A 72,089-nucleotide genomic window follows, 5' to 3' on the forward strand; every position below is an offset into this window, starting at 1 on the left:
AAAAAGTTACGATCATTGAAAAGGCAAAAAAAAAAGTCTGTGCAGCAGTTTACGTAATGCATTAAGGTTAAACTTTGCTACATCCGTATTCCTTTTCTATCAGATCACATGTAGTCTCGGTCTGTAATCTCCAACAAGTTCCCTTCTCCATCACTGGAATCCCCCCTCGCATAAAGGGAGTTCTGATGGTGGTAGAGTCACATTAGGGAAGTGCTGCACATGCAAATCTAAAGGTAAACCTAGACCTAAATTTCCCCGCTCTGAATTATCTACAATTAGGCATATTTCGTTGTTAGTTATTTGCACCTAGCTTCCCTTATGGGAGAATACAATCACATAGGGGAATTTAGGTGATTTCGGCGTAGAGTCTGGGTTTTTCCATGAGGTGTAAGTAGAACAGCCTATTGTAATCCCGCTCATATGTAAGCCATCCGAATACATTTGTGTTGTGAGAGATGAAGAAAAGGACTGTTAATTCTCAGAAACAGCGCTACTCTTGTCCGCAGGCCGTGTCTGGTATGGCAGCTCAGCATCCTCAGGTCGGACATTGCCCAAGGACAATTGTCGCACCACTATCTGCAGCTGATGCCCCCTTATGTAGGAAAATGAAATAACGTGAGCGGTAAATAACAGACACTTGTTGCTACAATGTAGAAACCATACCACAGTGACGGTCCAATAGTCTTTTTACATCCTGCCACTGTACGACGTGCATGGTGGGAGATAGCGCCACTATCTCCCTCCTGTTTATTAAAGCTGACACCCGCGGGCAATAGCTGCGATTGGCCGTGGCTATTAACCCTTTAAATGCCGCTGTCAATTCTGATAGCAGCATTTAAATCCCCGGCCAATGTTCAGGGGTCCCATACGCCTTCCCCCACGGTGAGATCGGGGGAGCCATGCATGTGTCATAGCAGCCGGGGACCTTCTGAAAGGCCCCATAGCTGTTTTGGCAGACTGCCCATCAAGCCGTTCCCGTGGGGTGGCATATTATTATATTCCACAACACTTCTGCTCAATTCGCAACCTGATTGGTTGTTTGGGTTGGCTGATTCACAGTGATTGTTTGTTTGGGTTGGCTGATTCACAGTGATTGGTTGTTTGGGTTGGGTCAAGCAGAAGTGTTGTGGAATATAAAAATATGCCGTGGGGTGGCTTGGTCGGCTGCCTGTTAGAATGCAGTATGATGTAATGCTATGGCATTATGCCATACTGCAGGAGTGATCAAAGCAGCGCTGGTTGTGGTCCCCCCAGGGGACTAAAAGAAATTGTAAAAATAAAAACAATAAAGTTTTATTAATTATTAAAAAAAGTAATAAAAGTTCAAAAAACCCTCCCTTTTGCCATATTTGCAATAAAAAAATCTAAATAATGAAGCAAAAATATGTGTTTGGTATTGCTGCATCCGTAAAGGTCCGATCTATCAAAGTAATGCATTATTTACCCCGCACGGGAAACAACGTCCAAAAAAAATAAAAAGCGACAGAAATGCGCTTTTTTGGTCACCCTATCTCCAAGAAAAAATGTAATAAAAAGCGATTCAAAAATTTTTTGTATTCAATAATGGTCCTATCAGAAACGACAGGACGTAGCGCAAATAAAAAAGTTATTGTGCGCAGAAAATGGAGACAGAAAATAATTTTAAAAAATTAAATATGTTTAACAAAAAAATACAAGTAGAACAGCAAAAAAAACCTACACAAGTTTGGTGTCGTAGTAATCGTACTGACCCAAAGAATAAAGCTATCAAGTCATTTTTGTTGCAGTTTGTGCGCCGTGGAAACAGGATGCACTGAAAGATGGCGGAATGTTGTTTTTTTTTTCATTTCTCCTCACTTAGAATTTTTTTAACGTTCCTCAGTACATTATAAGCTACAATAAATAGCACCATTGAAAAATACAACTCGTCCCGCAAAAAACAAGCCCTCATGCAGCGACGTCGATGGATAAATAAAGGAGTTACGATTTTTTAAAAAGGAGGAGGAAAAAACAAAAATGGAAAAAAGCAAAATAGCTTTGACAGTAAGGGGTTAACAGTCAGCACAGGGGCAACAGGTAAGAATGGCAAAGAACTGCTATGTAATAACCATCCTGACTTTAATATTATAGGGGTTTTCAAGGACCTTAATACCGACGCCCGGTCTAATCGATGGGACTGTACCTGGTACGTCAGGTAAGTGGACCAAACTACAATAACAGGCACAGCCACAAGATTCTAGGAATCGGACCTGCACCAAATATTTATGGTTTATGCCAAGATTAGACCCTCAACATTAGGGCGGCGCCACGCCATCATAGTTTGCGAGTGTTTGTGCTCTGAAAAATCACACAAAACGCGGAGAATAGAACCCCTTCATTTCAATGGGCTCATTATCATTTCTTTTTTCTACGTGCATGGTTCTTGCTGGCGCAAACAAATAGCGCCTGCTGTATGTTGTGCGCATTTGTGCTACAAAAGTTGCACAAACGCACACATATATACGCGTGGGTATGTGCCAAACGTGGTGCAAACCCACTCCCACCGCCTCTGCCTTTGGCTTAATAGCCATTTAAATCAGGCCGAGGTGATGCCTGCTCAGTCCGCGCAGTATAGTGCGCCGGCACGCATGGAAAGTAGACTCGTTCTCTGTGCACAAAAGTTGCATAGGAGCGAGTGTGTTTTGCAATACACCCATGTGATGCCATCCTTAGAGTTTGAAAACATCGCTCTAGGTGTTTGTTATTCTTTAGTGTATTTTCGTGTGGATCGGCACAAAATCTGACGCGGTTTTTGCTGCAGATCCACAACAGATTTCACCCTTTAAATTGAAGGGGTAAAATCTGCTGGATCTGCAGCAAATTCTATAGCAAAATCTGCACTCATTGTGTTGATTTAAACATAGTTTTTGCTGTGGATTTTCAATGTAGTAACCACCGGTGCCGGTCACTACATTGATGCCTCCACCGGTACCGGTCCCTACATTGATGCCTCCACCGGTGCCGGTCACTACATTGATGCCTCCACCGGTGCCGGTCACTACATTGATGCCTCCACCGGTGCCGGTCACTACATTGATGCCTCCACCGGTGCCGGTCACTACATTGATGCCTCCACCGGTGCCGGTCACTACACTGATGCCTCCACTGGTGCCAGTCACTGCATCATTGCCTCTACCCTGTGCCGGTCACTACACTGATTCCCCAACCGGTGCTGTTTATTGCACTGATGCCTCCACCAGTGCCAGCCACTACACTGATCCCTCCACTGGTGCCAGTCACTACACTGATGCCTCCACCCTGTGCTGGTCACTACAGTTATGCCTCTACCCTGTGCTGGTCACTACACTGATGCCTCCACTGGTGCCAGTCACTACACTGATGCCTCCACCCTGTGCTGGTCACTACAGTTATGCCTCTACCCTGTGCTGGTCACTACACTGATGCCTCCACTGGTGCCAGTCACTGCATCATTGCCTCCACCCTGTGCTGGTCACTGCACTGATGCCCCAACCGGTGATGTTTATTGCACTGATGCCTCCACCGGTGCCAGTCACTACACTGATGCCTTCACTGGTGCCAGTCACTACACTGATACCTCCACTGGTGCCAGTCACTACACTGATGCCTCCACCCTGTGCCAGTCATTACACTGATGCCTCCACCCTGTGCTGGTCACTGCATTGGTTGCCCAAACGCTATGTAATCCAATTTATACTAAACACTCTCATCCATAAAGCTCTCCACAGTGCTGCACCACTCTATCTCCCCCTTCATCTTTGTCTATCGTCATAACCCTCGAGAGCATCGAGGGAGACCGGTACACCTGCGAGGTGAGTATTTATTTTCATGTAGTGTAGCCAGGGTTTTTTTTTTTTGGGGGGGGGGGGGGGGGGGCTTATATTTCAAGCCATCCCCACCTCCTGAAAATCAGGGTAGAGGTTATTATTGGGGTAGGTCTTATTTTCTAGGAAACACTGTGCATAATTACATTCACTGCACCGGGCTTCTTTCATACAACTGCAGAGTGATGGCCATTTTCGAGGCCCTGGTATAGCGTTCACACAAACAACAATATCTTCCGATTAGCAGCATAGACTGCCCAGTGGCCAGAAGTATCTGATAATGCTTCCTTTCTATTCACTTAGGGAAGGCTAAGGCCGGCTGCACACGACCAGATTTGCATTGCAAAATCCGGAGTGGGCGTTCCGCAGCAAATACCTTCCATAGCATGCTGTGGAGAAGTGTTTTTTCCTGCACATGAGTGGAAATCAATTGTAATTTTCCGCTCGCGCAGGAAAAAGTCGTAGCGTGCCCTATTTTTGAGCGGTTTCCATGCGCAAGGCTTCCATTGAAGTCAATGCAAGCTGTCTGACCTGCAGCCCTTCCACAAGTCACATTGTGGTAAAGTCGTGCCTAACGATAACACGGGAAAAACAGAGGTTTAAAAAATGTCCAACAGCGAGTCGCTGGGTCCATCCATAGTACAGAAGAAGAAACAAAATGACAGGTGCGCACGGACGCCGGTCGGGTACAGGGACGGATTCCACTGCAGGCTCCCTCCCGCATGCGGAATCCGACCCGTTCATGTGTAGGCAATCTATTTTCGGGGTAATGCTTATATTACAAGCCCACCCCCAACCCCCTTGAAAATCAGGGTAGGGCTTATTATTGGGGTAGATCTTATTTTCTGGGAAACACGGTACAACATGTGAGTACAGCCTTTTCAAGATCCCTGCTGTAGACTCTATACATTATTTTATTCTCTGCAGTTTGTGGAGAGTTTCTATTAAAGTAAAAAGGAAATAAGAAAATACATTTTCTAGGCAAAACTATTTTATTTAAAGGGGTTGTCCTGTTGTAAATTATTGATGGCCTTATCAACATGATAGGTCACCAATAGTAGATTGATGGATGTTCATTGTCTTGTTTGCTGCTGTGATTTCTGCAGGAAGCAGAGAGCTTCATTCTCACTGCAGTGGCCAGACTTGGCATTGCAGGCAACGTTCCTACTGAAACAAATGGGACCTTGGCCTGCAATACTAAGCCTGGCCACTGGAAGGATCAGCTCATTACATAAGCATACCAATCCAGCGGAGTTCCCAGGTGCCAGAGCCCCGCTGATCTATCATTGATTGCGTATCCTGCTGATAGGCAATCAGTAGGTTAAAACTAGAGACCCCTTTAACTTGATCAGCAATGCATTAAAAATTAAAGATTAACTTTTCTTCGTACCCCAATTTAGTTGGTCATATGTTATTTAAATGAAATGGTGCGCCCCATGAGTTAACACAATATGATTGAACGAATTCATGGGCACCCCATGATGTTATTTAAAATGACATATGACCATCGAAAACTGTGGTACAAGAAAAAGTTATTTTATACCTTTTAGTTCAGTATGGATCAAGTTAAATAAAGTTGTCTAACTTAAAAAAGTTGATTTTATTATATTTTATTCCATCGATGTGCTGAAGTGCAAAGCGTTGTCACCCTGCTGCCACTTGCACAATGTGTTGCTGGCTGAACGCTGTTTGTAAACTGGAGTTCCTGATCTCTTATGTGGTGGCAGTTGCCTCAGATTGCCAAAGAACTGCAGATTCATACCACTAAAAACTTGTTGCCTTTGTTCTTTAGTTGAAAGTCATTCATACAGGTGCCTAACTATAGCGGATGCAGGGGATGCGGTTGCACCCGGGCCCTGGAGCCTTGGGGGGCCCATAAGGCCTCTCTTCTCCATATAAGGACCCCAGTATGAATAAAGCATTATAGTTGGGGGCCCTGTTACAGATTTTGCATTGGGGCCTCTTGAGCTTCAGGTTACGCCTCTGCGTTCATACATAACATCTGGTAAGAGAGCATAGATATCTCACTGACTATGATGAACTCTATGTCTCTCCATTGTCATTGCATGACTTGGAAGTAGTTTCCATTCCTTGGTGACATACCAGTGATTCAGCCATTCTTTCGGGCAGGTAGCTTCAAGGTAGTGTGAAGTGTTGAGGCATTTACTAGATGTGCTGCAACTTTTCTCTCAAACATATTTGCATAGTTTCCAGTAGCTTACCCAATTCCTCTAAAATCAGCACTTTGTAGTGTAGTGGAGGCTTATGAAGGAATGCTGTTTTTCTTGAGCTGTCGCATGAGTAGTGATGACAAGGCACCTCCATCGGGATTTCGCTGTTTTGGATAAAAATTGCTGAAATACTGCATTGTCAACAATATGTAGGCAGCATTTAATGAGAATCGGTTAGGCGGAAGTGGGAGAAAACTCAGCTGTAAGATTTGACCCAAACAGGGAGGAAACGGGGAAAAAAAATTGTTTAACAACAAGAAAAAAACGTGAATATGTTTGTTAGAATATATGAGGGATACCTAAAAAAGACAGGAGTCTGTTTCTGGTGGGCGAGGCGTTACTAGTACCGGCTTCTGTTACTACCATAGGTGAGTGTCTGCCGAACCCTTCTGAGGTGGTATACCAACCAATGGGTATTGGGGTACGGATGTTTTTGCCTCCAGTGGGGCTTTTTTTCCATCAAGTTGTTCAGTTTTCACCTATTTTGTGATGGCAGATTCATGTGAACAACGTGCAGAAATTTTGTCTTCTTTTCCATTACTCAAAGTGCTTATACAAAAAGTCACACGGAGCGGGATTGAGTGAAAACGGAGTGAGGCAAGGGCGTTAACACTCAGCATCGTGTGGGCAAACAGGTGAGTGTTTCTTCCATCACGTCAACGCATCTGCCGCATTGCGAATGTGAAGCAATTTTTAACCAAAGACATAGACTGTGTTTATTCTTCCCGCATCTCAGCTAAAGTTAAGAGTGCTTTGAGCAGTACAAAAGGAAACAGCATTTCACAGCCGCATGTTGTTCGTATGAATCAGCCATCACCAAATAGGACAAAAACTGAACAACTTGTTGTAGAAAAAACCACTGGAGCCGAACGCAACCTTCCCCCAACAACGTCAGCCGGCATACTACCTCAGAAGGGTTACACGGACATTCACCTCGCAACAGAAGCCTGTACTAGAAACGCCCCACTAACCAGAAAAAGATCCCTGGTTCTTTTGGGTACCTCCCTCCTATAAAAAGTGTATGCCCGAGGAAGACTCCAATCCTGAGTTGAAACGTTAAGCTCTGTTTTTTTTGTAATTTAATCCATTTATTTTCTATTGTATTGTACATCTTGAGAATACATCGCAGTTCTATCCTTGGAAATGGCGCCTGTAGTTGTCATTCTTATTTTCTTCATTTGGATTTTGACCCCAGTTATGAGTCTTGGGAAGAACTCCTCCGGTGAACCCTCTGGGCTTGCATTTCCCATTTATTAAAACTAGTTGCTTGGACTTAGACAAACATATTTGTGCTGTTGTGCTTGTTTATAGCGCAACTCTCTACGGTGAATGCAACAGCTATCTTCATTATCTATAATTGATCTCACTACACACACACCAGATAGCGCCCCCTGTGTCTTCCCTCCTCACTTTGTGTTTTCCTTCCAGGCATTCTTCTGCGTACCTTGAGATGACATGGCACTTCCATCAGGGCTTCAGTATTTTTGATCACAATTGCCCAAATATTGTATTGTCATCCATACAGAATATGTCGGCAAAATTAAAGGAGAAGCTGGAGAAAAATCAACATTTTGGCCAAACAAGCGAAAATAAAGTTGTTTAATAAAAAACAAAAATCATAAATATGTTTATAAGGACACATGAAAAGTGAAACAATGTGTTGAATTTGGGAGCCGTGAGTCTGGTGTAATATTGATTCTTATCTCGCTCAGCTGCAGTCGCTTCCACTTGATACAGTTCCTTCTTATAATTGTCTTGTCCAGAATTTCCCAATTGTTCTGCCTCATTAGTCTTATACCAATCTCTGATCTGGCGCCGTGAGCAGACTCAAGGACTGTGTGTGGTAACGTACAATCTAGGTCACTGGATATTTCATATGTATACCATCTGTAGCTTGTCCTATAGAATGGGGAAACATATAACATCAAATCTGTTCTGTTACGTTCCTAAATGAAAACAAAGTGTTTTCTTCGTGGACTCTGTTTATTCTTCCCGCATCCCGGCTAAATTTAATTTGCCCCACTGACCCTAGATATCTCCAAAATTACTCATTATTTAAAGAACGCAATGCTTTGTTTGAACACGGATTCCTCTGGAGTGTCCATAAATAAACCATAAATATAGAACAGATGTTGAGGAAAGACATCACCGCATAATTATCTCTACACACTGAGTGGACATTTTATTAAAGACGCCCATCTAGTAGCGCATTGAACTTCCTTTGGCCTTCAGAACTGCAGCAACGTGTCCTGCTGTAGATTCCACTAGGTGTTGCAGAAATATCGGCCCCTGCGGACAGGAAGCGTCTTGTAGTTGCAGCACGTTAGATGAAGGTCCTGACATGTTCTGACCAGCTGACAGGAAGGGGTCATCGATTCATGCTGCTTGCGACAAATTCTGACCATCCCGTCAGCGCCGGGCAAGAGCGATCTGGATTCATCTGACCAAATTATGTTTTTCAGAGTTACGGTTTTTGTGCTCTTTTGCCAACTGGGATCTCCCCTTCCTGTTTCTATTAAACACAATGGTGCTAGAAGTGGTTGTCCGCTATTATTGCTCTTCCGTGCTAAAGAACAATGAGTTGTGTATTTGAAAACATTAGTTGGAGCACCAGCGTTGTATTCAGCTGAAATTAGCTTGATTTCGCAGTGATTATTGGCCTGAATGATTCCTGACATCCTCCTCTGACCCCTTTCGTTGATGAGATGTATCCATCCACAGGTTTACCTTTTGCTGGATGTTTTTCTTGATCGCACCATTCTCGGTATACTCTCCACACTGTTACATGAGAAAACCCCACAAGGTTGGCAGTCACATCCTGGCCCCGGCTAGTCTATCACCGATGACTGGACCTCGTTGGAAGTCGCTCAGATCGCTGGATTTTCCCATCTAATGTGGGTTCACACCTCAGTCAGCAATGGAAGGGGGTGGAGCGGAGCTTAGCTCCGTCCCCATCTCGCCCCCTCCCATTGCAAACAGCCGGAGGGGAGGAGAGAAGGGGGAGGGAGTTTAGCAGTCAGGCTGCTAAACTCCCTCCCACCTCCCTTCTCCGGCCGCTGTCATTGGCTGCCGAAAATTCCATGCAGGAAAAAGTGTCATCCACGCTTGCTTGCAGAATAAAATATATAATCTTCCTTTATTTAGACATATTTAAGATTGCCAGGTATACACATGTCTGGACCAGACGCGTATCGGCTGCACAGAGCCTTCGTCAGTGGTAGTCCTACCCCGGATCATCAACTCTTCTGAAATAATTAGTGACTATAAGATGTAATATTGTAACGCCCAAGAAGGCATCCAGACTAGAGATGAGCAAGCATACTCGCTAAGGACAATTACTCGAGCGAGCATTGCCCTTAGCGAGTACTTGCCCACTCGGAAGAAAAGATTCGGCTGCCGGCGCGGGTGACAGGTCAGTTGTGGCAGTGAGCAGGTGGGAGCGGGGTGGAAAGAGGCAGAGAGAGATCTCCCCTCCGTCCCCTCCGTCCCCCCCGCGCGCGCTCTCCCCCGCCACTCCCTGCCTGCCGCCGGCAGCTGAATCTTTTCTTCCAAGCGGGCAGGTACCCGCTAAGGGCAATGCTCAATCGAGTAATTGCCCTTAGCGAGTATGCTCACTCATCTCTAATCCAGACCCCTCTTAAACTCTTTTATCGAATTCCCCATAGCTATAATGGTTTTTTTCATATGCAGAGTACAGACAATAAAAGTGAAGCTTTAAAATGTTACTCAACTTTACCAGAGGAAACAAAAAAGTTCTAGTTGGAAGTCTTTTCAACACTGTATGGCCAGAGAGGAGCAGATGTACTAGTATGCCTGTTAAATACTACTTTGGTTTGCAGTTCTGTAGAGCTCACTTTTTATTGCATTGTATTGCATATAAAACAATTATATCACCCAGTGTTGGATGGTAGACTGGAAATTGATATTGGAACAACACAAAGTGGACACTAAACCGCAGAACTGGACTTCAGCTTTAGCAGTCACCTTTCCTAGAATTGTCTTCCAGTATTTAGAAGGCTGCAGTACTTACTAGGGAACTGAATAGTGTAACAGCTGAATGTTGCAAAAAATATAGATATAAAGAGAGCATAAACATTTACAAATGCAGCTAGGGATTTACCATTAGATGACAAGAGCTGAGGGTGCTGCTAACTGGATGATATCATAGGTCCACCTCCTGGTGCCGTTATACCTGGTCCTAATACAATTAACTGAGCGGTCTTGACAGGAGGCACCGACCTACCGCCACCACAGATCAGCCGTCCTGACAGGAGACACCGACCTACCGCCACCACAGATCAGCCGTCCTGACAGGAGACACCGACCTACCGCCACCACAGATCAGCCGTCCTGACAGGAGACACCGACCTACCGCCACCACAGGGATCTGGTGGGCTGAAGGACCTGTGGTGATGTCACTGCTGTCAGAGGAGCCATTCTGGAGTTTTGTAGTACTCTATACTAGATAAGCCAACAGAAACTACCAGGATCTGTAATGACATCACCATCATGTGATCACCTGTATCCAGGAGCTGTGTGTGTCATGTGTGGGAATCAGGATGGATGTGGTAGAGCTGTGAGTGGCTGTTTGTCTAATGTGCTGTGCGTGTAATGTGTATAGTCAGCATGGATGTATGTCATGTAGCACAGCTGTGTTTGTGACGCGCATGTCATGTAGCAGAACTGAGTTTGTAACATGTGCATGTCATGTAGCACAGCTGTGTCTGTCACACGCATGTCATGTAGCAGGGCTGTGTCTGTCATGCGCATATAATGTAGCAGAGCTGTGTTTGTACCATGCGCACGTCATGTCTGTACCAAAGCTGTGTCTGTGCCGTGCATGCCATGTAGCAAAGTTGTGTCTGTCAGGCACATGGCACATAGCAGAGCTGTGTCTGTTATGCGCATGGCATGTAGCAGAGCTGTGTCTGTGATGGGCATGTCATGTAGCACAGCTGAGTGTGTCTGTCACACGCCCATGTACCACAGCTGTGTGTGTGACGTGCATGTAGCAAAGCTGTGTGGCGCATTGCGCCACCAGAAACAATGGTACTATAATTTCCTAATAATTACTAGTATAATGAAACTGGCAGTGGAGACTTGAACATTTAGTATGTAATCGAAATAACGACAGAAATTGTTACCCTAACAGTGGCTTCCTCTACATCTCTCCCTAATATCTCTCTGACACTGAACCTCAACACTAGACCCCACTGTCCCTAAACACCCTTAAGTTGTCTGTATAGATCCCTCTTTCTAAAACAGTTTTCCTGACCACAAAATGCACTGGAGCCTAGGCAGGAGGCTAAGAAGCAAAAACTGGAATGACGCAAGGCAAACAGGAACAAACAGGCAAGCAAAGATTAAACAAACCACAAACTAGGAAACCCAGGCACTGTTCCTTAACAATAGAACCACTATCTCTAAACAGTCTCAAGCCATCTCTATGAGCGACCCCGTATAAAATACTATCCCTAAGAACAGGAGGGCACGAGGGCCCAGGCAAGAGACTAAAGAACCAAATGCTGGAATGACCCAAAGTAAATTCTACTGGACTAAAAAGCCAAGGAACATTATGTCTTGCTTTTCCCATATCTGCGCCCACCCCCCAATTTCCCCATATATTGGGCTTAGTTTTAAGTTTTCTCTAATATTTTAACTAATATTTGAGAAACTGCTGTCTTAATAAAAACTTTTTGAACAAACCCCCCCCCCCCCAAGGAACAAGACACACCTACTGGACAGACTAGAAATACTTACTTAGAACCAGAACAAAGAATATTGGATAGAGCACAAGTTGTCACAGTTATCAATTGCATCCCACTGCAGCAACCAAATGTATTTATAGAGAGGGGAACCAATCAGATGCTCTTCTGTAATGTAAAGAGGCTGAGCAGTATGGTCCACTGATCCCCTCCAATGGGTCATAACAACTGCCCCGACACCAACTTAGAAAGCAAGAGAAATATTCGAAAGTTCTGTAGCTTGGTACTGTGACCTCAATGTAGGGGGTTTGCATTAGAAATTAAGTAGGTAATTGGACATGTTACACTCTCGATACCCTTAAGAATTATACACACACTTGAAGTTTAAAAGGATTTTTTAGTTGTAAACTATTGATATCTTATCCTCAGGATAGGTCATTAATAGTAGATCAGTGGTAGTGCAGCTCCAGGGACTCCTACCAATCAGCTCATGCACTGACATAATTTCTGCAGGAAGCAGACAGCTCTGTTCTCACTGTAGTGGCCATCCGTGGTATTACAGGCCATTCATTTCAATGGGAACCTGTCCTGCAATACCAAACTTGGCCACTGCAGTGGGAATTGAGCTGTCTACTTCTTGCAGAAATCAACTCAGTTCATAAGCGTATCAGCCTACAGAACAGCTCATTGGCAAGGGCCCCGATCTACAGATCTCTACTGATCTACTATTGATGACCTATCCGGAGGATAGGCCTTTAAAAGTTTGCAACTGGACAACCTCTCTACAATTGTTTTACATTTTGAGACTTCCCCAGTTTGTAAATGAGTCTGTCAATGCCATTTCCTAATTCTCGCCAGTTTAAAACTACACGCAAGCGATGGCCAACCATTACTCATTGTAAAGATGAAATAATTAGGACCAATGTACTGACATTGAGTTAAGCTGAAGATGAGACGATGACTGGAAACAGGGATGGAAATGGCTGCTCATGCTGTTTGAAGATCTTGTGTGGGAAAGGAAGTGATTTAGAGACCAAGAAAATGAAAAGAGAGGGGGAATTGTTTTTCTTCTCTATATCCCAGCAGGGATTGTCACCAGATGAATCTCAGCATCTCGCCCACATTTAGGTCAGCTGGGTGATTTAAGAACCACACTTCTGTTACCTGATGTGTATTGAATGTTAAGGTCAACAATACACAGCAAGAACACTCCAGGACAATGCTCTTTACATGGAGCTGGTGGGTTCTTAAAATTCAAACCAGACCTGCTCGGCTGGACGTGACTCGGAAACACCAGGATGTAGCAATAGCAAAGTAATTGTGGGAAAACTAGAAATACGTGCAGGCTCAGCTTTCCTTGAAGTAAGCTCAGCACAAACAGAAATATGTATAATGACCGCATCCTTCTAAAGAAAGCTGTGCAAAAAACAAATCGGCTTTTTCAGGTAGCATAATATAGGTAAATACTAGAGATGAGCGAACGTACTCGGTAAGGCCGATTTCGCAATCGAGCACCGTGATTTTCGAGTACTTCACTACTCGGGTGAAAAGTACTCGGGGGCGCTGTGGGTGAGCGGGGGGTTGCAGAGGGGAGTGGGGGGGGAGAGGGAGAGAGAGAGAGAGCTCCCACCTGTTCCGCGCTGCTACCCCCGCTCCACCACGCCACGCCCCGCCCCCCGGCGACCCCCGAATCTTTTCACCCGAGTAGTGAAGTACTCGAAAAGCGCGGTGCTCGATTGCGAAATCGGCCTTACCGAGTACGTTCACTCATCTCTAGTAAATACCCTTTACAATATATACTGAAAGCCAATGCTCACCCTTGATGGCTCCAAATTTCTATGCAAATAATATGTTTGTAGTGGTCAATGCTCCATGTTTCTTATAGGAAGACCAAATTACCCTTCATACTGTCACATACCGGTGTGGACCCAGTGTACTACTGACCAACTTGACTTTGAGCTACTGCACCTAGGGGTCCTCTGGTTTTCACCCTTTTGATCCCTTTTAAGGGATCTGGTCTTCGCTGCAGGGTCTCTAGGCTGTTACTCCAAGTCTAGTCTTGGTGAAGTGGCGGCTGGCATGAACACCAGGTCAGATGCACTATAGCATTGTACCAGAGGGACAAGCAGAGCTGTAGTCAATGTAACAAGCTCACGACAAGGGTGGAGTTCATACATACATGAAAGATCTTAGACCAGCTTCTGAAAGAAGCTGCAGGGGGCACAAAGTTACTCGCAGATACATTTTATCATTATGTTTGAATATATAAATAAAGGAATAGATTGCTTTAGAAACTTGCACAATATCTGGATTACTTTCTGCTGGACTCACAGTAGGGCCAGACTTTAGGAGGACTCTGGCTGGTTAATAGTTAATTAAAAAGCAGTGCGCACTTAATATCATATTTTCCTGTGAAGTGGAGAGACAGGGCAAGCGGCAATCAGGCATAATCATTATCAAAGAGCAAGCTGAGGTCAGGACAGGAGGTCAGAAAAGCTGGGTGAACAGCAATGGGCCAAAACCAGGAGTCAAGGAGCACTTAAGAATACCTTCACAGAACCAAATGGAACCTATTGCTTAGGCACCCACCAGTGGAGGAGGGTGCCTTATAAAATTCAGATAGCATCAGGACTGTATGAAGATGGGAAAGCTGGGTTGCATGCTGGCTTTCAAAGGCAGGATTGACAGCTGGAGTAACAGAGCACCATCTTCAATACAAGGGGAGCAGTCGATGTCAATATCTATATAAAGTTGATTTATATAAAAGGTAATCTTCTGATTACACACTCCTTTTAAGTCAATAACATTTTGTTTTTTGAATAATGATGTAATTTATATTAAAGCATTTCGACACTTTCAGATTTGGCTGATCTTGTGTGCATGGGAGAAATAACACAATAGCTGCCCATTATATGACTTATATACTGCATTTATCACCAGTTTTCTCTTCTGCAGGCTCCATCCCTAATTCTCATTTTTCTCTGATCTGGTGGGTGAAGACTATTCTATGATGTCTCTATATATTGTACATATAAAGGAGCAAGATCTTATCTTTATCTTTGAGCTGGTGGGTGTAAACTACAGGGGTAGACAAAAATATGGAAACACCATACAAAATACATGTCTTAAAATCGGTCTCTACATGTCTTATTGAATTATGATTTATAATCCCATGTAACTTAATTGTAGGTAATATGACAGCTCGAGCATCAAGGTTTCATTAGTCAGGGCTTTGAGCCACTCAGCTGCTCCTAAAACAACCTTGAGCAGGGCAAGAGGTGAAGTAAACACAAACACATTTCGCATGGTGTTTCCATATTTTTGTCCACCCCCTGTAGTTGTTATGATGTGTCCATACACTGTACACATAGCAGAGTAGGATCTCTTCTTCTGTCTCTGATCTGGTGGGTGTAGACTGCTGCTATGATGTCTTAATACACGGCACACATAGGATAGCAGGATCTCTTCTTCGTTATCTTTAAGCTGGTGCATGTAAAAAAATAGCTGTTTTGATGTCTCCCATACCCTGTACATAAGGGAACAGGATCTCTTCTCTATCTCTGGGTTGGTGGGTGTAGACTGCTGACATGATGTCTCCCATGGATTGCACATGGAGAAACAGTAGATCATGCTCCCTAAAGGTGCATTTAGACACACAGAGGATCGCTCAAAAGATGGCTTTTAAATGATCATTTTGCATAATCTACTAATTGGTACTAATACCTATTAGTACCAATTAGTAGCATGGTTGCCGCTGGGAGCTAAATTTATTCAGGGGATCACCCGATGTTCTCTGAATAAGGTATTTTTATTCTGCCAGCGGAGCTGACAGCTGAGACAATGTTATCAGCGCTTCCCGGGCAGAACACAGTGTGTGGTCCATCTTATCAGCTGTTCTGCTGAATGATGGATTTCAAGCCGAACTGAAATCCATCGTTTGGCAGAAAACTGAAAGATGGGCACATTTACATGCAACGATTATCGCTCAAAAGATGCCTTTTGAGCAAATTTTGAGCAATATTCGTTGTGTCTAAATGGGCCATAACTCTCTGTAGCATACACAGAAGGAACAGCATTGTGCATGACACTAGAGGAGCAGTGTAGATGTGATATCCGTGGCTGTAACACAGTAAATCAGTCATTATTAGTGATGAGTCAAATAAACAGTTTGTGTTGAATCGGGCGGATTTCACGGAAATCATCTTGAATTGGGACGGTTGATTCCAACTACGATTTAAGTCAATGGGACTGTTGATACATGTTGTGTTGAGGTTGTTTACTTTCTTGCCGCTTACCACAGATCTTACAGATGACCGCTCTTCTGTCATCACATGAGGTTTCAAAGAATACCCAGGCTGTACAAGACCAGTGTGCACACCTAACTGTGGGCCTGACGTTGCTGCAGCCGTAACTATTCGTAGATGAGGATAGCGGAGCTGCCTTTTTGTTTTTCTGTGACACTGTACTTGCTGTCTTGGCAGGGTGCTTCCCCGTTATGTCCGCCATTCATTGGATAGCTGTGATTGGTTCATTGAGCATCGGCTCCGATTGGCTGAGGTGGCACTCGTGAACCAATTAGAGCAATCTCTTGCTAGAGGCAGGTATTTAAGCCCCATTACCACCAAGAGATGCTCTGTTGGCACTGAGGACTACACAGAAGTCTGCCAGAGCAGCAGAGACCAGCGGGAGGGACCCGGACGGCGCCTGCAAGGTCAGTATTACTCTTTTTTTCATGTAGTGTAGCTAGGGCTTATTTTTAGGGTGAGGCTTATATTTCAAGCCCCCCACCCAAAAATCAGTGTGGGGCTTATTATTGCGGTAGGTCCTATTTCCGAGGACACACAGTAGTAGTTACTATTAGCTCCAGCAGCCTCTTCTGTGTCAGACTCTATCTGTCTTATGCCCCCTACCTCTCCATAGACGTCTGTAGGTGGCATGAGACAACACCCACCTTCATTTTCTGTAATCCTTCCCGTTATTTCTGCTTCTAGAGATGGACTTTACGTAACAACCTGCAGTGGAACCTCAAATTAGAAGGAAGAGAGACCCTTGCCCAGCACTTTAGAGTAATTTTGCGGCAAAAAAAATAGTTTTAGGTAAAGTCATTCACTTTGGATAGTTATCACATTAGCTGTCATATTAACACAAGGTGTCTCAAAGTGCGGTGACTATTTAAATATTTCCTATAATTCACTCGACAAGCAGTAATGTCATAATGTCACTTCTGATACATGACTCATATGTTCCTGCATGGAATATATGCATGACCAAAGCAGTGATAATACAGATTTAAGGAACTTGGCAAATACTCAGGGCTTAGTTGTAGATTTACACATAGTGTAAGTAATAGACCAGACATAGCCTGACTAAATAAACAGTGAAAGTCACCTCACAGTTTATAAAGTCACTGCGGTCCCGTATTGTTACTTTGTGAGTCATGTCTTATGGAGTTCTGAAGTGGATAGCTGAATCATTCACTCTGGTATCTTATTAGATTCTGTGGCTGTTCGAGGAATGAACACTTTTGAATGTTCTGGTTTACATAACAATAGGCAATGCTGGCTTCATTCCTCTATGCTGTCCAGCATTTTGCTCAGCCAGCTTGTAAACTATGCTACTTTGGCTGCGTTAGATCACAAATATTAGCAAAGTCAGGGGTTTAGCTTATTTTTTAACATGGAGGCTAAAAAGGAAAGCCCACATTTATTGTCACACTATAGGGGTTCATTAAAGAGGAGGACAAAGTGGGAAAAACATTGCTGATGGTAGCGCTGAGCAAACTGATGCAGTTGTACCCTGTTGCAGGTTGAACTTTGCTAAAAATTTAGTTTGGTGTGAACCCGAACCTCAGGTACTTTATCTCAGCTGAAACTACTAATTTCTTCTTCTTCCTATTCTTCCTCTTCTCCCTCTTCCTCTTCTTCTTCTTCTTTTTCCTCTCCCTCTTCCTTTTATTCTTCTTCTTCTTCATCTTATTCTTCTTCCTCTTCTTCTTCGTCGATGTCTTCTTCTTCTTCTGCTTCTTCAGCTTCTTCATTTTCTTCTTCTTCGTCGTCGTCTTCTTCTTCCTCTTCTTTTTCTTCTTATTCTCCTTCGTCCTCTTCTTCCTCTTCTTTTTCTTCTTCTTCTTCTTCCCCTCCTTCTGTTTCTCCTTCCCAAACATTTTGCCCAAAGTCAGCAAACATGCCCAACTTAACTTTTGAAAAGTTTCCTCATCATTAGTGGTTGGCGGTCTCTACATAGAGGCCACTATCACTGCTTCTGCTTGTGATACAGCCTCTCTCTTTCTGTAGGTAGGATAATGCATATTATAGTACTGCTTGTAACAACTAGTACTACCAATTCTCCCTCCTGGCCATCCAGTGCTGCAGCTCCCATGGTCCTCCAGGTTTTTTTTTCAGGAACGGCCACCACCTGACCACTGCATTCAATCAGTGATCAATGGGAGCCGTGGTGCCAGGAGAATAGTACCTGATCGCTGCTTTTATTGTTTTAACAGATTTGAATCCATTTTTTAAAAATCACCTCACACATGGACAATCCCTTCGAGGATATATGCTAATTATGAACTGACAGCACTCAGATATTCTGCTGCAGTGTCAAGATTAGGTGTACCTGTTTTCCATAGTAGAGAGGACCATAGTGTCAGTCAGAATGAGTTGGAAAGGGTAGTCGGCACAGGAAGGGGAAGTGTGTTGATGTGTCGTGGTGTGGAGTCCAGGAGCAGAAAGAGCAAAAGCTGTGAATGGTCAAAGACCATTGGGCACCAATCATTACTTAAAGTCTTTGACAACAAGAGCCTGGACTCTGTCGCAGGGAAATAGCTAGCCCCGTATTGGTATAATTGCTTTGAAACAAAGATGACCATGCAATGGAGCAGCGATCCAAATGTAGTGCTAGTCTTGTACTGGAGGGTCAACTATTGATTAAAGTCAGTGTAAACCAAGGACACCTGGTATAAGAAGCAACAAGCTAAATCAAAGCACAAAAACAGGTATATGAGGTGTTTTTTGTAAAAGATTGATTAGTTGATTATTGGAGGTGTACCGTTCACCAAGCAAGAGTTTATGACTATATCTTTACCATTAATATGAGGTATCTATCCCGTGGGTCTTGTATTGAGTCCTCTACGAAGCATGGTAGGACTCTCTAGATCAAAGAGTATGCTTCTTTTGAGCTGACGAGCCAGATCTTGGTAACCCGAAATGAGCAGAGCATCAGGGGGAATCTAAAAAGGTGGGCATAGGCGGCTTTTATTTTACTCCATTCTTGGACCTGGAGCGAAAGATGTCTCCTTCTTCCTTATAAAGGGTGATCCCAATGAATCTAGGATTTATGCTAATTCTGCTAGATTTCTTGCAATTACAGGGTCACATTCATTTATATTACTTTTGATGCAGGCAGCACGATGATGTAATCTTTAGTCAAGTGTCATATAGCCTTAGCCTTACGGGTAAAAAAAAAATATCCCCATATGGTAACTGTCTGCGGCCTGCTACAAATAATGGTATTCGGCTTGTGGAGAGTTATATATTAAGTCAATTGTATCCATTTTCAGAAAATCTACTTTGTGTGATAAATCCGATTCCTTTTAATGCTTTTAAAATCTCCTACGGCTTTGACTAATGAGGCTGAAATTGGATGCTTTTAAGCCACTACTCTGAAGGATCTTTGAGTCAAGCCTCCCTTTTCAGAATATTGCTTTCATATTATTTAGGAAAGAAAATAAGAAACAATTAAATGATCGCCAGATTCTTCCAAAAGAAAAATAATTAGAGAGTTTCTCATTAATAATAACTATTGCTTTTTGGCGCGGCCGTGTGTCAGGGCCACCAGACTTTGATGAATAAGCTAATTTATGTTTTAGTGTACAAACCATGTTTCTCTGTCAGCATTTAGACTAATAGTCTTGCTTTTTAACTTTCCGTCACTTTCATTAATGTTTTTGTTTCTTGCAGTTTAAATATTGTCAGTTGTAGTAAGAGATTGTGACGGGTGGTAGAAATATGGGGGCAATGTGAGGGCAATGGAAAGTAGTGGGGAGGATTCTAAACATTCTACAAACCATTGGAAGACGTTATTATTACAAGTCTTGTCGGAAGTTAGATCAAATGGTCTGGATTTTTTTCTTTTATCTCCTCTTTGTTGAAAAAAAGGATCAACAGAGATTCATCAGGACAGAACTTGCGTGAACTCAAAAAGAATTGGACGGTCGCGGACCCATAAGTACATGCTAAAAGGCTTATGATCTGAGAGTTCCAGTTGACATGCCAAAAATGGCATTCAGGCTGTCATTTCTGAATGGAGTTTAAAGCTGTAAACCCTTGTAAGTCCGTAAAGCTTACATAGACCTTAGTTCTTCACTTATCACCTACATCTCCCTTTTATATTAAGACGAATGACCCAGCAATTCACCTTTTAACTGTGGCCAGACCTCTTATCCCCTTGGGCTGGTCCTTCACAAAGTTGCCTTCAATTGATATGTGGATATCCAATGTTGCTGATATTTTTTGTCTAGAAGAGTTAGGAGGTTGGGAGAATGGCTGTTAGGGTCACCATTAATGGCACCATGCTCTTTGTGCCACCTACACAAGTTACTGCTTTCTCTTAGCCCACATTTTGGTTGTCACCTCTATCTGAAGGGTTCACCCCCTGTAAACCTACATCATGGATGGGAAGCAGTTCCTACAAATGGATGTACGTTTATGGATATTGCAGGCTTAGAAGCTGAGCCCACACCATCCACAGCAGGAGCCGGCTGTGACTGACGGCTGGCTTTCTGCTGCAACAGTGAGGATCGGTGAGAACACCAGTTCCTTTGTTAAATCCTGACATGATGCAATCAATGTTGATTGTGGCATGTAAAGGGTTCACAAAGGGAGGGCGCATTCTGCACTCTCATTCTGCTTCTCAACTTTGCATGAAACCCTCCCATCCTGACCTTGTCCCTCCCCTACAACTCTGTCTACATTCTCCAGTAGACAGTACAATGCAGTACAGTGCTTCACAACAATCTCAGTCAATTTTGACCTCAGTTTTGACCTCCGGTACTGCATTTTGGTGTTCCTGACCAAGTTACGTCAGCTGCCTCTATACCAAGACTATTTATCCAGCAACAGTCTGGGGTTCCCCGCAGTGAAAACCAGATCCTGATCCGTTAGAGACACAGTGGATCCACGCCCTCTGTTTGACAATGAGAAAGAGGTAAAAAAGAAGGGGTGGAGCAAACCCAATGATGTCAAGGGCCTGAGATCCAGATATTCATGGCTTAAAAACCTCAAAATGGTCTGAAAAAAATTGTAAATGTGTAAAGTAAAATAAACTATGGAGGCACTGCCAACCAGAAGGACACACCAATGGTGGTCAAGTGGAATGTGTGAAGGCTAAAAACCTGGTATCTAGACACTGCACTCCAATGAAGGTCACAAAACAGTGGGATAAAGTATCCAACTTCTCTTTGATTAAGTAAATTGAAAACCAGCAGATACGCATTTCAGGGTAAGTACCTTCATCAGTCAGGCTGGGGGCTAGGTGATAGGGACCCAAGAGTGCTGGTAGTACCAGGAGCGTGAAAAGCCAGGACTGGGGGCACTAGAGGAATTGGCAGTTCTCCTGGTTCTCCCAGTCCTGGACATTTTATCCCACTGTTTGTGACCTTTATTGGAGAGCAGCGCCTAGATATCAGGTTTTTAGCCTTCACATATTCCACTCGACCACCGTTGGTGGGTCCTTCTGGTAACTTCACACTTCCTTTTTTTAATAGCACATATGAAAAGTTTCAATCCCTTGGATTTAAAAAAGAATGTAAAAGCGGATGTTTCAATTGTTTAGAGTATATTTTGTTATTTCATTTTGAGCTTTTGCTGTAACACAAAAGACTAAAGTCCTCCAGGGTGTGACGGCTCTGACTTATCTGTGGTTGGGCCACCATACTGATATCCAAGGAAGAAGTTGTAGTTGTTGACGGCTCTGAATTCAGAGTCTTATAGTGTGTGCTCTGCTACCTGACCCGGATAATGGGCACTGTGAGTGACTCTATGGCAGTACGGTCCACCCAAGTATACTATTCATTACGTTAACTAAAAATGTTACTAAGCATTTAGAGAATGGCAGAGGAAACGTGTTTTCCTCAAAGGTCATGTTGGATGCCTCAACCTCGTAGTGTACATTGAGAGTTTTTTCACAGACCAATCCCAGTACTCATACAGCCTACTTGAGGGATTATTAATACTTTTTCCCACCATGATAGACAAGGGCGCCATGACTCTACCACAGTTATAGGCACAAACAGAAATGAGCATGATGACTGCATTACCCTGTTTAGTCAGGCTGACCGTTGCTGAAGCAGAGGGGCATGTGAACTCCTTATCTCCATTAGGGGCCACCTCTACAGAAGCAGTGCCACTTTTGCTCATAGCCTGTAGACGAGGAAAGGATGCTTTAGCATCATCTAATGCCATATTTGGGATGCCTAAGGCTTGTAAAAAAATTCCAGGAATTTGCCTGAAATTGCTGCTGTTTTGTCTGTTCCTTATCATATCCATGTGGTGACTCACAGAGCACAGAGCGAAATTGTGCCATAGGTCATTATTTGTGTCCTTGCAACCAAAGATTCGGTCATAATCTGGATTACTGATTAACTTTGTGACTTAACCGATACTCTGGCCTCAATCTAAACCAGTTTCATTATCCAAGAATAAACATGTTTCCACATACCATGGCAACACTTAGATTCCTGAAATATATTTTTGCATGTTGTTATGAAGATAATATTTTGGGGCACCATGACTACGTCTATATATGTCCTCAAAAGAAAACTCTCCTCAAGTTTCCTCCTCCCAAATCATTCCCACCAGAGTTTTAGTCTGTAAAACACCTTTCCAAATGTATACACTATCCTACCAAAAGTATTTGGACCCCCCTATCGGTAGAATGGATCGTGTTTGGTTAGTATATCACCTGTTCTTTAAAAATGCTATGTGAGATGCAGATCCTTGGAGGTGTCAGCCATAGTTTGTGATGGGAACTGCACCCTATTGGATATATGGGTTATGCCGCTGCACTCAAGCCATCCATCAAGAAGTGCAATGCATTGGCCTGTCTACAATGGGGCGAGGAGTGTTGGTATTGGACAGTTGAGCAATAGAAGAACGTTCTACACATCAGATGGATGTACCTGGGTGTGGAGAATGATGGAGAATGTCACCTGCCTGTCTGTGTTGTACCAACAGTTAAGTACGACGGAGATTCCGTTATGGTCTGGGGATGTTTTACGTGGCATGGTCTTGCTCCATTGGTTGTAGAGGCAAGAACCATGAACAGGGAGGTTTACCCTGACATTTTAGAAAATGATGTGCTGCTGACAATGTGGTAATACTTTGGGAATGGTCGGCCATACTTCTAACAAGACAACTTTCCTTGTCACAAATCCAACACTGTTTTCCGATGGTTTGATGTTCCACGATTGGACTGGCTGCACAGAGTCCCACCCTGAACCCTACTGAACTTCTTTGGAACAAACTGAAACATCGCTACAGGAAATATGAACAGCCTCATCTTCTTTGAGAGAACTTGACAGATGTTTTTAGGATGAATGCAGGGAAATACCAGCTGAAGTGTATCAGACATTAGTAGACAGTATACCATGGAGACTATCGGATGTCATTAGGGCCAAAGGAGCCCCACTAAGTATTGACATATGGAAATACTTTTGGTTCTTGATCAAGTGTCCAATTACTTTTGATAGGATAGTGTATAAGAAATTATAAAGAAACAGCCATGCTTCTAAATTACTGACAAACATGACAAAAATGAAAACACTAATGATGGCAGTAGTAGTAGTATACAACACGGGCCATAGTCAGTGATCTCCCTTTATGCCAGTAGATTGGGAAACACATAAAACTTGTGCGTTGTAATAACCTATTGTTTTCAATGGGTTAATTTACATGGGCAATTTTTCTCTTGTACCAATAGTGCGAGATGGAAAGACTGAAGCAGGTCCTATTTTAATGCGATTCTCGCTCGAGAATAGTACTTGCAATGTGCGGTGTCTCGTACATCGCATAGCGCATGGACGGGGTGTCTGCGTGCTGTGCAAGTTACACCCGAGAATTTCTGGTGCAACTCACTATTGGCTTTGTAAATGCAGCCGGAGGGCTCTTTCACAAGAGCGTATATCGCCCATCATTTTTAAGGCTGGCTGATATACACTACAATCTGATGCATTGGATTCCAATATATCAGATCGCATGCAGTATTCCCGCGGTGTAAAAGTGCCCAGCTGGGCCAATATAGCTCTGGGCGCTTTCATGCCGGGCCAAAAAGATATTCCTGGAACTATCTTTCTGGCCGGAATATGTCGACCGCTGCATGGGCTCCTACAACGTCCGGAGAAGGGAGGTGGGACGGAGTTTAGCAGCGTGACTGCTAAACTCCCTCCCTCTTCTCTCCTCCTCTCTCCTCCCCTCCGACTGTTTGCAATGGGAGGGGCGGGATAGGGGTGGTAAGGTCCACCCCACCCTCTCCCATGGCTGTGGACGAGGGGTGGGTGCTTAGCTCTGACCCCGTCCCGCCCATTCCTATTGCAAACAGCCGGAGGGAAGAGAGAGGAGGTGAGCTGGCTGGGGGGAGGGAAGGGCAGGCAATGGCTTTGTGACTTTGGCGTATATGCAACAGGGCCCGTGCCATCTGAACGCCAGTGGGTGCATGTGAAAGAGGTTTAGGAGAGGCAGGGAAATGGATACCCATAGTTAAATGGACTCCATTGACTAAAATATACTGTATAATAATAATAATAATGTTTTTGACCAAAATATGTGCTGGAAGAACCTTGCATGTCTAGAAGTGCTGATGTGCATGTTTTTGCTACTAGAATCCATTAAATCTCCGGGGTGCTGCCATGCAGCACTGGTGTCTGTCATATGCATCTGGCAGAACATTGTGGCTACTGCTTAGAAACAAAAGACACAACTCAGATGTGAACAGGCAGCCTATTGTTTTCAGTAACCATGTAATGCTTTGTTTCTCCTCTGGAGGTGCTGCAGAAATATTAAACACCTGCTGAAAAGTTGTATTGCAGTTTACAGCTAATTGCTTGTGATCCCAGTAGCAGGTCAACTCATATTTAACTTATTCTCGGGGGAGCCTTGTTATATAAAGAGATTACCCAAAGTGGACAAACCCTTTAATTTCTGAAATTATGTGGAAAATCTGGATAATGTTAACATCATGCAACTAATTAAATATTACATTCCAGACTTGAGAATGTTTTCCGATGTCATATATGTCAAATAGATTCTGAAATACAAAACTCAAGCACTTTCTGCGGTGTAATCCAATAATATAAGCCTCGCATCTACTGTGTAATGTGTAACAATGTGCTACTTGAGATGACGAGACACATGCATGGGGAGTGCACATCCTGGGAAATTCTTGATTTTTCATACTAGGGTAAATGTGTTCTGAGATCCCTCACAGCAGACATTTTCGTGCCTTCTCTGACCTCTCACATAACAACTCTGCTTATTTTCGCAAGAACTTAACATTCCTGCTATTGTTGCTTCCAGCACAGGTTCAAAACATGACATTTAAGCCATTTATAGTTCCCAGAGCTACTCTACTGCAGGAACTACAGCTTAATGGAATGTTTATCTACTCTACTGGTTGGTCAAAGTAATGAAGGGGTTGTACCACAATTGCAAGATGTCCTTTATCCACAAGGGATATAACTTAGTGATTGGTGGGATCTCACCGCTGTGACCCCCAATCTTGAAAATGGTTGTCCCATGTTCCCCATCCCTTAAACAGGGGGGTACTGCACCCTCTGAAGTAAGGAGGAGACTGAATGGACCGTTGGTCACACAGGCGCACTAGCGCTCCATTCACTTTCAATTGACTGCTGGGATACCTAAGCGAGTGCGGCTTGGCTATTTCCATCAGCACCATTGAAAAGAACGGAGCATTGACCATACATGCTTGGTCAGCACTCCGTTCACAAGCGACAGGGCAAAGGGACGCAGGATTCCCGTTCTCAAAATCAATGGGGATCTCAGTGGTGAAACCCCCACCAATCAGCAAATTCTCCCCTTACCTGTGGATAGAGGACAACTTGTAATTGTGGTATAACCCCTTTAATGACTTACAGTATGTGTGTGTGAGCCCTTATTACTGAGGACTAGGACGTCTTACTGGAGACAAGGACACTGTTTCCTACAATGACTGGGAATTCCCAGTCATTGTTACAAGGCTTGTATAAAGAGTCTAACTTTGGCTTAAAGGAATGCTGCCTTCAAATAGGTGGCACTGTGGAGATATTATTCCATCTCCCTTATTTGCATATTACCCAGAAGACCATGAATGGCCTTTTGAGTCTTCTCACTCACCATCTAGGTGCTCTCCCTAACGAGAAAAGATAGCGTTTCTGACCCTCTATTACTAAAGATATCGTGATAACAAAATAAGCGTGGGAAAGACTGACTCTTCATAATTGTAGCGCTGCTATAGGTTTACTTTGCAAAAAAATGGTGACAGGTTCCCTTTAAGAAAGCGGCATCGATTACACATAGTGATTATTTCTAGACTTGCGCATTTTGATAGAATCGTATAAAGTCCTATGTATGTGAAGAGTATAGACCCTTCCTTACCCTTCCCTCTCTTCTCCGCTGTTTCCTACGACATGGATGCATTGGCGCCTCGTGTCGACCAGGCAGCATCTGAAATTTAAGACTCGCTGTTACGTTTACAAATTACATTTGGTTCCTCTGAGATTTCGCTTTAAGGACGCTGATTTCCCTCAGTGCTTGCTGGTGGTTAGCGGAGAATATTTGAGAAATGTATCCATCTGGTTTTCATCCACCAGCTGCACTGAAATCCACTTTCATCACGGCCTGAATGTGTTAGGGAAGGGAAAAGGACCAATTCAGCACATTTTCCCAGGCAATCGAAGGGCTGTGAATTACAACAGTGTTACAGTCCCAGGTAATTTAGTCATTTATTCTTCCGTACAACTCAAACAGCTCAACGCCGAGCCGCTATTAGATTTATCTGCAGAACGCCAATAAATAAGCAGAAATAAACCACTTGTCGGAAATGTTGGGCTAAATACATGAATTGTATCGGCAATCCATTGTGCGTTTATATATTTAGCATTTATTGGGGCATTTAGGGTGCATTTACAACGGCAAATGGGATATTGGACTGATATCGCGCTTGTAAAATTGTGATTCTGTAGGCGAGCACGACGGGTTTTTTCTTAACAAAACGCGTCACATGTCTGTACTTATGATTTTCATGCATGTGAAAAATGGCCAGTGCAAATCGCGCGGTATGCGAGTGCCATCTCTTTTTTTTTTTTAAGATCCCATAGGAAATAGTGGGTGATTCCTTACAAGAAATTGGCCCAAAATAGGGCAATTTTTCAAGCTCACAGCATCACTGTGAGCGAAAATTTGCTAATGTGAATGAACACATTGAAACCCACGGAACCTGTGCAGAAAACTCCCCCATGTGAATACACCCTTACAGGTTTTTTGTCATCCTTTTCTCATGTTTGTAACGTGCCTATTACTATACGTTAAGGGACTGTTAAAGGGGTTGTCTGGTTACTTTTTGAAAATGTAATGGCAGATGTAGCTGTGAAAATAATATATACAGCAATACTTATCTGTGCAAAACTGCAGCTCATGGTTGTCCTGGTTTCTGTTAACAGTGGAAGTCAGGTGGCTGCTGCCTGCCAGTCGTAGGCTGCAAAGCCACTGTTTGGAGCTCCTCCCATCATGGCTTCCAGTCAGGGACGTATCTAAAGGCTCAGGGACCCTGATGCAAAAGGTGAGCTGCCCCCCCCCCCCCCCCCCCTATCTTTATCTGTACCCATACGTAAACCATGCAGAAGCATAACTTGAAGCTTCTGGGCCCCAATGTAAAGCCTGTAACAGGGACCCCAAATGTAATGCTTTATGCATAGTACTGGGCTCCCTACATGGAGAAGAGAGGCCTTATGGGCCTCCTAAGGCTCCTGGGCCCGGGTGCAACCGCATCCCCTCCACCCTCTATAGTTACACCCCTGCTTCCAGTATTTGACTGTTGATGCCAGGAGAAGAGACAGTGATGTTGTGGCCTCTGATTGGTAGACAGTAGAGATGAGCGAGCACGCTCGGTAAAGTCAGTTACTTGAGCGAGCATCACTCTTCTTAAGTAACTGCCTTCTCATGAAAGGGGAGAGGGGGGAGAGTGAGAGAGATCTCTCTCTCTTCCCCCAGCCGCTCACCCCCGCTGCCCCCCTAAGCACGCTCAGACGAGAAGGCAGTTACTCGAGAAGAGCGATGCTCACTCGAGTAACTGACTTTACCGAGCGTGCTTGCTCATCTCTAGTAGACAGTGGTCTCCTGGCTTCTGCTGTCAGTAGAGAGCGGAACAACTATAGTGCTTCAGCGCTGGACCACCATGGCCAAGAAAGAGTAAGTACTGCTATGTTTGTGATTTTCACACATCTGCACTTGACATTACATTTTCAAAAAGTAACTGGACAAGCCCTTTAAATATTCACAGTATATGCCTCCTTCCTGACTCACTGTCCAGTGCTAAACAAGGTATTTGCCTAATAAAGTAATGGACAGTAATAAATCCTGCATCAGGGCCTGAAACCGCTAAATAAGTTTTGGACAATAAAAAGAAGTCCACATTTTGAGGTGTCAGCAAGTCTGAGATGTGTCACCTCATATTTCTTAGCTTCAATGTAGCAGAGTTGCTGTGTGTTTTACGTCTTCTTTTTTTTAGAACGGTTTGATTATTTTTTGTATTTCTTTTTCTTTTGTCTTCTTTTCATATTTTTGTAAGCCCTGCATCTTTTTACAGCAAAGCTTAAAACTTTAATGAGCTTAGTCCTTGTTGTTTCGAACCTATAGCCTTAATTGGACTAACCATTTTGCTGGAGAGCACTGTGTGACTGTATATGGGATGTCCTGCCCATTTACAAGAAGTGGTATCTGTGAGTATCTAGGGGTATATGGACCTTGTTGCAGAGTGATTTATGCTCAGTTTGCAACTTCAGTGGAAGGTGAGCACAAGATTAAGTGAATGAAAATAGATTTGCCTCCTTGAAGTCACAGCTACATTATCTTCTGGGAAAATGCATTCATGACTGATACTTTGACCTTATAGGTATATTTCTAAAAATTGTTTTCCAAACTATTTAGCTGCCCAAAAGAACACTCTATTAGCATTTGATGGGTAAATGTGGCCCTGTTGATATATGTGGCATAGTGATGGGGTGTAGCATAAACATGCTATGCTAACAAAGCCTTACTGGTCATGTGTGCTGTGGTAGTTAGGACATGGAGGGAATGCAATGAGCAACTATAGGGCACAGTGCATTGTCTATATATGGGTTATATACTCATTGGGTTTAGTACTAGTAATAAGTTAGGGCCAGAACAGGCGCAGAATGGTGCAGGCCCACCACGATAGGGTTTGTAAGGAGCTGGGGGGTTAGAGCACTAAAGGCTTAGGAATGAGGCGGTGTGAGAGGGTTGTTTTGGTAGGGTTTAATCTGATTGGGGAGGAGAGAGGAGATGGGATTAGGGGGGAGAAAGGAGTGCGTGTACCTTCTAGATGCCCGGCTTTAATAACTTATCTAAATGGTGGTTGGGTGTTACTTCTGCTGGGGTGGTCCCGGAGAACTGGCTCTATATGATACAGGTGGTACCTTAGACATTTTTGTCATCCTCCTTAGTTGCAACAGTGCAATTGAGGGACTTATTTATGGTACTGCGTTAAATGGTCGTCCTCAACCTCCTCTTACTTGGACAGTTCATCTCGACAGTTTGACGTTTTATGGTTATTTCATATGAAAATGTTTGGAAAAATGTTATAATTGTTTAACAAAGAGGCTGCTGTAGCCACTAATTTTTCATTGTCACTCAATGTCTTGTGTCTTTATTTAGAGGACTAGTAGGAAGCTCATCTACAATACCCTAGTCAAGTACAAGAAATGCAGTTTCCCCTTTGCTTTCATGGCCCCTGTGCAGCTAAAAAAAGCCTAAGACGACAATATGCCTCCTCTTCCTGCTAGCTCAATAATATGAAGAAGTGATTTCAGATCTATCAGATTCATATTCCTGGCGGTTTTACAAGGCAAAATAGAATTACAGAGGTAGCACATTGCAAATTACCCAGGCTAACAAGTTAAATATGAAGGTAATTCTGATTAACTTAACATTTGTACATAGTCTAATTTTCATTAGCGGTGAAGGTTAATTACACAATACATCATTTGTAGATTGGAGATTTAGATCTCTAACAATGCAATATTTATTAGAGGCATAGATCAACACGTTCAACATGGAAAGCAGCAAATTTCTATTATTTTGAAGGAAACGTATGAAAATGATGTTCATCAGGATTAATCAGAGACGGAAACTCAAGTGAAAGCACAATACTATGTAGACCTATTATCAAGAGCTTACTGCAGCTGTGGATTCAGGATGCTATTGCAGGTGGAGGTGTAGCAATGCAGGATTCAGGATATGATGCAGCAGATGGAGTAACCAAAACATGTAATATTTATTAAAAGAACACAGAAATGGACAGGAAGAATAATATGATAATTCTGATTGAGCAAATTGACCTTTGAGTTACTAGGCCCTATCTACTACTAGCTAAAACGTAGGAAAAATAATACCTTGTGTGAGCAATCCATAATATTAGTAAAACTTTGATAACAATATCAGTAACACTTTGTTGACAACAGCACCATATCTCAGAAATACGGATCACAAAATACGATATAGAGTTTTTCTACTGCCGTCTACTACTTTCTCTTACAAAATATCTCACTCCACACTGAAAAGGAGTTGACATGTTCACAATTTCCTTTATGGTCCCACCTAATCCCCCAAAGTAATGGAAACCCCACTAACAAGCCTGCTGGGTAACGTAACTGTTGTTATGGACAGCGAGTTGGGACCCACTGTGCCAACCAACCGGTTTGACTTTGGGCTAAACCTAAGGGTGTTATCTTGCCGATTTCCCGGTATTCACCCTTTTACCCCTATACAGGGATCTGGCCTTTTGCTGCAGGGAGCTGAGCTACCCCTTGGAATAGTCCTGGTTTGGTTGGCAGCTGACCCCCAAGAGTCAGAAGCACCAGTGCAAGGCACCGTGAAACAGGTCAGACTGCAAACAGGATAAAGAGCAGACAGCAAAGTCTGAGATGTGAAAGCGATTCTGGGAGACAGAGTCTAAAAATGTAAGTACAGGATAAAAAGCAGACAGTGAAATCAGAGAAGGAATAGCTATGCTGGATAACAGAGACAACAGATAACAGAAACAGGCGACCTATGTATGCTGGGTGTCTGAGACAAGCACACAACAATACACAGGCAAAGAGGGAGGGATCCCAAGCTCAGCTTAATAGACAGGTAATAGCCATCTACCCTGCAGCTGGGCTGAAAGCACTAAGAAGGGTTGACTCCTGCAGTGCTGATAGAATGTAGAAGCAAAGACTCCATTCATACAGGAGGAGCAGAGCAACATCCACGTATACCCAGAATAGCCAGAGGGCAGCAGACACGGACAGCCAACCTAACAACCATTGCTTGTTCGTATCTGTGTGCACACCTCAATTGTCAGCTAAGGCTCACCTCACTCACAAGTGATGAATGGGGATCATAGCTATTACTAATCCAGTGTTCCCACCACGTTGTCTAGGGTTTGGTTGGGAGGCCTACTCACTGCTTCTCTCCCAGTCCTTTGGCTGGTTTCGGTTTGGCTTTCTGCACTCCAGGGTAAAGCAATTCAGCTTCTGAATCCTCTCAGCCAGAAGCCTCTTGTTCTCCTGTCTGGCGCCTTCTCCCTTCTCAGTATGTCAGGCTGCAGCTCCTCTACTGTTATTCTCAGTCCCTGTTCTCTTGTTGCGCAGCAAAAATAATACCTTTTATGGCCAGACATCATCCAATCAGCAAGTGTCCATGGATCATGCTTAGTTCTGCTACGAACTTTCCGTACCTGAACCCCCGCCGATCAAGACTTCTGACTTGTCACTATGACATCAAAAGTAAAAAAAAAATGTAATTACACTTTAATTCCAATAGACTTTAGTGCAGAGGACTTAATACCAGCACGGCCACCTCTCTATTGACTTCTATGTGAAAAGCGGCTGGCCAAAGTAGGTGAAGAGGGTCCTCAATGGCAGTCTAATGGCTTTAGGGGTTTTCTACACTTTGCCGTATTTGTAAACCTCAGCTACATATGCAAGAAGAGCTTGAAAGCAGCTTCATTTCCCGAATTGTCCTCTGATGCTATAGAAACGTGACCTACAGATGTTATTGATGCAACATAAAAGCTTGTAGTATTTTTTATCTCAGCTGGAAAAAAAATGCATTACTTTTATTTCTCACATTTTTTAAGACAGCTTGTCTTGTCAACAAGTATATTCATCTGACAAGGTCAGGAAACATTCCCAGTTTGTGTGGAGGAAGTTTTAGCTGTCATGTACTGTATGTTGTTGAGGACATTGCTGTGACTACATATACCATGCTTGTCATTAAATGCCATTGGAAATTTACTGCCCATAGTCTATATTGGGCACAAAATGAATTCACGGGCTCCAGACAAACATAAACACAAAGACGTTTAAAGGACATATGCTGAATGGTCACTTTATTAGAGACACCCATCTAGTAGAACGTTGGACCTCCTTTGTCAGCAATTCATCGTGTCATACATCCACAGATATCAGAGTTTGACAGCAGGGGTCTGAGGAGGATGTCAGCAGTCAGTCTGATGAAGAGGTGTTGCACAGTCAATAATACAATGCTGGTGCTCCAAACAACGTGTCCACACACAACTTGTCATTCCTTAGCATGGATGGGATATAACAGCAGATGACTACTTCCAGTTCCATCGTGCCTAAGAGAAACAGAAAGGTGAAACTCCACTAGACATTACTCACATCATTACTCCACTTCCACCAGCCTGTCAGGAAGGGTTCATCAATTCATGCTGCTTGTGTGAAATTCACACGCTCTAATAGAAAAGTTCAACAGAAATCTGGATTCATCTGACCAGGTGATGTTTTTCCACTGCTTCGTGATACAATTTTCTGCTCTTTGTCCACTTTAGTCCCGCCTTTCTCTTTCTCTTAGACACAATGGTGCTGGAACTGGTCGTCTGCTGTTACAGCCCATCCGTTCTAAGGAACAAGTAGTTGTGTTTTTGGATACATGGGTTGGGGCACTGGCATTGCGTTACTGACTGTACAGTGACTGTTGGTCAGAATGATTCTGATCTGTTTCAACAATGAGCTGTTTCCATCTAGGGGGGTCCCTTTCACTGGACCATTCTCGGTATACTCTCCACATTATTACATGAGAAAACCCGACAAGGTTGGCAGTGACATCCCGGCTCTGGTTAGTCTAACTCCGATGACCAAGTCTTGGAAGTCACTTAGATCAGTGTTCCCCAACTCCATTCCTCAGGGACCGCCAACAGGTCATGTTTTCAGGATTTCCTCAGTATTGCACAGGGGATGTAATTATTGTCGGTGCCTCAGACATTGCCACAGGTGTTCTTACCATAGGAAATTCTGAAAACATGACCTGTTGGTGGTCCCTGAGGACTGGAGTTGGGGACCTCTGACTTAGATCACTGATTTTTCCCATCTAATTATGGATTTACATTGAAAGTGGTCCACGGAAAACTTTTCAAATAATCTTAGGTAATGGCTCTAATTTCTATACAGAGAAGCTCTAATCAAGAAGGAGATGGTATATTTAATAACGTGACCGTTCCGAGTTTGCTGGACATTTGGGAAAGTCAATACTCTACATTCTACAATGCATTGCAAATACCTAACGTTCTTTGATATGTAGGGGAAGCCACTTAGTAAAGCCACATCGGACTTTAACTTTGAAGATTAGTGCATCTGAAATTCTTACATTTGTGACTGTGCCAACGTGTCATATGGCATCATCCATGTTGGTGCCAACAATTGGGCAGTTTGTAATGATGATTGTGTTATCAATGTCATGGTTCACAAAATAGTGTCAGGAATTCCTACTGCATACTTCTCTGAGACTAGAATTCCCCGAGGTATTTATTTAGTAAGGACTGCTGGATTCTAGGTGTCGGGTCACCATTTAACCAATGAAACACAGGTAGTTGTGTAGTGCTTTAGCTAGAATAACAAAAAAAAAAGTTGCAAAATAGTTTTAGCTTTTTTGCTGGTGGGAAAATGATGAGTAAAACATAAATCAACCAAACTACCACATACCACATTTCTCACATTGTTTATGGCTGGCATGCTGGGAATTAAGTGTGTTGGGCATATGTCAAGCAGCTGAAATTTCATTCTATTTCTACAACTAAATAATCAACTGATTAACCAACCCATACCCGAGGAATGTGTCATGACATTTTGTAAGACTTTGACAAATCAACGAAGACTCATACTCTTCACCTTGATATTCAAGGAATGTACAAAAATGAACTCAAGCCTCACAACGTTGCCGCTTTTCATTTTGTTTTTAGAATAAGGAATCTCTTAAACAAATAATCTGATTATTTCTCACCTTGTCTTATTTGGATCATTGACGCAGTAAAATGTGACTGAAATAATACACTGACATGCCAAAAGTCAAGGGACAGGAATGAATATCATGTATGAGCCCTCTAACCCTCAAAGTGAAGTAACTTGGCAATCCACGTCGATTCCACAAGTGAATGGAAGATGTCTGAAGGGATATTGGGCCATCTGGATAGCCACCCACAGCTCTATGGTATTTGTAGGTGCAGGATCTTGGGTGCGAATGGACCTCTCTACCACATCCCATAAGTGCTCAATTGAGCTTATGTCAGATGAATGTGCAGGTCATACCATTCATAGGAATTCTCCAAATTGCTCCTTAAACCAATTCTGGACAACTTGGGCCAGATGGTACGGTGTGTTATCCTGTAGGAATATCCCATCATTGTGGGGGTACATGAAGTCCATTAAGGACTATAAATGGTCACCAAGCAGTGAAATGTAGTGGGCCCCAGTAAGTGACTCATTTAGGTGGACCAATGGCTTCAACACATGCCATGAGAACATCCCCCCCACTAGCATGGAGCCACCATCAGCTTGCAAAGTGTTGACAACTGGGGTTCATGAGTTTATGGGATTTGCATTACACACAAACCCTACTATTTGCTCAAAACAAGTGGTACCATAACTCACTGGACCATGCCAAATGTTGCCAGTCCTCTAGGGTCCAGTTAGCAACCTCATGAGTCCAGGTGAGGTGCTATGCCCAGTGTCGTGGTGTTTACAGAGGCTCTCTGATGGGTCTTCCGCTCCCATATCCCATGAAAGCTAAAGAACACTGCACTGACCTGCGGGATATGTGTTTGGTGATCTCTGCTGAGTTGCTTGTCTGTTTATGGGTAGCTATGCCTTATATGATGTTTTCCCAAGTACACACAACATTGTGGATCGAGGAGTAAATGCCCACACAACTTCAGAAATGAAATGTCCCGCCCATCTGGCATCCACTATCATGCCTTTTTCGAATGATGATAATTCATGTTGTCCTGGCATGAGCACGCTGCCCAGGGTTCATCCTGACCTACAAGATGACCCCTCATAACTTATACAGTTGTGGGGGTTCCCAAGCCATCACATGAGATAGAGCCTCGTCATCATCAATTTACATACTGCTGAAACATGACTTTTGGCATGACAGTGTAAGTTAACCGAAAATCTAAATCTGATTAATTTTATAAATTTGACCCTACTGCAGAAAAATGTAAAGAAGTAGTATGATTAAAGCTGGGTACAGACTACAAGAGGATGTCTCACGATAGACTTTGGTGGCAGATCTTGCAATCTAAATGAGGTGGCCCTCTAGGCTATTAGAATGGGATTGTAGAAGTGCTGGGAAATTAGAGTACCACTTCCAATCAGATCTACTTGGGGTTTCTATGGAAGCTGTATAGTCAACCCATTATAGAAAATGGCTTTTATGTGGCCACCGTTTCTACTTACTTAACACCTCTGCCACTTTTTCTAGCAACTGGTTTATAGTGTTCTGGGGGTGGAATTGCCATACAGTGCCTACTAGGACAGTTAATGTGCTTGTCCTCTGCTTCAGTGATGAAAGACCCTTTCTGGTCCACTCCCTCATCATCCCACATGGCTTGTGGAGTGACTAGTTGAATCATACAATACACTGGATGTCACAGTCTCTATTCCTTCCTGTTAGAGCTACAATGTGAGTCTCATAAGAATTAATAGAAGTAGTGACTTCTGGTCTGCTGTAGGATTTGGTTAGTCTGACTGTAAGTCACGTTGGACCACAGGGTTATTGACCAGAATGGGTCTCTTGTTAATGAAGTAGTGGATAAGTACATCAACTGCACTACTATGAGCTGTATGGCTCTTGCACCCTGGGGAAATGATAAAAAAAGTTTCCAAGATGGCTCTTAACAATGATTTATAGAATGCAAATTATACTAAATCCATATTACATTAATACCAAAGTGACCCAAATGAATTAAGGTTTTATGAAATCATTGGGAAATCTTATCAGAATTTTTAAAATTGTGCAGTGTACGAGGAGCGGGCCCACAGCCGAGGAGATAGTGGGGTAGATAAGGCCTTGTCACGGGGCCCTATCATCTCCTTCCCGAGGGGTAGCTCTGGACTCGACCAAGTTACTGCTGGGTGAGGTCACAGGAAAAGGTAACTGGAGGTTACCTGTAATCTTCTTTGTCATGTGTGACGCCACCATTCCGTCCTCTGTGGTAAATCCAGACGACTGAAAAAAGTAGTCCACACACAGGAAAATATTCTGGACATAACCGGGAACTGGCAGTAGTGTCCATTTACAGTAACTCCAGCAAAGTCCACTTTATAACAACAGTTTGCACAGATATAACAAGAGAAGGTGGTGTGACAGGAAGGATTCTCATGGTATTCCGTACAATCCACAGTCCTAGTTATCTGTATGATCCCGCTCCAAGCAACTCTCTCTCTCCAACTCTCTACCGGTCAACACTCACGTCTCTAGTACCTTTCTCTCACCAAGCAGTGGTCCTTCTGTCTCACTCGTTACTTAGTGGTAGCACCGGCATATCCAGGTCAGACAGGTCCCAGGCCAAGCCGACGGGAATCGCTTAGCTTCCTCCATTCTCTCCACACACAGAACGATCCATGTATTGGTGGCTCACTCACTTGCAGACTCTTTTCCTCTACTCTACTTCACTCAACTCTGCTCTTGCATAGCTTCCTTGCAAACACATATATAAGACCGAATCACGTGACATACACAGCGATACATTTTCCAGACATAACCCAGACATTAACCCATTCAGTCCTGCCGAGGTTCTATACACATACCTCAAATGCATACTACCCATAAGACACTGACAAGACAAAGGCACGAGACAGACATATAACATTATGGAGGAGCCCCACTAACTCTGAGCCACTACAACTGTATCTTGATTGTTGTTCAATGCAATCATGAAGTATTTTGGGCAATATGACAATCCAGGAACAGTTATTAAATGTGGACACCATCATTATTCTAGTTGCAGTTCTTGGTATCTGAACAAGCATTCATAAAACTTATTTGATGCATTGTTGAATTTATAGGACAGCACTATTGCCGGCAATTCTATCTTTTGTTTTAAATAAAGTTACAGTCAAAAAAGTTGAAAATTGTTTTATTAATAAATATAAAATCAACAAAAAAGTCAGCGGATCCTCCTCCTGTCCATTCTGTTTATGGCCTATGAGGCTGCTCTAAGGCATTTCTCTAAATGCTGTTAACAGCAACTCAAGCAAAATGGCCGCCCTCCATGTACGGACAATAGAATAAAAAAATCTACAATCAGAAGATAAAAACAGCTTAGAAAAATATTTCACTATCTGGTTTTAATTAGTAAAAAATAATATAGATGATACATCCCCTTTAATGTATGTTCATCAGACTATGTAGCACAGTTGCTTGGATAACGGTTTTCCATGGCTACTGTCATTGTCTCAGAACATATTAGATTTTGTTGCTAAGGTGATGATGTTTTGTAGATACAGACAGCTGGACGTGGGACCACCTATCAGCACTTATCAATGTGTTTCCCCACAGTTAGGAAAGTTCAATCAGAGATGAGTGAAAAGCTTGGTCAACGCATAAATTGTACAAGTTTATGAACTAAAGAAGAATAACACCTAAGCGCTGGAAAGTGCGGTTCACTGAATGATGGGGTATTTAGGATCATTTTATTAATAACTCCACACTCCGGGGTAATCAATCTCATATATCTGGTATTAGCTACTGTCCGAGCTCTGTGTACATAAGGCTATGCACACGTCAATCAGATGACTATCCCAACCATTAGGGCCTTTTTACATGGGCCAACCCATCATAACAAGAGACAATTGCCAAATAGCATGTGAATCGGCGCCCATTACTGTTGTTCACACCAGCAGAGGTTGACCGGTATGGAGAGAAACGGTTGTTAGGATTGTTCTCTCTATTTACATAGGAAATTTACTAATGATCAGTGATCATTTTTATGCCAGCAAGAAAGATAGGATATTCTACAAAAAGTATTTCGACACCCCTATTGGTAGAAGGAATTGTGTCTTTTTAGCATGTCACATGTACTAAACCATTCTATATAAGACGAAGACCCTTGGAGGTGTCAGCCACAGTTTGTGATGCAAAATACACACTATTGGATATACAGGTTACTGCTTTACATAAGCCATTCATCACGAAGCACAATGCATCGGCCCATCTACAATGGTGCAAAGAGTGTAGTTATTGGACAGTTGAGCAATGGAAGAATGTTCTATGAAGTGCTGAATCACACTTCTCTATCCTCAAATCACATAGCCATATCTGATGTGTGGAGGATGCCTAGGGAATACCTTTTGCCTGAGAGTATTGTGCCAACAATTAAGTATGAAGAGCTATAGAAAGTAAAGACTGGTGGATAGGCGCAACTCTCCAGAAAAGATGGTGGGCCGGTAGGATGTATGATCCAACTTCTGTATTATCAAGTATATTAAAAAAAAACAGCATAGGATTCATGTTTCAGGGAAAACCCCTTCTTCAGTCAAACTGGGAGGGACATCACTTCAGGGTCTAAGGGATATGGTAGCCAAAAGTGCTGGTGGTACCAGTGATGGAGCTGGAGACAGCAGGAGAATTGGAGGATGAAGGGGTTTTTCCTAAAGTGCATATTCTATGCTGGCAAAAGGGCAATAGTTCTCATCAGTGATTGACAGCTCTATGCTTGACTCTACATACAAGGGTAGCTGTGAATCACTGCTAGGACCGCCCATTGGACTGTTCAGCTCAGAAAACTATATATCAGTCTGCTCAGCTCCTCCCGCTCTTTAATTGCTCTCACTGAAGTCGCTCAATCAACTTTACTAGCTCCATTGTCTAGTGACTAACATTTAGAAATGACCTCAACCCCTCCCACTTGCCTAGCTGTGATTGGCTGGTTGTATGCGTGAGCACAAAACGGCAGATTAACTCTTGTTTTGCCATTTGACAAATTAGAAGCACCATCTGTGTCTTAAAATAGAACAGGCAACATTTTTACATTAAAAGATAACTGTAAGCATTTCCACATGTTACATTATAATAAGACATATTGTTGGTATATAAAAACACATTTGTTTTGTGTGTATCACATGATTGGACCAAACTGGAAATATAACTGGGGTCCTCTGTGAGGAGGCGCTGGAATAAATGTGTAGAGACTAACACTGATTGGCTGGCTGGTACACACACCTCCCTGCCAGCCAATCAATCCACACACCAGCAGAGAAGTTCTTTTGTTAGTGTCCAGAGCCAACATGACACTAGGCATGTGTTGGCGTGAGGATCATGTGAATCCGGGATGACGCCTTGACATCACCCCAGTTACTATGCTCCAACGTGGCCGGCCATGACAGTTTGGTAATTGGAGGTAACAGATTCACTTTCAATGGGTTTTCAAAAGGAAAATAATTGATGACCTATTCTTAGGATAAGTCATCATAGCAGATCATTCTCTTCAATGGGAGACAGTTGCAATACCAGTCAGCCCCTGCACTATGGATTGCGTTCCGAGAATTTCAGTCATGCCTTGCTGTTTCTCATCAGCTGGTCTTTGGGTTGAGAACTCCCACTGATCTACTATTGATGACCTATCCTAAGAATAGGTCATTGATAGTTTTTTCGGGGAAATCTCCTTTAAAGCGACTGTCCGGGCCTGGACAAATAAAGATGGCCAGACTAGCTTCTTGGACTGCCCAATGCACACTCTGCACTAGTATGCATCATTCATTAGTCTAAGATATGAGTAGTTCTGACCAGTCAGAGGAAGTGTCCTAGACTACCAATCCACACTATGCTCCGTGTGTAACAGCTATTCAGAGAAGTGGTGTGGTCATCTTTGTTTTTCCAGGTAAGGAGGGTTGCTTTAAGTAGACCAGATTCTCTTTTCTAGGATCAATCAGCCCCATACGAACATCAAATTTCCCATAACCAAATGCCAATAACAAATCTTTGCCTCCATGAACGTCCCCAAATCCAATCTGATTTTCCATATTACGCAGATATGTGTATGCTTTATCTTAAAGCCATTTTCTGAACAAAAACTATTGATGACCTATCCTCAGGCCTGCTGCCAATGCATTTGGCCAAATGTGCGTCATAGTGGGCACGAGCAGAAGTACCCTAGCTGGCTTCATTCCCATTGAAATCAATGTGGTCGAAACCAGCTATTACACTTCTCGCACTTTGGCCCCTGACATCGGGGACGGAAATATAACAGCCGCTTCAGCTCCCATTTCTTTCAATGTAAGTGAAGCCAACTAGAGCATTTCCGTTGCCATCCCCTATGTCGCACATCTGGTCTACTACACTGGCAGTGGTCGGGCGATCAGGTGATTGCCGGGGATCCTGAGCAGATTAACGATGACCTATTCTCAGGATCGGTTATCAATTGCTTTTGTCTGGAAACCCCTTTCATAATGACATTTGGTCTCCTTTTCACTTGACTCGCCATTTTTTGCATGAGTTTGCTTCTAAAATTGTGTTTTCACTTTCCATTTCTTGCAAATAATCTTCTGTTCAGTTCTGCTCCGCGCTTCTCCCTAACCTCACTACCCGGCTACAAATCAGGAGTGACACATTTTATTACTTCCATTTTGCCACATTGCTTTCACATACTATGTTATTTATGTTAGATATAATGTTTAATGCTTTTATGGCGCAGTCTATCTTTATATCCTTGAAATAAGACATCCAGGATAATAGCTGGCGGCCACGTAAACCCAAGTGTGTTTTGCAATAAGCTTTTCAAATTAATTTCTTCTTCAACCGCATTCAAATCTGTAAAAATATTTTGCAATAAATAAAGTATAAAATACGTCGTCTGTTACAGAGAATAAAGTGCGCATTATATGCAAAATAAAGAGCGTCTGCTCCGGAGAACGGCTTATTTCTTTGATTTAATAGCAGGGAGAAATCCTTTTATGTCGAGGGGAATGAGACTGTTTAGCTTCAAGGTATGTGCCGAATTTACATTTTTAATGCATAACCATCCCTTCACTTCCCGTGACGTGTCGAGCAAATTGAAAATGGAGAAATAAAGCGTCTAATCTGAAAAAAAAACAATAAATAAGCCGCGTTCACTTCCATCTTATCTAAGCGTTACGTGTTTTAATTACTGCGCTACTTTTTTTTTTTTTTTGCTTCAGTAGCTCGGAGTAAATATAACTCCTCGTGTTAATTATAGATTTGCCATTATTTTTTTTTTTGTATGCTTTGGAGTTTTTTTTCCAGCTGGTTGATTGCAAATCCAATTGTGGGACTAAGTTTGCACCTAAAGGAGCACATTAACCCTTTGCAATCCACTGTCGGACCTCTGAAGACATTATGATTTAAGGCTGTACAGCTCTGATGTTGGAAGACGTCCGTCGGGGTTCTCTTACTGTAAATTGCCAGCCTCTCTGCTGTCGGAGCCTATCCAACGTGTCACCCCATACAGTACTGGCTTTAGCCAGCAGATAGCGCCGTTGTGTAACGGCAGAAAAAGAGTAAGCCCCCTAGGAAAACCAGGATACAAATTGGATTGGAAAGGGTTAATGGGGGTCTCACCTGAATGGATTTTAATTGCGGAATCCGCGAGAAGATCTGAGGTAAAACGTGAGCATTGAAAGGCATGTATTTTCCATTTTTCGTTCACACTCGCAGGTACAAATTGCGCATTCTGCGAGCGGAAGCAAAATTGCAACATGCTCTATTTTAGTGCAGATTTCACACGGACGGCCCCCATTGAAGTCAATGGATGCGAGTGTTCCGTAGCCCATGCACAATTAACATTGCTTATGAGCAGCAGAAACACTTTCAACAAATTCAGAGGAAAATAGATGGAAAAGCCAAAATGTGGGCTGGAGGAAAGAGATTTTACTACCGCACAGACGCAGATACACTGTGCATGCACATACCTCCAAGTGGAAAAACACTCACGCCTGTGATCTACTGCAATTATTTGCAATTACTTTCCATGGTTGTCTGCTGCGGAAATCAATATGCAGAATCTGACCCATTCATGTGAGCCTGGCCTAAGTTGTGATTGGGCGTGCCTATGGTCAGGTACGTCACTTTAAGGTCCTCAGTCCAAATGCAGATTCTGTAACAAGACCCTCCCCTACCATGGGCTATCTGTAAAGAATGGCTTTTTTATTGCAGGCCGACATCTAGTAGCGTTAGACCTCCTTTGGCCTTCAGAACCGCAGCAATTTGTTGTCACGTAGATTCCACTAGGTGTTTAAATCATTATGCAGGAAGAGTGGCCCATGTGGACAGGAAGCTTCTTGTATTTGCCGCAAATTAAATGGAGGTACACAGGATACCCTTTTGCTGGATGCTTTTCTTTATCACACCATTCTCGGTATACTCTCCCCACCAGAGGCGTAACTTGAAGCTTCTGGGCCCCAAAGCAAAATATGTGACAGGGCTCCCAATTTTAATTCTTTGTTAATAGTACTGCACTTCCTATATTTATAAGGGAGGCCTTATGGGCCCCCTAAGGCTCCTGGGCCCAGGTGCAACCGCATCCTCTGCATCCCCTATAGTTACGCCCCTGCTCCCACCATTACATCAGAAAACCCTACAAGGTTGGCAGTGACATCCCGGCCCCGGCTAGTCTAGCACCGATGACCAGGCCTTGTTGGAAGACACTTAGGTTGCTGGATTTTCCCATCTAATGTGGATTTCCATTAAAAACTTGTCACATGATTTTCTACCGCACTCTGGGGTCACAGGGAGAATTTTTTTACAGGGAAGCTCCAATCGTGAATGAAGTGCCGGGTCTCTAATAAAATGGCTATTTAGTGTATATATATATATATATATATATATATATTTTTTTTATTTTCACTGATATTGGTGGTATGTTTTTTCTTCAACCTGGGGTCTTCTACCAGAGTCCTGGGAGTTGGGCGGGGGGTTCTGTGCAGAATCATGGATGTTCCTGGTATTACACTCTTCTGGGTAGCGTGCTCAGATGTTGTTCTTGGGATCTGTTGGAGTCATTCCCCCAGTTTAGGTGTCACAGTCCCAAGTGCTCCTACCACCACTGGGATTACTTTGGCCTTCTCTTTCCACATCCTCTTTCTTCTGCTTATGTGTGCAGTAAGCCATAAGGTTTATTTGTATAGCATATCACAACACTGCTTATGTGTATAGTTAGCGGCACTACTGTGGTTATATGAACAGTTTGCAGTATTATTTATTTAAAGTGACCATTACATACTGTAGTCACAAACAGTGGTGATCGCAGGATAATATGTCACCCATAAACTACTGTACTAATAATAAAGCCTTATTCTAGGCTGTGGACTTTCTTTTGCTATTCTTTTGTGCAGTGAACGTATAGTTAACTGCAAATTGGCAAGACTGAGCTAAAAGGACACTCCTTTAGCAATTGACAAGTGAATGGAGCCCTATGGATATGTTTAGCATATATGAAGGAAGACTTTGCCAGCATATGCTAAATGTAAGGCTTAAAGCGACTAGATCAGCTATTTTTTATTAAGTAAAAGCAGATAGAGAAGCATTTTCCTTTTTTCTAACCTGGTCATATTTTCTGATTGTAGATTTTTTTATTCTGTTGCCTCTACATGAGTATGAGGGCAGCCAACTTGCCTAAGTTACATTTAGCAGCATTTAGAGAGATGCTTTACAGCAGCTTCATGGGCCATTCACGCAATGGATAGTAGGCGACCCATTGACTTGTATGGGAGACTGTTCTAGACCTGCTCTGTGATCTGTCCAGGGAGGGGGGGGGGGGCTTTTTGTAGATAGTCGCCGCTTATATCTCTTGTCAATGGCAGATCCTGTGCTATCTACATATAGGTTGTCCCCTCTCAGTGTAATACTGCCTGTGATGTTAGTGGGATGATGGCTGCAAAGTTTTCTGTACAGATCAGGAATTGACAGACTAGTATTAGGCTCTGTGCTCAGTGAGAAAAATGCAGGATTTCGGGTGTTTTATTTTAAACACAGATAGTGAATAGAGATGAGTGAGCACCAAAATGCTCGGGTGATCGTTACTCGAGCCAAGATTTTTGTAATGCTCGACAGCTCGTTTTGAGTAACAAACCCCATTGAAGTCAATGGGTGACGACAGCATTTTTCAAGGTAACCCATACTCTGCCGGCAGTTCCATTAAAAACAATGGTCTGCCAGCACCCCTGAATTGTTTTTCAGGGAAGGGCTTTACATATAAGCACTTCCCTAAAAAACAATACTTTTAGTGTAAAAAATAAATAAACTAACCTCTCTGCTGCTGCAGTGTCCCCCTGCGGGGATGAAGAACACATCTGCAACATGCAGCAGATGTTTCCTTCATCCCCGCGAGGAAAAATAATTCCCTGCTGCACCTGCCATATCTGTGACAGATGCAACAAAGGAATTCTTCATCCCTGCAGGGAATAAAGAATTCCCTACCATAGCTGTCACAGATGACAGCTGCGGTAAGGGATCCAGCTGCCGGCATCCAGAAATTGTTCTTCAAGGAAGGGCTTTAAATATAAGCCCTTCCTGAGAAACAAGAAGAAATGGTGAATAAAATAAAAAAAAAGAATACTCACCTTTCTTCAGCTGCCGGGGCTCAGCCGTGTCCAGCCAGCTATTCTCTCTGTACTGCTCTCAGTAGTATTCAGTAGCCGGGGATTTTAAATCCCCGCCTGCTGAACGGGCTGCTTCTGATTGGCTGAGCGCTATGACCAATAAGAGGCAGCTCTCAGCTATTGAATGACAGCTGAGAGCTACCTCTGATTGGTCCCTGCAGCTGGACGCGGCTGAGCCCCGGCAGCTGAAGAAAGTTGAATATTCTTTTTTTTTTAAATTTTATTCACCATTTCTTCTTGTTTTTCAGGAAGGGCTTATATTTAAAGCCTTTCCCTGAAAAACAATTACAGGATGTCATCTACGACAGCTGTGGTAGGGAATTCTTTATTCCCCGCAGGGATGAAGAATTCCTTTGCTGCATCTGTCACAGATGAGGTAGCGGCGGACGTGGCAGCGCCGGACGGGTATTTTGGTTTTTTTTACTCTAAAATCATTGTTTTTCAGGGAAGGGCTTATGTTTAAAGCCTTTCCCTGAAAAACAATTACCGGGTGTCGGCAACAGGATCCTCTACCGCAGCTGTCATGTGTGACAGCTGCGGTAGAGAATTGAAGAATTCCTCTGCTGCATCTGTCACAGATGTGGCAGATGTAGCAGCAGGAAATTCTTCTTACTAGCGGTGATGAAGGAAACATCTGCCGCATGCGGCAGATGTGTTCTTCATTCCCGCGGGGGACACAACAGCAGCGGAGAGGTAAATTTATTTATTTATTTTTTAGACTAAAATGATTTTGTTTCAGGGAAGAGCTTATGTTTAAAGCCTTTCCCTGAAAAACAATTCAGGTGTGTTGGCAGACCATTGTTTTCAATGGAGCAGCTGTCAGCAGCCGCTGCTCCATTGAAAACATGTGGGGAGGAGAGGGTGAAATTTTTTCGAGCACCGCGTGGTGCTTAGCTCGAGTAATGAGTACATTGAGCAGACTTGCTCTCTCATCTCTAATAGTGACCAAAAATAAAAATAAAAAATCACCAAAAATTCTTAAAAAATGTGTTTAACACAAAAATGTGATTTATATAATAGGTAATTTTCTTATGACATATTTCCTTTATCATGATCTGGGTAGAATCTAAATGTGACCTCCAAATTTTTAAGTAAACAGAATTTTTGTTCTTACCCTCACCTCCTGTCTCCTCCCCCATTCCCTTGTAGATTGCAAGCTGTAGGATCCTAGCCAGGAGCCAGGTGTCAAGAACTCCCACTATACCTGTCAAGTAACTCTTGTGCCATGCTATGCCCTAACTAGGTGTATGCACAGGTTTAAAGCACGTCAGTGATTGCTGTAAAAATGTTCTTGGCAGTCATTGTAGGGTTAAAATGATCAATAACTGTAGTAGTAGTGATATCCCATTCACACGAGTGCTGTGTGGTTTCTGGAGCATGTGAACGCACCTCAATACTTTTCTTCACTGAGTCCTTCTCTATGAATGACAGCTAATTAAATGAGATTGATTCATGACATGATTTATGTCGCCTGCATTGAAAAACCATGTTTAGCCGGCGAGCTGATCATAGCCGCACTTTTTGACTGATTACTGTATATAGCTTCTAAAATCAATTGACTCTTCTAGTGGCGGTGCAGATGTGTCATTGTAAGGGGAGTGAATAGTTATGCATTCAGTACTTTAATGGACCAAGAATGTAATGAATGTCAATGACTTTGATGATAAAAATTTAATTTTGATTCCAAAGTCTGCAGCCATTGATCATGATAGATTCTACTTGGTGTTGAAATCACTCTGTGGGAATATTGAACCTAGAGTGTGCCAAGAAAACGGTCCCTGCACCATTACTCCCCCTCCACCAGCTGATAGGAAGGGGTCATCGATTCATGCTGCTTGCACCAAATTCTGACCTCCCATCATTAGGTGCTTGGTGCTTGTACTAGTCATCTACTGTTATAGCCCATCTGTGCTAAGGAATAACAAGCTGTGTGTTCATACATACTAGTTGGAGCAACAGTGTTGTATTCAACTGCTCTTGACTGTGCAATGCATTAGTCAAAACGATTCTTGACATCCTCCTCTGACCCCTTTCAATTATGAGTTGTGTCTAGCCACAGGATCCCTTTCGCTAGATGTTTTTCCCTAGGTCACACCAGTCTCAGTCTGCACTCCACACCGTTACATCAAAAAACCCCACAAGGTTGGCAGTGACATCCTGGCCCCGGCTAGTCGAACACTGATAACCCAGCCTTGTTGGAAGTCGCTCAGATCACTGGATTTTTCCATCTAATGTAGATTCATGCTGAAACTGATCCACGGGAAACTTGTCATGTGATTTTATACTGCACTCCGGGGTCACGGGGGTAATTTCAATACAGGGGAGCTCTAACGTGAGAGGGGCGGTGGTTCTAATAAAGAGGCTATTCAGTGTTTGTTGTATTTTGAGTTGTGTTTTACTATTTGCTATTTATTGCAAGTTTGTTACATTGCCAAAATTCGACAACCTGACAACTTCTTTTTCCTTTTGAGATTTCGCTTTAACTACAACATTTCCTCCAGTAAGGCCGGCTTCACACAAGTGTAAGCGCAATTGCACAGGCCTTAGTGTACCATATTTGTGCTATGAATTAGGCTTTTTTTGCACGCATATCGGTATACTCTTCTGTACTATGTCGTGTCTTCTTGCGTGTATGACACAAAGCCGCACTGATAGAAATGGCTAAATCGTCTAAAGAGTTCCAGATGGGTTCTTCTTCCAGCGGATTTAAGCAGCGTATTGCGCATCTCCCTGTGTATTGCACGTGCATTTGTGCTTCCCTGCCCCCCAATAATTTCTACAGGCACCTTTGTACACAAATTTGCAGAAAGACAGTGCATGCACTATCCTTTTTTGCGCAGATTCTGAACTGAGCACGCAAAATCTGCGGAAAACAATGAACCCATTAAAATCATCGGGCTCTAATCACTGTGCATTGTGTGTGCAAATTTTGCATGTGCAAATATGTCCGTGTGAAGCTGACCAAATGGTGGATACATATGGGCGTATGCGTTTTTGCTCATGCCTCAGTGCAATGTATTTGTCTTATGTTTGAGGCTTTTTGCTCACACACCGCTGCATTTTACTGTCCTTTTTGCTCACGCAGGGCGTGTTAATTTGCGCACGACGAACAAACATTCCCAAATTTAGATGAATATTTAGCCTAATCCGTTCCAGATATGTTCTATTCCTCACAAAATTGCACAGCTTTTCACTCATCGCCTTGCGAACTGCGTGTGTCCTATCTTTTCTCGTACGTAGTATTACCACGCTAGAATTCTGACAGTCAAAACCACACCATGGAAATGCTTTCGTTTCGCCACAATTTGCAGCCGTGAAAACTAAGAGAAAAGCACACCCACCTGTTTAAGCCCTCATGAAGCTGCTCTAAGGCCAGCCTCGCATGGCCGTGACGGGCTCCGCCGCGGAATTCTGTGGCGGAGCCCGTCACAGCGCCCCTCCAGAGACCCCGATACTTACCTCCGGATCCGGCGTCCTACATCCCGCAAAACGCTTCAGCGCGCATGCGCAATAGAGTGTGTGACGCACCGCAGCTTCATGTGACGCGCCGGCCGCGTCATATGACACGCCCATAGCGTCACATGACGCGGCTGGCGGTAGGCGGAAGATAGCGTAACGGACGGCTTCCATTGAGTGCAATGGAAGCCGTCCACGCGTACACCCTGGCAAATAGAGCATGCGGCGGGTGAGGTCGGGAGATTTTACGGGCGGAATTCCGCACCGTAAGCATTGTCCTATTAGGTTCAATAGAACCTAATAGCTGCGGGCAACGCAGCGGAAATCCGTCCGTGGGAAGGAGGCCTTATTCCATCATTCTCCAACATTGATGAACTGTTGCTACTCTCATACAACAATGTAACTTCTCTGCTGTTTGGGGTTTTCTTCTTGTTACATTTTGCTTGTTTGTTGTATGTTGAAAATGTTAATAAAACAAGAAAAAAAAAGAAAAACATAAAACACAAAACTAATTATTGTGACTACAGACTACCTGAAGAATGTGCGGCGTTTCCCCTCCGAGGATTTGCTATCACAGACTTTATGAATCTGCTGAAGCCGAGAACCTCTTGGAGGCACATTGATACTCGGTGTTCCAGTCGGTGAAACTGTGATGTTATCATTACCTGTGAAAATGCTGAGAATGTTCTTGGACAAGTTACCTGAAGCATGCAAAAAGATTGAAAAAACCCCTTGTTTTTGTTCGGAGGAGCTTCTCACATGATAACATGACCTGTTTTGGTACATGTTGTCACACAGCTAAGACTTGTTTTCAGCCCCTTAGAATAGCATGTAAATTACACCTTAGGATAATACACCGCAGTAAGCTGCACTTATCATCTTGGAGGCTCTCGGCATTTCACTTACAAGTGGAGCAACATCTTGTTATTTTTGGAAAGGAATCGATAAATACAATCAACGCAATCTGCTTCACGCGGGCGTATGCGCAATTGTGCCCGCCTTAGGGCTCATTCACACGACCGTGATTTTGGCACATATTACGGCTGCGATATAGCCGTGTGACTTGCGGTGAATGGAGTCAATAAGAGTAAATGGACTTTCATTGATCCGTTCACATTAGCGGGTAAACACTGCATGTAGATACGTGCGAGAAAAAGATCGCAGCACGCTCTATTTATCCGCATACCATGCAGCGTGAGCCGTATACTTTCGTATGGGCATGTATGCAACCCAACCCCACATTGCATTGGGGCGGCAATACATACGCAACCCTGCTATGAAATAGAGTCACATTGTGCATGGCCGCGTGCGTGAGATATGTAGTCTTGCACTCGCTGCCATATGCGGCCCCTGTCGGCTCACAAAGACCGGTAAAACGCTGCGCAACACACGACGCAGTGAGCCGTATGACTCTCTAATGTATGGGGGGCAGCTGAACGTTATCCTCCCACAGAAAATTTTGGTGGAAAGAAGGATCAAGAATAGAGATGAGTGAGTATACTCGCTAAGGCACATTATTCGAGCAAGTAGTGCCTTAGCCGAGTATCTGCCCGCTCGCCTCTAAAGATTTGGGGAGCGGCGGGGGAGAGCGGGGAGGAACGGAGGGGAGATCTCACTCTCCCTCTCTTCCCCCTGCTCCCCCCGCTCCTCGCCCCCGCTCCCCCGCCGACCCCGAATCTTAAGAGACGAGCTGGGAGATACTTGGCTAAGGCGCTATTCACTCGAGTAATGTGCCTTAACGAGTATACTCGCTCATCTCTATTCAAGAAGGTTCAAAGCCCAACCCTTTTATTCCCCAAGAGATAAGCTGGTACTAGAGTAGAAGTAAATTGGAGAGAGCTGCAATACCGGATCAGGCCATGGTGCTCTACCAGTCCTGGTTGTCCATAGCAGCATGTCATCAGCTGATCAACAGGGGTCCCATTTATCAGACTATAAATTGTTACGTGTAAAAGTACCCTAAAGGCTCATTCACACGGGTGTTATTTGGGCGATAAGTAGGCGCGCCAAAAAATTGTGCTTATTAGAACCAATGGTTTCCTATGGATTCCTTAAGACAAACGATTTACCGCCAAAAAAAGGACCACAAAAGATAGAACATAGGCACGTTATTAAGATGTCCAAATTTCCTTCGCATCAAAAGATGGGTCTTGTCGTAACTTTGGACCGCAAAATACTAGAGGCTCCATAAGCTTCTATGGGAGCTGTCCGAAAAATGGAGGGGGAGGGAGTTTAGCAGTGGCAAGACGCCACAGCCAGCCATGGAATGGATCGAATAATCGTGATTAGAGATGAGCGACCGTACTCGGTTCGGGTGTTTTTGCACTCGAGCACCACTTTTTCCGAGTAACTGACTACTCGGACGAAAAAATTCGGGGGGGGGCGGGGATAGCAGTGGGAAGCAGGGGGGAACTCTCTCTCTCCCCCCCCACTCCCCTCTACAACCCCCCGCTGACCCCCCCCCCCCCGGATCTTTTCATCCGAGTAGTCAGTTACTCGGAAAAAGCGGTGCTCGAGTGCAAAAACACCCGAACGGAGTACGCTCGCTCATCTCTAATCGCGAATAATACCCCCGGCTATTCTTTGCTCATGTGATATTATGCTCTGATAATCGCAATTTGTTAGTCTAACTGAGCGTCAAAATAATGCCGATGTAAAGAAGGGCTACGGGCGGCTTCACACGATTGTATGTTTAATTGCTCATGCTTCAGCACAACATGTTTGTGCGGTGAATGAGGTGCTTTTTCGCACGTATCGGCGGATTTTTCTGTACTTCTTTGCACACACAGGGCATGTGAACATGGGCGCGGGACACCTCTCTGCCCTGATTTAAAGGGCCTAATGCCTAATAAGGTCTAGATGTGTTATTTTCCCCATGCTCCTATATACTTCTATGGGGCCCTTTGGTGCGCAGATGAGTACAAAATAGAGCAGGTTCTAGTTTTTGCACAAATGCAAGAAATGTGCACGCAAAATTGGGGAATGTGTACAAATACATTGACATCAAGTGGTTCTATTCTCTGCGTACAGCCTGTGTAAATGTTACATGTGGAAAAAAGTCAGGTAGTCAGAGAAGCGGTTCGGTCAGGCTCGGAGGCACGCTTTAACATAAGACAGCCAGTCATGCGCTAAGCCGTAACAAGAACACATAATAACAGGGAAAGCCTTCGGAGCTACAGAAGTCTGGCGGCATTCTGCCCAAATCAACTTACCCCCAGCTATAAACCCGACTCGGAGGCATAGAAATAAAGCCAAGCATGGGCAACAACTGACCTGTAAGCACTCTGTCCTTGAATATGGATCCCCCCCCCCCCCCCTTACTCATACACCTTTCATACCAACTTAGCCAGGGGTCATGAATACCTCCATCATGGAGGTCCCCCCTCACCATTTCAGAGCAGTTCGGCTTCTTACTGCGTGTATTTTTCATGCATCCTTCAGCCCTATTGCTAAATTTCCATCAATGACATCCAAAATAAACTCAAAAGCAGTATTGTCATGACCTTGACTGCACCGTGACTTACAGGGTTGTGATGCAAATTCCGGCACACGCACATTTCACTTGGCCTTGGCCGCCCAGTATTAATGATCCCTTTTGCTGTCTAGCTGCTAGGCTGGCTGAGTTGATTGATTGCTCAGCCAGTCAATGACTTTATTAGTTGGGTTTTCCTGTTGGACTAGCTGGGATTATTGTTATCAGGTTCTACGATTTAGTCCAGCTCCCCTGAACACTGGTTGCTGGTTATACTACTAGTGTACTGACCACGCTGTGTCAGAGATCTCTGACTGAAGTTCCTAATAAATTTGTGCTTTGTACTAGGGCCCTAGTAAGCTTTGTATCTTAAGTTATTCAGCCTATAAGATTCTGTGTTCAGTATATATGTTGTCAGCAGTTTCGGACTGGTCTCCGGTCTCTCTCCTGTAGTGGGGTTGCCCTTATCGGGGTGTGTGTTCCAATTGATCCAGTTCAGGCAGCTCTAGCTGTTTAGTTTGTGAAACCCTCCGTTTTTAGTATATTTGGTTCTGCTATACCAGTTTGTCCAATAAGATCCATATTACCAGTCACTAGTGTCACTCCATTTGTGAATCCGTAACTTGTTGCCTCTGGTTGTGCAAACTAGTCGATCCAGACTAGGCAAATATATTTTAATAAATGACTCCCTATATAATGATATAAGTGGCTTGCTTTGCTCGGTGGCTTTGTAATACAAACTTCCTCGTATCCCTTTGAACATTTTGTTAGGATAGGAGGATGTTTGTCCAGGTGAAACAAAGTTTAGTTGTAACACAACCCCGTAAAACCTCTTAACAAGAGCAAGTTCACAAGCAAGCCTTCTGTGTTTATGGGTTTACTGAGCTTTTCGGCTTGATCTTGTCCATGTGGTTCCATCTGTCTTAAAATAAATGATCGGTCTGCAGCTTGATTACATTCCTAGCTCGCACTCTAATTAGTCTCAGGCTGAACCATTCACTTTTTAGAAAACATTGTTTTAATTAAAAGAAAATTTATCACAAAAACTACTAATGATCCGGGGTAATTACTCAGAGATGTCTGACTAATGACTATGTCATAGGTGGCAAGTCCAAATGTAACGAGGGCAACCATACTTACGGCATATGTTTTGTGCTGGTTTTCCCCTAGTAGACCAGGCTATCGTCTCAATTTAGTGTTGACCTTTTGTTTATTATTGTGCTTGGGGCTTTGTCAGGAGCTTAAGGTCATGTTTTTTAATAGAGGCCCGTGGAGAGCAGTATAATCAGAACCTCTTCTTCGAGGTCATGACCTCAAGCTATTGTTTTATTTCTTTAGGCCTGTATAGTGAAATGGATTGGGGCGACAGTGACAGATTGTTACCGAAAGCTGCAAAATATAGGCTGACAGCATAGATAATATTGTGACATTGCTCCAATCATTTGGGTATATAGGTTCGTCCCAACTTGCGCAACCCCTTTAAGAATATGTAGCCCTAGTGGCTAGCTAATCAGCCAGTGCTCCACTCTAGGGAACTCTGGCAAGCAGCTGATTTTGATGAGGAAAGCCCCGGCCAGCAAGACATTTGCGAAAGGTATTAAAAGCCATTCATATGAATGGCTGTACTATTATTACAAGGATGGAAACCATCTGACAAGTTTTTCGTGGATCAGTTTCAGTGTGACTCCAGATTAGATGGGAAAATCTAGCCACCTAAGTGACTTCCAATGAGGCTTGGTCATCAGTGCTAGACTAGCCGGGGCCGGGATGTCACTGCCAACCTGGTGGGGTCTTCTCATGTAACTGTGGGGAGAGTATAGTGAAAATGGTGTAATTCAGGAAAAACATCCAGCAAAAGAGAATCCTGGGGATGGAAACAACTTATCACTGATAAGGGGTCAGAGGGGGATGTCAAGAATCGTTCTGACAAATAGGCCCTGCACAGTCAAGAGCAGCCAAATACAACACTGATGCTCCAATTAACATGTCTGAATGCGCAACTTGTCGTTCTTTAGTATGGATGGGCTATAACAGCAGACAACCTGGTCCAGCAACATTGTGTCTAAGAGAAACAGAAAGGTGAGACTCCAGTAAGCAAAAGAGTGCAAAAAATGTATCATTGAGTAGTAGAAAAACATCACCTGGTCAGATGAATCAAGCGGCATGAATCAATGACCCCTTCCTGTCAGGCTGGTGAAGTAGTTGTGTGGAGGAGGTTTTCTTGCCACATCCTGGATCCTCAAGTACCTGGGGATGGGTGCCATAATGAATTGTTGCCGTTCTGGAGGCCAAAGGTCTAGAGGGCTATTAGATGGGGGTCTCTAATAATAAAGTGGCCATTCAGTGTAGGCATATATATCTTGCGTGGTGCAGAGTGCTAAGGCAATAGAAATGCAGTCCTAAGCTCTTGCTCGTGACCTGAAGGTAGCCAGTTCCTTACCCACATGATTCAGTTAGCCAGCTCAAGGTTGACTAATCCTTCCAAGGATGGTAAAATGACCACCTAGCTTGGTGGGGGGTAATAAATTACCTGAAATTGCCGTGGAATAAGTTGGCGCTATACAAGATTTTTAGTTTTACCTTCCTGGAGAACCCTGAACTGCAGTACCGATCATGGTGGGGATGAAGGGAGGGCGGGAGGTGGTGGTCGGGCGGGGGGCATTGTTGCGTTTTTCCTGTTCATAATCCTATTGAAAGCACAGCAATCAGCCTTATCCCAAATTGAACTGGGTAACAGGGAAAAATAGATTGTGTTAGCACCCTTTTGCATGCATAAAAATGGCGATCAGGCCCTGTAAACAGGCAGTCGTTCCTCTACGGAAGACTGCCTATTCACTGTAAATGGAGGCGGGCTGAAACAATTCCCAGCTGGCTCCACCGCCATTCACTGAGCGACGATCGTTCCTGTATAAAAGCATGTGAACAATCATTGCTGGGGCGGCCTCTCAGGACAGATCATCCTGTCTAACACGGGCTGCCATGTGTTAGAGCCGGTGTGGAGCGGAGTATTAAAGCAGCAGAAATGTAGTCCTAGGTTCTCGCTCATGATCTGAAGGTTGCAAGTTCAATCCTCACATGGTTCAGGAAGTTGGCTCAAGCTTGACTCAGTCTTCTGTATTTCTGAGGTTGGTAAAATGAGTACCCAGCTTGGTGGGGGGGTAATAAATTATTTATTTTAAATAAAGTTACAAGATTTAAAAGGTCCCCCTAGATGAGCCGATTTATTGTTTTGAACAAGCGAATGAGCGAGTGACGTTGGCTCGTTCAACGAGAAATCGTTTACTCTTTCACATTCACTATATAAATGACTGAGAACAACTGAAAGAGCGCTGTTTAAACGGAACAATAAGTAAATGAGCCAACGATGATTTTTACACCCACGTAACATGAACGACGAATGAAAAGCAAACAATTATCATTTGTCGATCAGTCTTTGGCGCGTATTTTGGACTTAAACAGAATAGCGTGATTTGCTGTGATTACGCGTGCTGGAGAATAAGAACCCATTGATTTCAATAGGTTCATTGACCTTCCCTCTCTTGTGTGTGTCTGTTCACCAAAGAGCCCCATAGGGGTCTATGGGAGGTGCGCTAACACACACATCTGCTCGCAATCACTGGCCTCTCGTTAGGCAAATTTTAAAACAGAGCGGGGTGATTACCCCGCCCCCGTGTGAGCGAGCGGTAAATACGCTCTATATTTGCTCAGGCACAAGTGCTAAATAAACTCATTCATTGCACAAAAAATTGCGCAGGAGCGAGCGTGTTACGTCACATCATTTGAACGATAATCGTTCTGTCTAATAACACTTTCAGGCCTAAACAGATAGACGCGTTTTTGTCCCGTTGTGCGGCCGTGAAAACTACGGCTGCAAAACGGGACGAAATGAAACCGAATGGTTTCGTATTTACTATCGAGATTCTCACGCGGTAATACTACATGCGAGAAAAATAGGACAGGACTAGAGATGAGCGAGTATACTCGCTAAAGGCAATTGCTCGAGCGAGCATTGCCCTTAGCGAGTATCTCCCCCGCTCGAGACGGAAGGTTCGGGTGCCGGCGCGGGGGGAGCGGTGAGTAGCGGCAGTCAGCAGGAGGGAGCGGGGGGGGGGGGGGGAGAGAGGGAGAGAAAGATCTCCCCTCCGTTCCGCCCCGCTCTCCCCCACAGCTCCGTGCCCGCCGCCGGCACCTGAACCTTCTGCTCGAGCAGGGAGATACTCGCTAAAGGCAATGCTCGCTCAAGCAATTGCCTTTAGCGAGTATACTCGCTTATCTCTAGACAGGACCTATCTTTCTGCTTTTTTTTTCAAAGTCACACGTACTAGTGCGGAATTTGAATAGTCAAAAAGAATCAAACCAGTCCATGCGCTAATACCCTCCGTGTTTTTTTGCCCTAAGTTTCCAGTCCTTTTGGAAGTCAAACTTTTGTAAACTACTTTAAATTTGTTTGTTCAGACACATTTTTGGTGCCGTTTTTATCGCTCCCCACGTACTCTGCTACTGTCCTTCCCATCACCCTCACCCTGTAGACATGATGTGTGTGTAGACTCGCTAAGGAGTGGAAACTTCTGAATTACACAATCGTCACGCTAGTTCCTCCATTCATGAAGCGCAGTGTTTACCTGAGTGTGTAGACACCCATGTCATCTTTATGGCATCTTATCCCATAGTGACTCTGGTGTGTAAACAGGGCTTACCTTTCACATATAGACAAAATGACATCAATTATTATCTTTTCTTATGATTTCTTGTGTAATAGGATCTAGTGATACGCAAAGATATGAAACGTTCAGTTGAGCCAGTTTGCTGAACTTTTGCCAAAACTTCGGTTCAGTCTGAGTTAGTTTGTACCAAACTTCTGCAGTGGCCCAGCGTTAGAGTATCTTTCTGTATGTGTTTGTTCCTCTGTGTGTGTTACAGTCATGTCTTTACATGTGTACTACTGATGTCTGTGCTGTGTGTCAAGTCAGCCTATGTCAGTTATGTGTACTGTCTCTTTAACTGTCTGGGCGTGGATGACATGAGGAGTGAGTCATACTTAGGGAAGGAGCTAGAGTAGTTGTAGTCGGGAGGAGATAGAGAAAGTGTGCCGTGGAGAAGAGAAGTGTGAGCGTCTCGAGAGGGAGAATGTGGAAGTGTTCAGGAGAAAGGGACCGTGGGAGGAGAATACAGAAACTCTGAAGTTCTCCCGAGCATTGTCTCCCGCCCATCCCTGTGGCTATGGGATGCCTGTCCTCCGAGGAATGTTAGGATCAGATTCTGTTCTTTTGGAGTCGGCGGTGGCGAGTGCACGGAACTACCGTTCTTTTACCGCAATTTGGAGCATTAACAAGGACTGTGTAGAGAGAAGAGTGGGAGTGATTGAAACGAAGAGAGGAGGAAAGTAGTGAACAAAATGAGAGTGGTTGTAGTATGTACCTGACAAGTACCAGGAGTACTCCCCATAGTCATCCGACAGATAACTGGGACTGTGGATGCTCAATGCAGGGATAGTGACTTTTTAGATACAAACGTTTTGAGGGAAGAATCCTTGGGGAAAGTGTCTTTTCTGTTGGCGTTGTAATGCTTAAGACTGTTTGATTGAAACTGAAGTGAAAGAAAACCGTGTGCCTCTGGTTTACTGTTAACTTTTGTGGACTTTTTTATTTACTCTGACTATTAAAAAGAGGTACTGGTGTCACAAAGACAAAGCAAGTAATAACATTCTCCAGCGATGTTGTTGTTGACATATCTTGTAAGTTTTCCCCTGCCATCTTCCCCGGCCAAAGGACTGACCCTGTCCGCTACACTTGTAGTTCAACAAAACTCCTAAAAGGGATGTATTACACTGACTAAGGGCATGCAACCCTTCACCCAGCTCCTTCATACAGGCATATTTGCACACGTTTTTTCACACTTAACAAAATGTATGCTCACAATACACAGAGAATAGAATCTGTTAATATAGTTTCTCAATTTTGCACGCACGCTTTTTTGCATGTGTATTGGCGCATCTTACTGTACTTTTTGTACACACTGGGCAGGAGTTTTGTCCACAGGACACTACCACATCCAATTTAAATGGCTAGTTAGCCTAATAAGGTCAAGATGTGTTCTTTTCCCTGCAGTTTTGGCCTTCATTCACATGTGCGCAAATACGGCACGTTTTTACGGCCAAACGATATACGCAACCATCTGAGGCATTGGTTTCCAATGCATTCGTTCACATAGGTGAATATACGGCACGTAAAAACGTTGCACCATAAAAAATGGAACCTACGTGACCAAAATACTTCTGCACAAATATACAATGGGTAAAAACATAGTTCTGGAACTGTCTTTTGACCGATATACGTCAGCGTCTCCTATAGACTCCTGGAAAGAAAGAAGGGAGGGGGAGGCATTTTAGCAGCGTACAATGCTGCGAAAAGCTTACAGGTGCCCCTACATGGGCATTTAAAGGTATCCCAAGGATTTATGCCGAGCAAGGGTTTTCCGGGGTGCTAAAACGACGCTTACAGTCAATTATTTCTGGCCGGGATTGCGGAAAATCGGCCTTTCATGCGAATTTACGGCGCGGACGAGAGAACGTAAACATGTATATGGTTGTGTGAAAGAGCTCTTGTGCTGTATTTCATACTGTTGTGTATTGCATGCACCTCCTCCACCTCCCCCCTAGACATCTATGGGGATCTTTGATGCACAAACATGCATTTATATAGGAAGTGAGAATGAACCCACTGAAATCAAGTACGCCCGTGTGAAGGAGCCCTTATACACCAGTGTTCAGGACTAGTGTTGAGTGAGCTGAACCAGTAGAACCCGTTTCAGGTGGAACTTTGCTAAAAGTTCAGTTCATGTTTGTGCCAAGCAAACGTTTAACAAAGTTCAACCTGAAACTAGGTCCTACTGGTTTGGTTCGCTCAACTCTAATGAAGGATTGAAAACAATGCATGTAACTTATGCAGAACAGGAATTCAAAAAATCCTATTCACTTTGCAAGTGACTCCATCATGATGCTAATGTACAAGCCCACAATCTGGTATATATCTGTCAGTGCAACACTATATGTCCATGCATCAAAATACATCAATATGATTGATGATGTGCAGCTGTACAATACCATATTAGCACACACTGTACAGACTGGTACAGAATACCCTTCTGCACTCCATTCAGCTGACCCTTCAAATTTTCCCAGCTTTTTTCAATGCCCTCATACCTATATTACTCCCAAAACAACATTCTCAGATAATTAGCAATCATTTTAAAAGGGTTGTCCGAGGCTTTTACTATGGATGACCTGTCCTCAGTATAGGTCATCAATAGGTTTCCGCCACTCATAATCCAGCTGATCGCCATCTATATTGCAGTGGTTCAGGTTGGTACTGCAGGCACAGCTCCTATTGATTTCAATGGGAGATATGCTTGTAGTACCTAAGCAGGCCACTGTAATGTTGACAGCGCTATCTTCTTCCAGTGCTGCTGTTCAAATTTACAGAGGGCTCAATGATCAGCTGATCAGTGGGGATCCTAATCAGTGGAACCCCGCTGATCAACTATTCACCAATAGTAAAAGTTCGGACGATATCTTTAATTTATTCACGTTGCTTATATTCTTCAGGGTTGTAGAGAGATTTTCATTTTTGTTTCCAATGGGGCTCACAATCCACTAGGCCTACCTTCCACTAGGAGGTGTTAGAGAGGCATGTTTCCATCTCTTATTTGCATAGCTTTTTCCTAAGGAGCATTGCATGACCTCTATCTTGGTGCTCTCCAAAAGGAGAAACAGTACCTCCCTGACCCATATCAATGTCCTCTCACCAAGCCAACCAGAATCCTACTCTACACCGATCAGGGGGCAAGAGACCTGAAACACTGGCCTATAGATGGCCACTTTTCCTTATAGTAAATATTCCAGTTTGGATCCATTCCTAGTCATATAGTAAGGCCATGACTTATTCGTTCTGTTGGATATTCTCTTCCCTTTCATTATAGTTATATAGTAAGACCTACTGACCTATAGGGTAGCTATCTATAGGGTAGTTGACGCTGTCGAGGAATTTTTCTATCTCTCATTTGCATACCTTTTTCCCAGGGTGCTTTACCTGCCCTAATAGATTCCCTATGTCATCTTGGTACTCTCCACAAGGTGCCTTCCACCATTCTCATGATTGGTGGAGGTCCCAACAGTCGGGTCTCCAATGATCAGATACTTACCCCCAGCCAGTGGATATAAGACAAGTTTGTTTTGTGAAGCAACCCTTTCGAGCTTGAAATGTTTGACCTTGAAGTTGGATACATGTGACCATCTTGTTTGAACGCCCCCAGGTGTTAGTATACTAGAAATTGCTTTTATCATTTATGATATCCGCATGTGATAAATGTACATACTGCAGAGCAAATAAAGCAATACTCTAATCATTTCCTCATTCAGATATGTACATAATGAGTTTTCAGAATAAACATCCTTACAAACATCCTTGACTGCATTGTCACTAGGATTAATGTCCGTGGCTTCAAGCATGTGACTAATAATCTAATGGCCTTGACCCCTGTGATTCTAGTCTCCTTGGGAATGTACTATTGTATAACTCATCAAGTCCTAAATTTGTTGACTTGCCAACTGGGGATTTTGCTATGGAACCGATGGAACGTATTTTGCCACTGAAGATAATGGAGTTGTCTGGTGGCTTTGTAGTCTCATTGATCCAAAAAATAATGCACCAAGAAGGAGTTGTTGGAATCGGATGAAACCTTATATATATGATTGTAATATAAGTAAGTGATTACAATATAAGAGCGAAAGGATAAGTTCCATTCCGTAGCAGTCCTGGTCTCTTGCTCATGATATCACTGAAAACGAAGGCGATGGTGTTGGGGGTGTTAATGGCAGCACACGTAAGGGGTGGTGTGATACCAAATTTCCTTCTGCTACCTGTAGAAACAGGATTCTATAATGGAGGTAGCACCTGTGTCTGGACAGTGGACAACAAAACTGTTGGATCTGCTCATGCTTGTTGGCGGATCAAACAATCCTCTCTACTGGTCTGTCCAGGCTATTCGGAGCCTGCTTGCTGTGTGTGCTTGACCTCACATACCCACTGCTCCCAACATTTCACAGTTTGGTGAAAACAAAATGACCATCCTGCTTCCGATATCTTTCTGATAATGCGCCCTCTCAAAGTGTGTTAGCTTATCAAAATGTCTTCTAGTGCGTCATAGAGGTATGTCTAGTGGACAAGGGACACTTTATTTGAGACCCCCATTTAGTAGTGCTTTGGAGTATTTTTGGCTTTCAGAACCACAGGAATTCATCATGGTGTGTATCCACAGGTACTAGTGTGCCAAGAAAACATTCCCTTACACCGTTACTCCACCTCCACCAGCATGTCAGGAAAGGGTCATCGATTTATGCTTCTTGCACCAAAATGTGCTCTGGTGCAACAGAAATCTGGATTAATCTGACTAGACAATGTTTGTTTGCTGCTCACTGATACAATGTTTGTGTTCTTTTGCCCAATGGAGTCTCGCCTTCCAGTTTCTCTTACAAAACAATGGCACTGGAATTGATCATCTACTGTTATAGCCTATCCAACAAGTTGTGTGTTTGGACACGCTAGTTGGTACACCGTGTATTTGACTGCAATTCTACTGATGGCGCAGCATCTGCTTGTCAGATCACACCAGTCTCGGTATACTCTCAACACCCTACAAGGTTGGCAGTGAAATCCTGGCCCCAGCTAGTCTACCACCGATGACCAGGTTCATTGGAAGTTGGATTTTCCTATCTAATGTAGATTCACACTGAAACTGATCCACAGAAAACTTGCTTACCTGATTTTATGTTATACTCCGGGCTCATGACTCTACCATACAGGGAAGCGCCAATCGTGAGAGGGTCAGGCTCCTTAATAAAGAAGCCATTCTCAGTATATTCATGGCCTATCTATTGGACAGAGTTGGGAGTCTTAGCTATCAGATATGAATGCCACTCATTAAAATGCCCCATTAAGTTATTTTTCGGTCCATTGAAGACCCTTCTGTGTTTGGCTCAATACCGACTCAACCATTCATTTGCAAATAATGAATCAATATAATGTCAGCATTTTATAAACAGACAGTATGTTTTAGAACACACTCTCATAACGATGATGAACCTCATTAGATATTCAGTGTGGCACAAGAATGATCCTTTAGTCAATGGGGCACAGCTTGTACTTGCAAATGTACATTCATATGCAAAGCCACAATTCAGCGAACTTCATGTGAATTTATTCTGCATTTCAGCAGCGTCATTGCGCGCGGCCCCAGGTGCAGATTCATCTGTGTCTGGCTGGTCAGATAGGTCACTGCTTGCTAAGACGTCTCCATCCATCACTGATGACCTTCTGCACAGATCATGTCAATACTCTGTGATGCCGCTTTGATCTTACAATGAGCAAAAGGAGAGTTAAGTTACGTGTTGTCTGGTGATCCGCATGTGAAAATCTGTGGCTGTGTATCACCGAGATAAAGTCACAGGGGTGACACAGACTCTCCCTCCAATATAGTACAGACTGAGGCCGGCGTCACATGGGCATATTCGCGCATGCAAATTTGCGTGCGCAATAAGCAGAGAATATAACTCATTGATTTCACTGGCTTTGTTAAGACGTGCATAGTATTCCTGGTTTTTCCGGTTGTGCAAAAAAAAAAAAACCCACATAATGCTCTATTTTCCTGCGCATTTGCACACCATAATTCCCCATAGAAGTCAATAGGTATGTGCAAATGCATGCAAAATACGCTGTTGTTGTGCAGGAAAAAGAACACATCTGGATTTCATCAGACTACCATGTTTCACTGAAAATAAGACACTGTCTTATATTGATTTTTGCCCCAAAGAGGCGCAGTGTTTTATTTTCAGGGGGGGCTTATACTTACCTGGCCAGCGGCGCCTGAGTCCCTTGCACTGGTCTTTGGAACTGCGGCAGGCTTCCATGTCCTCTGTGCTGACATATCACTCTCTTTCTGGTGATGGGGCTTTGAATACCCCACATCCAGCAAGCGAGTGCTGTAATTGGATCATGAACTCTGCTGGCTTAGCCAATCAGAGCCAGCGCTCGATAAACCAATCACAGCCATTCAGTGATGTCATTCACTGAATGGCTGTGAATGATTGAGCGCAGGCTCCTATTGGCAGGCGCTCGATCCAATCACAGCACTCGCTTGCTGGAGGCAGGGTATTCAAAGCCTTGTCACCAGAAAGAGAGCGATATATCAGTGCAGAGGACACAGCAGCCTGCCGCAGCGCCACAGAGCTGTGCATGGGACTCAGATGCCGCGGGCTGGATACGTATTGATGTTTTTTTTTAATGTAGTTTAGCTAGGGCTTATTTTCAGGGGGTGGCTTATATTTTAAGGCTCCCCTGAAAATCACGGTAGGGCTTATTATCCAGGCAGGTCTTATTTTTGGGACACACACGGTAATTAGCCATTTCATTTAGTGCATATTTTTTTTGCTGTGTGCAAATGAACATGCATTAGGGGTGCAAAAAGTACTGTAAAATATGCCAATGCGCAAAAAAGTATTGTTCGCTGCGCCAAAACGCTGCACTCATGTGCGTGCAAATATGCATACCCTCGTCTGAAGCAGACATCGTATATAACATAATCCTGGTCTGCATTGGTAAAGAGCTCTAGTTTGGCTTCATCTGTGCATAGAACATTTCCCAGAAGGGCTGTGGTTTGTGTATGTAACTTTGGGCAAAGTTCAGTTGTTCTTTTTTATACCTTGCTTTAAGTTGAGGAATCTTTCTTAGCCTTTTACTCATAGAGGCCCATTTTGTTCAGTGTGAAGCCATCACTCCAGATGTCTCCAGCTCAGCCTGAAGAGTTCTTGGGATGTTTTAGGTGGTTTCTTTGACATGTTTTGAACCAACTTTTGAAGGGTTCTCTCCTCAGTTTTCCTCTTTCCACCACATCCTGAAAGGTTCTTGACTGTTCCAGGAGTAGCAAACCTCTTGTTAACTTTTGGAACTGCTGACATCAAAGTGCCAAGGTCTGTAGAGATAGTCTTGTACCCTTTAGACCAGTGTTCCCCAACTCCAGTCCTCCGGGACCGCCAACAGGTCATGTTTTCAGGATTTCCTCAGTGTTGCACAGGTGATGGAATAATTGTCGGTGCCTCAGACATTGCCACAGGTGTTCTTACTATAGGATATCCTGAAAACATGACCTGTAGTCCCTGAGAACTGGAGTTGGGGACCCCTGCTTTAGACTACTTGTGCTTGGTGATCATAGCATTTCTAGTCTGTAAAGATAGGTCTCTTGTTTTTGCTATTGTGAACAGGAAACAGGGAGTAAACGTGGCCTTTATACTCATTAACCCCTTAACTCCACAGGACGTATAGTCATGGAGGTTCAGGGTTTATGTGGAGTGGGATCAGGAACCAATCCCACGCCATACAATGCGGGTGCTGGCTGTCTTTGACAGCTGACATCTACCCCCAACAGCCATGATCAGCGTGAACGCTGATTGTGGCTGTTAACCCTTTAAATGGAGCGGTCAGTTCTGACAGTGGTATTTAAATTCTCCAATCCGTATTCCGGGGTTCTGAATGTCATCCCCACGATGAGATCACGAAGTGCCATTTGGATTACCTATCAAGCCATGCCTGTGGTGTAGCTTGATAGACTGCCTATCAGAACATGGTACAATGAAATACTATAGTATCGATTATACTCTATGAGCGATCAAACTATTGCAAAAAAAAGTAAGAATAAGTTTTAAAAAGTTGCATTACTTATTAGAAAAAATAAAAGATATTACAAGTTGAACCCCTCCTTTTTTCCCATATTTATAATACAAAAACTCCTTTAAATGATTAAGGGGTCTTCTAGTCTGATGCCCTCCCGGTACCTGTAGGAGTTCTGCACACACACAATTTTTTCAGTGTTTTATGACACTTGGATGAAACTAGAAAGCATTTTAAAAAGTCACTCCGGTGATTTTTCTTCCATTCTTTATGTAGCTATCCCCCCAGTACATATACAAGTGAGTGAGCTAGTGTTACTTTTGTTAGCTATACCTTCCTGTCTGACACTCCTGGTTTCTTTTACCTTAGATGGTCATGTGATCTCAGTTCTGACCAGCTCAGATCTACTTGGGGTTATGTGTTCAGTTTCTAGTCAGTTTCTCAGTTATACTATTTCATTGAGTATACCACAAAAACTGCCTGGAGGGGGGACACATACACTCCTGTCACACAGTTACAATAGAGGAGATCACAGCTCATCCTCCTGATTGTATACTTATGGTCTGTAGCTTATATGGGTGAGTATAGAATACAGATGGTAATAGCAGTATAGCAGAGATGGTGCAGGCAGTGGCTGGTCATGTAATGCTGTGCTGATGCATCATGGAATTGATGTGAAAGTGAAAGCAACATCAATATCAATACCTTATAACGTTTTGAATGTGCAGTATAGAGAAGCCAATGGAAAGAAATGCAGAATAAAAATCCCATATCTGACCCACAAATCGAAATGTTGTATGTAGACTATTTAAAAGTTTGCTATAGACTTTAACCCTTTAAGAACCAGCCATTTTTAGATTTTAGTTTTTTTTATCCTTGCTTTTGCTTGGCCATCTTTTTTTTACATTTTTCATCAAAGTAGCCGCATGAAGAGTTGTTTTTTGTGAGACAAGTTGTATTTTTTATTGGTGCTATTTAATGTATTATATAATGTACTAACTTTCTTGGTGGAGTGAAATGGAAGAAAAACACACAATTACATTATTGCCTTTTTTTACAGGGTTCTCAGTCCTGTATAAATGACATGTTCATGGCTCAGTAAGATTACAATGATAGCACAGTAAGATTACAATGATAGCACATTTTTAAAAAATTTTGTGTGTTTCACAACTTTAAAAAAATAATTAAAGATAAATTGACACACCTTCTTGTCACCACAGGCAGGAATTAATGGGCTCAAATATATAGCAGCACTAGGAGCCTTCAACAGGCCCCAGGCTGCTATGTCACCCATCGGCTCCTTGAGATCACAATTGGGAGGGGGAGATTACATAATAGAGAGGTGCCACCCTCTGTCTAGCTTCTTAGATAGGTAGCTTCCCTATAAGTCAATGTCCAAGTGATCAACAGGCCTTGCAACCTATCTAAGATACAATGCTAATTAGTCTCCTACCCTTTGACATGTTGAAAGGCTGCAAGGCCTATTAAAGTGTCAGACAGTGATATAAAGGTCATCTATCTTCCAATAGGTGACACTAGAGAGACATTTTTCCTTCTTCCTAGAAGGGGAGCTAATTTGCATACTTTTTTCCCCAGGGAGCATTGCCTGACCTATAAGATTCCCTATGCCAAGCTGGCGCTCTCCACAAGGAGAAACAATATCCCGCAGACTCATAGTCATGTGCTTAATATGTGCTTTCCATGATTTAACAATACAATTCTATCACTGTGGAATCATGTAAAATTAAGAAATAAGCAACACTTGCCTCCTTCACTGGCTTCTGACCAGCACTGGAGCCCCGGTATCTGCTGCTCTAAACCCAGAAAATGCCGACTATGGTCATGTGCCAATCAGAGACGTAACTTGAAGCTCCCGGGCCCCGATTCAAAACTTGTAACAGGGCCCCCAACTATAATGCTTTACTCATAGTACTGGGTTCCCTATATGGAGAAGAGAGGCCTTATGGGCCCCCTAAGGCTCCTAGGCCCAGGTGCAACTGCATCCCCTGCACCCTCTATAGTTACACCCCTGGTTCCAATCATGATTGCAGCTAGCTTCTTCTAGGATTGGAGCTACAGAGACCAGGGCTCCAGTCCTGATTAAGGGGAGGGTGGGAGCTACTGAAGCAGTAAAGTACCCTTGTTTCTTTATTTTACATGGGTTCACGAACGTATAATTTTCTCCTAACATGGTTATGCCACGTTATAAAATTATCCCCTAACCACAGGACAAGAGATAACTTTATGATCGTGGGGACCAAACCACTAAGACCCCTCACCACTCCAAAAGGTAAATAGATTTGCAACACACATGTTCAACCATTCATGCAACGACCTTTGAGACCCCCTGTTTTTGGGATTGATGAGTCCTTGCTTTCAGATGCCACTGATCATAAACGTATTGCCTATCCTATGGCTAGGGAATAACTTTTCAACTTGGCGCAGCCCGTCTTGAAGTTCTGGAAAACCCCTTTATATGAAAAGTATACAAATGATTCCAACTTTAATAAATGGTTCTATTTTTGGGGGTATTTACTTTCAGTGGGATGTAAAAATAGTTATAAAAAGTCTGGATGGATTTTTTAATATATTTTATGCTGTAATATAACTTTGGAATGCTCTTTGTAACCACTTTAGAGATGTATTAAAGTAAAGACTAAACACAGAGGTAACCGAAGCAACATGATCACGTTCAGCTTTGGAGTGAATATTTCCACTTGAAGGTGAAACCATAGATATGACTAAAGCACAATAAAATATTAAAACCCTCTATTTCCATTCCTATGTTGGGGAAATGTCACACACACAACAACTGGGGAGCTATGAGAAGATTTGCATATTACAGAACATTCTTAATATCAGTTCACAGAGAAGAAAAATGAAAAATGTTCCAAAAGAAACTTTTTTTTAAATGACTTTTAAATAATTTTTGATGTTACAATCTACATAAAAACTAATCCTGCAGTTTTCACACTGATCACTATGCTACAAATAATTTGACACTTCCTATTCTGCAGACAAAACGTCTTATTGAGAGGTGACACCTATATTTAGATAGCATAGGATCCATCATTCACAAGAATCAATGTCACAGCTTACCTCACACCCCTCCCTGCACATTGACTACTAAGCCTAATAATAGCCTGAATCTTCCTGTTCTATACATGCCTTGATGAATCTTAACCAAACATTGTACACATAGGCTTCATGATCCACCTTAACATCATGTGAGGGGATGTTCAACTCATTATTGCACATTGCAACCAATCACAGCGCTGCTTTCATTTTACCAGAGCAGCTTAAGGATTGATGATTGGTTGCTTTGTGCAATAGTTGTTTTTCCCCAGTTTTAATAAATTAGGTCTATTGTGTAATCTGTGTTAATATAAAATGCTTTGTGATGTTGAATAATTTAGACATGTGGTGGATTCAGAATGCCTCCAAAAAAGTGGAAACCCATTGGACAAGTCCAGCCAATAGCAAAGAAAGTAAAATTACTGTGAGCGAGTGAGACAAGTGAACAACCACACCAATGACTTAAGGGCTCTTTCACACAGGCGTTGGCATGTTTACATTTGCCCACTGGCACTGTAAAAATGAGTGAACGGGGGCACAAAGCAAACATTTGTGCACCTATTCAGACGGCCCAGGCCTGGTGTATATACGGCAAACCTGCAATGACGTTGGGCGGGGAAAGAGGGTGTACAATTTAGCTCTGCTAAGCTGTTTCCCCCTTCCTTCCCCATGTGCTAAGCTCCTGCCTCCTCTCTGCCCCTTGTTGGCATCCAGCAATGGGAGGAGCAGGATGGGGTGGGAGCTTAGCAGCTAGCTGCCCACCTGTCCCACCTCCTCCTTTTGCAAACAAGTGGCAAGGGGCGGAGAGGGGGAGTGAAGGGGGTGGGAGTTTAGCAGTGAGAAGCTGGATGGCCGTATCAATAAATTGCCAGCCACCTGGGTCGTTGTGACCAGACTATTAGGAGGTGTTGGGACCAGTGGATGTATGAGTGCACACAAGGAGACCAGGCTCAGGACGCCTCGACAGACCACCAGTAGAGAGGATCATCTGATGGTCCGATAAGTGCCAGCAGTTCCAACTGTTTCGTTGTCCACCAACAAGAGACAGGAGGCACCATCATTACACCCCTGTGTCTGTCAGAACCATTTCCAGGCGTTTTGCTGAAGGACATTTGGTCTCGCGGTACCCATTATTACGTGTACTGCCTTTGACTAAATTGGACTACTATTGAATCGATTCCGGTTGTTTTCAGCATCAAATCCAGGTTTAGTTTGAACACTGACAACGGCTATGTTCATATTTGTAGACCTCGGGGTGAGCACCTCAATCCTTACTTTGCTGTGGAGCGGCATACTGCCCCATGCTGGTGTGATCGTCTGGGGGGCCATCACATACGACAGTCGGTCATCCCTAGTAGAGGTACAAGGGACAATGACAGCTCAGCGATATGTTCAGGACATCCTGCAGCCACATGTGTTCCTCTCATGGCGGCTTCCAAGAGGCAGCAGGATAATGATCAGCCGCACACACAAGAGGGTCACAGGAAGCCCCCACAACATTGTCACACTTCCCTGGCTGCCTGATTGGCAGATTTATCGCCAATAGAACACATATGGCACCATCTTGGACGCCAACCTCTGCAACCTACGAATCTGCCCAATCTAGAGTCCCGGTTACAGCAAATGTGGACCGACTTGCCACAGGAAACCATACAAAACCTTTATGCCTCCATGCCCATCCGTATCACACCTTGCATCCAAGGGGTATTGATATTGTAATCACCTCTATCAACAATACAATCACACATAGAGTTCGATTGGATTCCAGCAACTCTTTTTAAGGGATGAATTAACAATGAATGTAAACATAGGTGATACATTCCCTTTAAGGTCACCTTATGAAATTGTTAGCGCTTTTTAAGAGCACATGGCATTTCTGCCATGATGGAACCTGAAGGGGGAGAGAGGAGAAAACAGACATGAATAAGAAAAGCTTCAGCAAATAAGTGTTGAAATAAGGTCACACAAACACTTGATCAGAATGTTAAATGGTCGTACAAGTGAAGCAAGGATTAAATTATATGAGTACATTATGTATTTTGCTCCCTCTTGGTTTGCAGATTGTCGTGCCTTGAGGGCCTGTGTGCTTTAGTAATTCTGAGAGCTATGCATCGCTAGCTTGATTGATGTTAGGATCTCCCTAGACAGACGAGTCAAAAAGCTACCATTCTACTCAACAGAATAGCAGCACTTTGGGAAGTCCTCATTGGTATAACAGTCATCAACTGAGGTATTAAGGTGGAAAAGGGCTGAAGTGAGGAAGTGATGCCCATTTTTAGTGGGTTCTTACTAGAGAACAATAGATCAAAGTCAATGAATGTTTGAGATTACAGTGTGTTGTCAGATAGTCCTATTAATCTGTCCGTAGTCAAGAACTTGCATGTCGGTGGCCTGTAGTGGGAAATCATCTGCCACTTGGAGGAAATGGAGATAGAATTACCTTTTGGCAGATAGTTTATGGCTGAGCTGTTCTGGTCAGGATCCCATCTGCTTATTCCATAAGTGTTTGGACTGGAAACGTTGCTCTAAATCTGGTTAGTTGCTCTTTTGGGTAGGATTTCACTGTGAAGGGGTTCTCTCTTTTGTTTTAAATAATTAATTTGCAGCTTGATTACCTCAAATTAGATAACGTGGAATTGTTATTTTGTTTCAAAAGTTTTCCAGTACTAAAAAAAAAAAGGCTGATCATGGGGGAGGGGCAAAAAATAAGACATAGTCCTTGATCAGATGTCCCCTGGATCCCACGCAGTCAATCTGGTCCTCAGCACTCCAGTCTAAGAGGTTGCTGAGCGGTCATGCGCCATTCATTGTACACATGAGCCCTCAGCAAACCACAGGCTTCAACTGTTATGTGCATGCAGAAAAAAATGCTAAAGCCTGTGATTGGCGGAATAAGTGGCACATAACTGCTACATCAACTTCCTGGACCCAGGGGGCATTTGACTGATGAGTATACCTTACTTTGTTATGTTGCCCCCATTTCTCTATCGCTCAACTACTTTTTTCTTAAATGCTTAGCTTTTCTATCATGGTGATGAGCTCCCCAGCACTTATTGGTTAAGGGGCCACATGACCACCCACAAGTACTTCAGAACTACACAATGTAGACTGCATAATGGACATCTCAGCAGGCTTATTTGCGGTGGGAAGGTGAGTTTTACGTTGGAATTCACACATCTGCCTGAAGAAATGGCCATTCAACTCCTTCTGTCTGATTGGATAGGGCTGCCTAGAGAGTAACCCATGTGATTGGCCAATGGGAGGTCATGCTGTTGCAGGAAGTGGCACAAACGTCCTGTCACGTGACCCAAGGACAGAGCGGACTTTGTACACAAAATTTAAAACAGACTCTTATGGGTGAGTTGATGCAGTTCTGCCAGAACATTTAACCTCTTTTTGGTGAGCGGACAACCCCTTTAAATCCTAATCCCACAATAAACCCAAAAACTCTCGACTGTTAAGGCCTACTTTTGTTTACTGCAAAACTGATGGTGCTGAGTTACGTAATGACTTTTTTAATAGAAAAAGCCTATGCTAGTGATATGTTATTGCCAAAATGTTAAAATGTTATGACAATCCTGGTGCTGCTAGTTCACAATAGTATCTGCAGCTACCAACTACTATCGAGCCACATGCAGGGGACCAAAGAACCACATATGGCTTCCAAACCACTCTGATAGAAAACACTGCTTCATCAAAAAACAAGCAAAGCCGTAATTGTCTACATATTGCCAGCATTTCACTTTCTATCCACATTTTATCTTGTAGTACAGGCATGCGCCTCCCAACTTATCCCAAGCCATCTTTCATAATTGCTCCTGGTTATATGGATGAAGCCTCTCTCTGACCTTGTATATGCAAAAACCTTAAGTACATAGGGCTCACCTGTAAATTATACTTGTCTGCAGCTATAAGCATATTTTGCATTGATTGTTACATACACTATCCCACCAAAAGTATTTGAACACCCCTATCATGTGAATGGATTGTGTCTTATTAGCATGTCACATGTACTAAACCATGTAACATAGGATGCAGACCTTTGGAGGTGTCAGCCATAGTTTATGATGGGAACTGCTCACTATTGTATATACATATTATGCTGCTGCATGCAAGCCATCCATTAAGAAGTGTAATGCATCAGCCCGTCTACAACGGTACAAGGAGCGTCGTCATTGGACAGTTAAGCAATGGAAGAACGTTCTACAGAATGATGATTCACATCAGATGGACGTACTTTTGTTTCGAGGATGATGGGGAACGTCCTCTGCCTGAGTGTGTTGTGCCAACAGTTACATACAGTGGAGGTTCCGTTATGGTCTCGACATGGTCTCAGTCCGATGGTTGTAATGGTAAGAACCATGAACATGGCAGTGTACCTTGACATCCTAGACAATAATGTGCTGCCGACAATGTAGTAATACTCTGG

The 72,089-nt window shown here is 43.4% G+C and overlaps 1 long non-coding RNA gene across 2 annotated transcripts; it reads right to left on the reverse strand.

Annotated features, from left to right (window-relative positions):
- Positions 1–7,690: 7,690 nt before the first annotated feature.
- Positions 7,691–49,018, reverse strand: LOC136586899 (uncharacterized). Of its 2 annotated transcripts, none has more exons than XR_010787349.1 (3): positions 48,927–49,018; positions 31,489–31,796; positions 7,691–7,951 (listed from the first exon to the last, which is right to left on the reverse strand). It is a non-coding gene; the product is annotated as an uncharacterized lncRNA (long non-coding RNA). The 2 variants fall into 2 exon arrangements; XR_010787348.1 differs by lacking the exon at positions 7,691–7,951 and adding an exon at positions 26,406–26,471.
- Positions 49,019–72,089: the final 23,071 nt, after the last annotated feature.

The sequence above is a fragment of the Eleutherodactylus coqui genome, chromosome 12 (assembly GCF_035609145.1).
Source record: "Eleutherodactylus coqui strain aEleCoq1 chromosome 12, aEleCoq1.hap1, whole genome shotgun sequence".
In the NCBI taxonomy this organism is placed as follows: domain Eukaryota; kingdom Metazoa; phylum Chordata; class Amphibia; order Anura; family Eleutherodactylidae; genus Eleutherodactylus; species Eleutherodactylus coqui.